This window comes from Brassica napus, chromosome C5 (genome assembly GCF_020379485.1).
Source record: "Brassica napus cultivar Da-Ae chromosome C5, Da-Ae, whole genome shotgun sequence".
NCBI lineage: Eukaryota > Viridiplantae > Streptophyta > Magnoliopsida > Brassicales > Brassicaceae > Brassica > Brassica napus.
Window position 1 is genome coordinate 15,169,991 of NC_063448.1, and position 57,396 is coordinate 15,227,386.

The 57,396-nt window shown below is 32.9% G+C and overlaps 6 protein-coding genes across 6 annotated transcripts; 2 read left to right on the plus strand and 4 right to left on the minus strand.

Annotated features, from left to right (window-relative positions):
• Positions 1–11,051: 11,051 nt before the first annotated feature.
• On the plus strand, positions 11,052–12,589 carry LOC106420869 (putative F-box/kelch-repeat protein At3g22870). The gene has a single exon (XM_048758973.1). It carries the CDS (start codon positions 11,485–11,487, stop codon positions 12,430–12,432), a length of 948 nt encoding a protein of 315 aa, XP_048614930.1. The 5' UTR covers positions 11,052–11,484; the 3' UTR covers positions 12,433–12,589.
• Positions 12,569–14,851, minus strand: LOC106421010 (lipase-like). The gene is given in 7 exon segments (NM_001315612.1): positions 12,569–12,946; positions 13,031–13,162; positions 13,234–13,677; positions 13,766–13,869; positions 13,950–14,050; positions 14,122–14,320; positions 14,398–14,851. Coding segments are annotated over 7 exon segments (1,407 nt in total). The 5' UTR covers positions 14,638–14,851; the 3' UTR covers positions 12,569–12,759.
• Positions 14,852–22,539: 7,688 nt separating this feature from the next.
• On the minus strand, positions 22,540–25,477 carry LOC106420926. The gene is made up of 7 exons (XM_013861769.3): positions 24,838–25,477; positions 24,529–24,615; positions 24,239–24,448; positions 23,806–23,970; positions 23,640–23,693; positions 23,396–23,542; positions 22,540–23,060 (listed from the first exon to the last, which is right to left on the minus strand). Exons 1-7 carry the CDS (start codon positions 25,027–25,029, stop codon positions 22,683–22,685), a joined length of 1,233 nt encoding a protein of 410 aa, XP_013717223.2. The 5' UTR covers positions 25,030–25,477; the 3' UTR covers positions 22,540–22,682.
• A 3,242-nt stretch (positions 25,478–28,719) lies between these two features.
• LOC125587791 lies at positions 28,720–29,547 on the plus strand. Its single transcript, XM_048758975.1, has one exon. The coding sequence runs from the start codon at positions 28,720–28,722 to the stop codon at positions 29,545–29,547; it is 828 nt and encodes a 275-aa protein (XP_048614932.1).
• Positions 29,548–41,266: 11,719 nt separating this feature from the next.
• On the minus strand, positions 41,267–42,232 carry LOC125587792 (pectinesterase inhibitor 1-like). The gene has a single exon (XM_048758976.1). It carries the CDS (start codon positions 42,127–42,129, stop codon positions 41,635–41,637), a length of 495 nt encoding a protein of 164 aa, XP_048614933.1. The 5' UTR covers positions 42,130–42,232; the 3' UTR covers positions 41,267–41,634.
• Positions 42,233–49,184: 6,952 nt separating this feature from the next.
• On the minus strand, positions 49,185–49,980 carry LOC125587101 (homeobox protein knotted-1-like 6). The gene is made up of 3 exons (XM_048757248.1): positions 49,905–49,980; positions 49,426–49,661; positions 49,185–49,343 (listed from the first exon to the last, which is right to left on the minus strand). The coding sequence occupies exons 1-3, from the start codon at positions 49,978–49,980 to the stop codon at positions 49,185–49,187; spliced, it is 471 nt and encodes a 156-aa protein (XP_048613205.1).
• Positions 49,981–57,396: the final 7,416 nt, after the last annotated feature.

Consider the following 57,396-nt stretch of genomic DNA (forward strand, 5'->3'; position numbering starts at 1 on the left):
GGCAAAGTTTCATCAACTCCCTTCTCATTGCAGAAGCGGTTGTGATGCGTTAGGCGCTCGGCATGGCGAAGTCTCTTGGGTTTTCATCACTAAAGGTCTTTTCCGACAATTCAACGCTCATCAGAGCTATCTCCGGCAACAGCCGGTCTAAAGAAATCATCGGCAACGTCTCAGACATACGTTCGATCTCTTCTGGCTTTGCAATAATCGCGTTTTCTCACATGTTTGGATTAGAAAATTTGATTGTCAACTTAGCTAAGCAGGCCTTACATGGATTTTCTTCTTTGTATTGAACTTCTAGGGTTGGACCACCGTTTGGGCCTTTCTCCTTTTCTTTTTTAATGAAAGTTTTTCTGTGACAAAAAAAAATCATGAAATACTTGAAATTTTGCTCATATAAATATGGCTATTATTCAACATTTAATATTAATATCAGAATAATCAAACCCATGGTTGGCTTTTCAGAAACATTAGTATTAAACATGCCATGACACGGTTATATATGCATATCGAAGCACACCCCAAATCTTACGTGCTAGACATATGAAATATTCAAATGTATTGTGCATTAAAAGAGCTAATGGAACAATATGAATAATCAAATTATAATTGCTGCAGAGATTCATGTTGTATGCCATGTCAATTTAAATATATATATATATATATAATATATAATGGCTGTAACTTGTAAATATGACACAAGAAAACTCTGTAATAAATATGTACTAGATTATGTTTGCGCGGGGTGAACTTTATATATAAAAATTATTTTATGTATTATATTATTTTATATATTATAAAATAATAAATATATATTAAGCAATTAAAAATAATTAACTAATACATATATAATTAAAGGGTGCAAACATATAAATCAATTTTATTAATCCAAACAATATTTTTTTTTCTATTTGAAAGGATATATAATTAACTTTAAATGATATTAACATATATAGTATATTTTTAATATTAATGCCTACTAAAAGATGTTTTCTACTCATATTGTTTTTTGACCATTTGTTTCTTTTATAACAAAAACTTTTAATTAGTGATAACAAAATTTTCATTGTGGGATTAATTGTTTAAGTAATTTATATTTTTTTAAAAAAAAATAAGTTGTCAATGTTTGTTCAGAGCTTTTATCAAAAAAAAATTGTTCAAAATAAATTTCAAAATTAAAATATTTGTGTATTTTATATGGTATATAGTTTAATTTAAAAATATATAATATATATATATATATATCTTTAATATTAATAATTAATCAAATTAAACTTTTTACTTATACGATTTTGTAATCATTTGTATTTTGTCGTAAAAAAAATAAATCATGGATCACACAATTTGAATGCGAGACTTTTAAGAGTTTTAGTAATTTATGGTAACTTTTAAAAATTCAAAATATAACATATACAGAAAAATCTAAATTTTTATTATATGGTTAATATGGTTGTTTAATTTATTTTAATAGTTTAATATTAAACAAATATAATAGAATATGTATTAATTTTTATCAAATCTTTATTATTCAAAATCATTAATTGTCATATTTAATTTAGCCACATTAGGTAATTTTGTTATTTTTATTTAAGAAAATAATGGAGACCATTAATAATGAATTTATAGTTAGTTTAATAAAAAATATAATTAGATGGACCAACCTATTTTTCTAATGATTCTAAGAATCATCGTAGTGATGAGACATGGTTACAAAAAAAAGTTGTCATGTTTCTCAATTAATATATACGAGATGCTTTGAAATATAGTGGAGAACGAACCTATATGCACTTAATCCACAATAAGCATCAAACAAACTATAGCAAATTTATACGAACCATAACCATGTCTGATGTCACTGATAATAAAATATGAAAGAAACTTAGCTTTATCAAACGGAGCTGATGTCGGTTAGAGACCTTAAGGTAGATCTAGGGTTTCACGCCTCAACTAAAAACCTCGCTTGGTTGGTGGTTGACACAAGGAATTTAGGAACAATCATAGTAGAGATCAATCAAACCAGTTGCTTGTTGTTGTATTAAAATGCCTCTTTTGTAAACACATAACCCTGAATATTTAGACCTTTGCTCATGAAACATGGCTATATACTCAACATTAGACCAAAAAAAAAAATTGAATTTCATATATATCAAATATAAAGATTACATTGAAACCAATGATATAAATAAACCATGTGTTTGTTAAGGATTGATACGATATTCTTATGATTCAAAGTCAAAGATATTAATTAAAGCACACGAACGTGAACACTCAACACGTATTTCTACTAAATCATATGAACATGAATCAACTAACTTATGATTGAAATCTATACTATATAAAAATTGAGGCTATAAGTCATCGAGAACATCCACGTAGGATGTTAAACGACCAATCGTATTATGACAAATCGACATTTTAATTTTTTACTTTTGAATATGTTAGTGTTTCCAAAAAACGGTTTATTTCATAATAGAATAGAAATAAATTTAGATATAGTAAATTTACAAAAGTCAAAAAATTATATATATGTTAACTTAATATATAATATATTTTCGAAAATCAACATAAAATATCTTACAAATATAATAATAAACTTAAATATGCAAGATATTTAAAAAATTAGAACAATAAAATTTAAAAACACGTGATTGTTAAAACCACCAATCTTATTATGACACATCAACATTTTATTTTGCTATTTTTAAAAATGTTAATATTACCAAAAATCGTTTATTTCATAATAAAATATAAATCAATTTAAATTTAATAAATATAGCCATTGAGAGCGTCCACATATGATTTTAAACAGCCATATATATTTTGACAAATCATTTATTTTTATTTATAATTTTTAAAAATGTAAATATTACCAAAAATTGTTCATTTCAAAATAGAACATAAACCAATATCAAATTAGTTAAGTTAACAAAATTAGAACATTATAAATAAGTTAACTTAATATACAAAATATTATTCAAAATTTAACATAAAAATATAAATACAAAATAATAATTAATTTAAAAATGCAGGACTTTAAAAAAATTATAAGTAAATAAATTTAATTCATGATTTTCAACTTTTAGGCTATATGATAATTTAAATATTCACATATAACATGTATTATGTATAAGTTGAAGGTTTAAATAATTGAAAATGTTCACATAATATTTTTTAAACACCAAAAATATGCGAAATATTATTTATTTACTATATAAAAGTTGAGACTATAAGTCACTAAGAGTATACACATAGAATTATAAAAGAAAAATCAAAATATAAAAAATCATAATTATAGTTTACTATTTTTAAAAATGTTAAAATTTCCAAAACTAATTATTTCAATACAAAATAGAATTCAACATCAAATAAGGCAAACTAATAAATAAATCATTAAAATGGAAATAAATTATATGTATACTAAATAATTGGAAATTTAACAAAAAAATAACTAAAATAAAATAAAATATAAAGAATACACGATTTTTAACTTGCAAGAACACAAAATAAAATAATAGTATTAAAATAACAACCACATAGAAGAAAAGAAAGTTGTATAATTAACCCATATTTATACAACTGTAAAGCATATATAACTTCTGAAGTTGCTTTAAAATTGACTTATAACTAACATATTATACATTATTAAAGTTGTATTAAACACAAAAATAACATTATAGCCTCAATAAAAGTTAATTGTTTAAACAATAAAACTTATCTTAGCAACTTTTATATTAAGATAAGAAGATAAGTCAACTTTTATATGAATCAATATAAAAAGTTAAACTTACAAAATCTAAAATATTATATATAAGTTTCTTAATCTTAAACTGATTTTTTTTAATTTAACATAAAAATAACTAACAAAGATAATTATTAAATAAAAATTGAAGTACTTTCAAACAATAAAATAGAAATCAATATCAAATAAGATAATTTAACAAAATTAAAATTAAATAAAAATTAAATTAATATATATATTATTTTAGAAATTTAATATAAAATTTAAAATGCTCTATTCTGAAATAATTATTTCTTTGGTTATTTCTAAAAATTCAATATTACCAAAAATGTTTATTTCAAAATAAAATATAAATCAATATAAAAATTTAAATTTACAAAATTTAAAGGGGTTTTTGCCAAAACTAACCCACAACTTGATTTTAACCTCAAACCTATACCCAAACTTGAATCAAATGCAAAACTAACCTAAAAGCCTAGTGAAATTACAGCTCAGCCTCTTGTGACCAAACTAAAAAACAGAAGCCATTTTTACGAATATAGCCCTAGTAAATCGTCTGAGTCGTCTGAGATGTTGGAAGTCGTCTGGACGACTGAAGTGTAAGTCGTCTGGTACCGGTTTATTTTAAAAAAAATTTATAAATCTTGTAAAAAAATATTTTGATGCGTGAAAAATAAAAATCAAGTAATTATAAACAGTTTTAAGTGATATAAATTAAGATATGATAAAATTGATTTGTTTTGAAGATAGATGAGTGGAAGTAGTGAATCATGAAATACTTTGGTTTAGGAGTTTGGCAAACATATGTTGTAGTATTGTATGTATTGTTAGGGTTAGATTTTGGAAAACTAAAATGTATTTTTCAAAAATTAGTTTTCACCTATATGTGTTTATTTATGTGTATAGTAAACACTTTTCAAGTTTGATTTGATTTTATGAAGTCTTTAATTAGATAATTAAGTTTAGGGGTTATGTTTAGGGTGTGGACGACTTATATTTCAGTCGCCTGTTGAATAATTTACTCGGACGACGTATATTTCAGTCGTCTGTTGAATAATTTACTCGGACGACTTACATTTCAGTCATCTGGTGAAGAAATTAAAACAGACGACTTACATGTAAGTCGTCTGTTTTAATTTCTTCACCAGACGGCTGAAATGTAAGTCGTCCAGGAAGTCGTCTGAGTCAAAAATATTTAACCTAATTGGATTTTTTGTCTCCTTATATATAGAAAAATTTACACATTCTCTCTCCTCCTCTCAAATGGCTGCAACAAAAATATAATGTTCATCATTCTAAAACTCTCCAACCTCTCTCTAATCTCTTTGACTTGAAAACACCAAACTTTATATGAATTTTTCAGTTTTGTCTCATGTATTTCTTACTAATCTATCTCTTTTGCAGGTTTTTAATCAAATGGTACTCATCTTCCACTAATTTAAAGGTAAATCTATTAATTTTAGATATGTATTTTTGTGTGTTCTATAAATGTAGATTTATCTAATCTTCCACTCATTTTCTCTATTTTTAAGTCATTTGAACGTTTTTGGATATGCAGGTTTTTCAGATCTGAATTTGATATGAAGGTTTTTCAGATCTGGAAGACTTCTTGGACGACTTACCTGTTAGTCGTCTGGAAGTCGTCTGGACTTCTTGGAAGTCTTCTGACAAAGTCGTCTGGACTTCCAGGAAGTCGTCTGGACTTCCAGGAAGTCGTCTGGACTTCATGAAAGTCTTCTGACGAAGTCTCCCTTTCATAATAGATCTGAGCGTTTTGGTAAGTTCTTATGTCTGATTTTTCTTCATTTGGTAACTTCTTGTTGTATAAAGTTCTTACTTTTTTCCCAAACTAAAACTCTCCAAACCCACTTTAATCTCTTTGACTTGAAAACACCAAACTTTATATGAATTTTCCAGTTTTGTCTCATGTCTTTCTTACTAATCTATCTTTTTTGAAGGTTTTTAATTAGATGGTACTCATCTTCCACTAATTTAAAGGTAGATCTATTATTTTTAGATATGTATTTTTGTGTGTTCTGTAAAGGTAGATTTATCTAATCTTTCACTCATTTTTTCTGTTTTTAAGCCATTTGAACGTTTTTGGATATGCAGGTTTTTCAGATCTGGATTTAATATGCAGGTTTTTCAGATCTGGAAGACTTCTAGGACGACTTACATGTTAGTCGTCTGGAAGTCGTCTAAACTTCTTGGAAGTCTTCTGACAAAGTCGTCTGGACTTCCTGTAAAGTCGTCTGGACTTCCTGTAAAGTCGTCTGGAAGTCGTCTGAACTTCCTAAAAGTCTTCTGACAAAGTCGTCTGAACTTCCTGGAAGTCGTCTGGACTTCTTAGAAGTCGTCTGGACTTCTTAAAAGTCGTCTGGTCTTGTCTACTCAAGTGGAATCCAAGCTTGTCTTTGTAGAGGAATGATCTATAATAGTTTTGTTTGTGGTCTGTTTTGTGAATGTCTACTCTTTTAGTTGTGAATTTTTTGTAAAATCAGTAATAATGTTTTCCAAGATGTATTAAATGTGTTAACAATGTGTTTACACATTTACAAATCAATGAAATAATAGACTTCAGTAGTCTTTTTCTTATCTTTGGATCACTCATATGCAATAATAAACTCCAATGGCTTTTTTCTCATCTTAATAAACAAGAATGTTGGTAGCTTTATATTGATACAACATTTTAAGAAGCATTTTAACCCTTCTTCCAACTCATAACAATAGTCATCATTATTTTCTATAACAATAATACTTAAGAGATGGAAACAAACAATAGTAACTAGTCAAAGCATATCATATTTTATTATAAGTTTGCGTTGAAAAACTTAGTCAAATTTAGTAAAACTAAGGGAGAAAACATATTTTGTAAATATGAGTTTTACATATCTTGAAGCTACTTATCACTCTTAAAAATACAAGTTATTCAAAAACTAACGTAGAAGACTTAAAAACTAGCGGAGAAGACGCGGACGACTTCAATCTAAGTTGTCCAGACGACTAAACTATACGTCGTCTGGTCAACGCAGAGGTTATTTTTGCAATTGACTTTGAAATCTGTTATTTCGGACGACTGAAAAATAAGTCGTCTACTATTGTTTGGCTAAAAAAAACTCCAAAAAAGCTAGACGACTTACATTTCAGTCGTCATAGGTTAGTTTTGCATTTGACTGGATTATTTCAGAAGTTTGACTTTTCTGGACGACTTACATTTCAGTCGTCTAGTGAAAATTAAAATAATAATATTTTTTAAAAAGTAGACGACTTATAGTTAAGTCGTCATAGGTTAGTTTTCCAATTGAAAAAAAAAACTTCAAGATTTAATTATATACATACGACTTATAATTCAGTCGTCCACGAGACGACTGAAATGTAAGTCGTCCAGGATTTACGAGGTTTGACCAGAATCTCGGAAAAAAATCCTGGACGACTTACAAGTAAGTCGTCTCGTGGACGACTGAATTATAAGTCGTCTGTGTATAATTAAATTTTGAAGTTTTTTTTTTCAATTGCAAAACTAACCTATGATGACTTAACTGTAAGTCGTCTACTTTTAAAAAAATATTATTATTTTAATTTTCGCCAGACGACTGAAATGTAAGTCGTCTGGGGAAGTCAAACTTCTGAAATTATCCAGTCAAATGCAAAACTAACCTATGACGACTGAAATGTAAGTCGTCTAGGTTCTTTGGAATTTTTTTTGAAACCAAACAAAAACAGACGACTTAACTTTCAGTCGTCTCAGGTTACAGATTTCAAAGTCAATTGCAAAAATAACCTCTGCGTTGACCAGACGACTTCCAGGTAAGTTGTCTACAGCCAGACGACTTCCCAAGTAAGTCGTCTGACGAACAGATCTGGAAAAAAACTCGATGTCATACCTTAAATTGGTGAGATAAGTTCCTTAGCATATATAAGGCTTCTCCAAGCACACAGAATCACAAACGAAAGTAACCCACCCAGAATCGTTAGCTTCTATGACTCTATGAACCATAAAAAATGTAGAACCAAAATCTTGGGTTTTTTTAGCTCATTGTGGAGAGAAAGTGAGAGATATGTTGTGTTTAGTTCACAAGAATGGAAAAAGAAGAAGGGTAAATCGATTTTGGGAGCATTAAGAGCTTCAAATTGGTTGTTCATGGTGGTTGTGGTATTGATGACAATGGCAATCTTGTAATTACTTGAAGATGATGAGGGTGAGAGAGTAAAAATGTCATTTTCGAAGAAAAAAAAGAAAAAAAAAATTGATGGCATTTTCGTAAATTATATGAACTTGTGGGGTAAATAGGGCAAAACCAATTTTCAAAAAAAAATGAGGTTAGTTTTGTGTTTAACTTTAAGTTATAGGTCAATTCTGCAAAAAGCCCAAATTTAAAACATTAAATACAAGTACTTAATCTTAAACTGATTTTTGTAAAAGTAAATTAACAAAAGTAAAAAATTATATTAAATTAACTTAATATTTATAATATTTTTGAAAATTAAACAAAAAAATAAAAATGCAAGACTTTCAAACAATTATAACTATATAGGTTTAAAACATGTGGTTTCAAATTTTAGGTTATATGTCATTGACAATATTCGCAAATAACATATACTATATATAACTCGAGGTTATAAATTATTGATAATGTCCACATATTATTTTAATGCATAAAAATATGCCAAATCATTTTTTCTTCTAAAAATGTCAATATTACCAAAAATTGTTTATTTCAAAGCAAAATATAAATCAATATAAGAAGTTAAACTTAAAAGGTAAAAAAAACTATATATAAGTTACTTAATGTTTAATTGATTTTTGAAAAATAACATAAAAATAACTATATAAATTCAAAACACACGATTTTAAAGTTTAGATTATATGATATTGAAAATAACAAATATATTATATACAAGTTGATGCAATTTTTAAAGTTTAGGTTATATGCTATTGAAAATATTCAAAAATAGGATATATTATATATAAGTTAACTCTGTAAATCAATGAATGTTCACATATTATTTACTATATAAACTAAATCTTTGAAAGATGACCGTAAATTAATTAACAAATATTAATTTTAAAAAATCCAATAATTTATAATACTAAAAAGCGCATATTATTTCAAAATTTAGACTATATATTATTTGATTTGTTCATATAAAATTTACAAATATCATTGAAATTATACCAAATCAACATCTTAATTTGATATTTAAATAGAAAAAATCAGAAAACTATTTCTTTCAAAATAAAATTAAAATAGAATAAGTTAATAAATTATTTATCAAAATAATTTACTTGAAATATAAAATAAATGTTTTAAATTAAACATAATATTCTAACTAACCAAAAAGAACAATTTTCAAAAACAAATCAAGTTTTTATAAAACAAAACAAAATATTCATGTATGTAAAATTAAAATTAATACAAAACTACAAAAATATAAACTAAAAATGTAAAAATTATCTTAAAAGTTAGATTAATATTTATATTAAATTATTTAAAATTCAATATAAAAGATTTTAACAAGAAAAAACAAAATTATGTCTTTTTATGAGGATATAATTTAAAATTATCAAAAACATGCCAAATTAGAATCATAGTTTAATATGTTTATAAATCTGAAATTTCTATAAAAAATCTATTATATAAACTTAAAATATCAATTAAGATAAAAAAACAAAAAGAAAAAAATACTAACTTGATATATAAGCTAAGTCTCTCAAAAATAAACATAAAAATATTGATAAAAATTATATCATAAATTTTGTCAAGTCATAAAAATAGCATATACATCAAAATAAAATAGATAGTTAAAATAATCTTAATTATAAAGGTATCGACTTAAAAATAAATATAAGTTTATACTCAGTTACACAAGTTTTTTAAAAAAATAATGGTTGATTTTGGTATTTTTCTTACTGAGCCAATTCATTTTTTTATTACAATAATTATACAAAGTTTTATTATAGATAAATGATGATAAAAATATTTTAATTGTGTAAGAAACATATTGTTAACTGGCTCATTTATCTATATATTTTCAAACTGCCATTTATCAATCAAATGAATTAATATAGTTATTTACTCATCAACAGTTAAAACTATAATAACACTACTATATTATTTTTTGGAACAACGATTTTTTAGAAAATTATAATACAACTTCATTAATCTATTCAAATAGTTTTTTTTTAAATAAACCTAAAGATATTTTTAATCTACAAATATTTTTAGGATCTGGTCATTAATAATAAAAAAAAGTACATGGTGATTTTTCATAAGTATTTAATGTAATTCATCAGTAAAAGTTACATATGAAACTTTATTAAAGTAATTAACAAAACATATACAGTTAAAAATAATTTCAAACGAGTTTATCAAAGAAATATATTTGAAGAATTAATAAAATATAGGAAACATAATAAAATCTAAAGAGGTTCACCAAATAAATTAGTTGAAATTTATAATATTATTTACAAATAATATTGACATTAGAGTATAGTTTCAGCGACAAGAAAAATAATAAATATGGGGTATATTCATTATATATTCGTCAGTGAAAATTATATTATCTAAAAAAATATTAATCAATAAATTAGAAACAAGGAATTTTTGACAAACCTCTAAATATTAGAAAAATACATTTGAACTAATAAAACATCATAGCCCCGAGATTAACTTATACTCTAACTAGATCAAGTAGAAGATATATCTAATATTTTATATATTTTAATAAATAAAACATTAATTAATGTTAGTTTAAAATTCTATATATTTATTTCCTCTTTTCTCATATTTAGAAATATATTTAATATTGTTTAAATATCATCAAAATTGTTATTATGATCAAAACGTAAATCTAAATATTATAATATTAGATATGAATTTTAAACAATTAAATAAGATTATTTCTAATATATATATATATACACAATAAGTATATAATAATTATAATTTCATTGTAATATTTAGTAAATTCAATGAAAAAAATCGACATTGTGCATATAGATTAATCCTTTATGTCATTAAAAAAATGATAGAATTATACGTTTTTAGATTCTAACCTTCTTATAAAAATGTTTCAAATTTGTTTTCTCGATTTTTTTTTGAATATTTATTTTGAAATTCGAAAATTATTTTGTTAACTATTTAAGAAAATATTTTAAATTTTAAGTATTTATTTAAAAAAAAAAATCTTAAACCCCACCTTCCAAAACCCATCCCTCAAATCTAAACCTTAAATCTATATTAGTTAACCCTATGGATATAATTCAGTGGCGGATCTAGAAATATTTATTATCCGGGGCAGAACTATAAAATACAGTTTAATACTTCTATAAATTTGAATTATCAACAGGGGCATTGCAAAAAATCAGTGCAAAAATACATTAATTTGAAAAATTCATGGGGGGCAACCCCTCCTACCCTAGGTGTAGTTCCGCCACTGATATAAGTGTTACTTTTTTTAAACTAAAGGTAAATGAGATTAAAGTAAATATGAAAATAGTATTAAAAATGTGGTAGTTTAAACAATTCCTCAAAATAATAAAGCATATTTTGTATACAATTTCACATAAAATGTAAATAAACTATATATATGTTATTTTGAAATTAAATTTATTATTAAAATAAGCGAGTCGAAAATCTAGTATAAATAATACTTAGCTTAAACACGGAGACTTGCGCTATGTAGCAAAGCTCGTCTTGAAAGGCACAGTGTGCGCCATCGCCACTCCCGTCAACAAAGCCGACATGATCTTCACGAAGATCTCCGATCTTCCGGTAAATTTGGTTGAGGAGATTCTGTCTAAGGTTCCGTTGAAATCAATGAGAGCAGTGCGTTTAACTTGCAAACGTTGGGAAGCTTTATGGAAAAGCCGAAGCTTTTCAAAGATGCATATTGATAAAATAAGATCAGGTGAGTCTCTGATGATCGCAAAGATGGATTACCATCTTTATCTCGTGAGAATCGTTGTCAATGAAGATCCAATTATAGAGTGCCAAGGTAGACTTACTTGCAAAGACAAACAAACTAAGATATCTCAAGTTTTCCACTGTGATGGTTTATTGTTATGCTTCTTGAAAGATGATGTTACCAAATATATTGTTTGGAATCCATATTTGGGTCAAACTAGGTCCATAGAGTCTCCATACTCTCACCGCCGCCCAGACAGATGCCCAGCCGCCGGATGGAACTGGTTCACATACGGATGGAAGAACTGGTTCACATACGCTCTCGGATACGAGGACAAAGGCTCAACTTGTCGTGGCTACAAATTATTGAGGTTTATAGACAAAATTTTTGATACACCTAGAGACCAGTTTTCATGTTATAAGATTTACGATTTGGACTCCAGTACATGGAAGACTCTTGACATCACTCCAAACTCTCCGCGTATACTACCTTCTCATAGGGGTGGTGTGTCTCTCAAAGGAAACACGTACTGGCTTGCTTCACAAAGAAACGCAGGACAATACGTGCTTGACGATCACATAATCTGTTTCGATTTTACAAGTGAGAGTTTTGGTCCTCTTCTGCCTCTTCCGTTCTACGCTGGAGCTAATGACGATGTGACTTTATCGTGTGTTAGAGAAGACAAGCTTGCTCTTTCACTTTCTCGCATCAACGAAGCATCTCAACTGGAGTGCATATCAAGCAACCTGCTGTTGGAGGCAAAAGGAAACAACACAAGGATTTAGAAGCGCAAGGATATGATAAAACAGAAAAAAAAAGAAGATGATTAGTCTCTCAGGTAACAAAGCTTGTACTTGCATTTACTCATTCTTCACTTTGTCTTTTCTTAAGCTGACCTTGTTTTGGTGTTGTTAAACCTTCTTTTACAACTTTTTTAAATCTTTTATTACGGCTATAAACTCAACTAAATAGAAAAAAGGCGTATGGTTCGAGTGTGGACATAGGATGTTTAGAAACAAAACAGAACTAACAATGAAATCTACTTCTTTAGCGAAAGTAATCATGAACCATGATGATGATGAAGCAAAAGCTATACACATTTGTTGGCCCCTCTATTCTTCTTGGTCTCCTCCTAGCTGCTGCTGTTGAGCTTCGTTCGGCAATGTCTGAGGGCTCTTCCGGAATACATGTTTCCTGCACCGCTCAAAGATACTGTCGTAGATCAAATCAAACTCCACACCTGCTCTCTCTCGGTTCACAATGAATAGAATATGATCCGCCTCCACGATCTTGTAGTACCTGTGGAGAAAACATTCAAGAACACCCGGTAAGACTCTCTTATCTTCACTGAATCTTCGAGAGAAGCTATCATCGAAGACTAACCAAATGCCTGGTTGGAGAGGGAGACAATCTGAGTCACTATGAACAATGAGGTTGGAATGTTCAACAGGGATTCGTGGGTGAGTCATGGATATAGTGTTCAACGCTCCATCATTGTCCTGCCAATCTTCATCTCTGCAAAAAGAAAACAGTTTAAACTACAGATTTGTATGATGTCTAGTGTGCATCATTACACAAACCTTTACCTGTAACCCTTATAAGGCAGAGGGATGTCAGGAGGAAACCGCCACTGACTCATCTGCAACACACGGATGAAAAGCAGAGGATGGATCCCCATCACACCCGAAGGAACAGTCATCATTCCAAGTGGCTTTCTAGTGCGCTTAGTCGCGTAGCTGAAGTAGAACGTGTTCGGGAAAGTCTTGAGATTAGCGTTGAGCTTCATGGAGCCTTGGATTGAGAGGTCAGGCAGGATCCAATCTCCTGATGATGCAAAAGGGCCTGCGTTTCCAAGGAGGCAATCAACAAGGCCGCGCAAACCTGTCTTCTTCCAGGACATGTTGAAATGGTCGAACCCGAAGTTGTAATAGGATTTAAGCCAAGGAATGTCGAGCCAGTCGTACATTACGACTCCAAGTTTACAGATCTGAAGGAGGGATATGAGTTTGAGAGACGTCCCGTCCTCTGGCCTGACATTGTCATATATATATTTTGGATTATTAACTCCCAATGATTTTCAGCTAAGAGATCATAAGAAAGGTAGAGCAAAAAACTCACGATATTCCATCAAGGTAGGTTCGAGTAGTCCCGTTTAATGCTCCTGACAAGGATGTTAAACTCAAAACCCAGTTCTCATTTGTGTTCTCGTAACCATCAAACATCTGTAACACCACAAGCTAATCAACTTCAATAACACAGCACAACTAAAACCAAATCCTGATCGTCTTCATTTTCAAATTACCTTGTCAGAGAGCATTTGCTGCAAGACACGAACAACTTGAGCACCAGCAGAGTGACCAACAAAGTGAATAGGATGATCTTCATCCCATTCTTGATACTCCCCTGAAAGTAACAACATCGAAGCTTCATCAGCAGAAAGAGTGAATCAAAAGCTACTCAAACAAAGACTAAACCTTTCTCATAGAAACGACCGAACTGAGAATGCCCACAAGCTTTACTATGATCTTCACCATAATCAACTCTTCCACCTTTCAAGTAATAAAACAACTCTCTTGCCCTATCGTGTACACTCGTCAAAGACCCCAAATCAGGAACCAACACTCTCTCATCCTTCTTCTCAGCTCCAGCAAAGTACGATAACCCACCTAATCTCTGCAATCCCCTAAACCCCAATCAACCAAAGACAAACAAAAGAAACATCAAACAAGAGAAGAGATCTTTTTGCTTACTCCTTTCCCAAATCCGAAAATGCCATGGACTAAAACAATCGGAGGCAGATCATTGACTTGAGTTGTACTTCGTTTGACTTCGCCGGTGGTTTTGGACTTGAAGATTGACTCGCTCAACCTCTGCGTGAGATCTCCAGCCACGGCTGAGCTGAATATGTAAAGCCCATACATCATGTGAACGACGGAGCTCACTGACAGCTCCGCTAGCTGAAGAGCAGTTACAACCAACCGTTGAATCATCCTCAAAAACTCGACCTTTCGTCTCTTTTACAAATACCCAGAACCAGAAGAAACTCAAAGACGCAGACTTTTTCAAAACCCAGTAATCAAAATCTGATCTTTTTCGACGACATTGAATCAAAGATGAAGATTCTTTCTACTTGTCGTCGTTAGCTTCTAGAAGAAAGATTTTGCCTCTCACCACACACTACTTTCTCGTTCGTTTGTATTTTTACCTGACGCATGAAAACGCTTTCTTTGCCTATAAAGTCCAATGAAAGACTCACACTTGTTCTCTTTTCTTTTTTATTTTAAAATTTAAATTGTTTTTCCTCTCTGGGGAAGACGCGTCTAGAATGAAAAGAAAAGCTCCAAAGAAGAAGAACTCTGTTTTAATTCCTCTCTGTGGACGCCACGTGTTCGTTTTGCAAATAAAGTGGGTCCCGCTGAGATATGGTTCAGCAAACTGAACAATACTATACTTCGTTTTATAATGTTTTTTTAATTTTGAAATTAAAATAAACGCTTGGTTGGTAGTAGGAGCAGTTGATGAACTGTCCTGAGAAAATTCATGTTTCGTGAAATTTCGTGTAATAACTAATTAGGAGTGGACCATACTGAATTGTTATCACGTTGTACACGACTCTTTGTGTTTTTGGTGGGACTTGGGAAAATAGTTTACCAAAATTATATTTTAAAAAATGAAGATTTCATGGAATTTTCAATGAAATAAATTTATTTTTATTTTTTTCACTTAATCCCCTCTCCTGTATATTATTTATGAAACATTACAACTTCTTTTTGTATCCACGTATCTTCACTACGATGATTCTTAGAATTATTAGAGAAATAGGTTGGTCCATCTAATTATACAATAAGTTTTTTATTAAACTAACTATAAATTCATTATTAATGTCATTTATTATTTCCTTAAATAAAATTACGGAATTGACTAATGTGGCTAAAGTATATACGACAAGTAGTGATTTTGAATAATAAAGATCTCATAAAAAATAATGTATCTTCTATCAAATTTGTTTAATTTTAAACTATTAAAATAATTTAAATAAATAACAATAATCATATTATAAAAATTTAGAAGTTTCTGTATATGTTATATTTTTGAATTTTAAAAAGCGACTATAAATTACTAAAACTATTAAAAGTCTCACATTCAAATTTTACGATCCATGATTTAAAATTTTTGTTATGACAAAATACAAATGGTTACAAAATCATATAAGTAAAAGTCTAATTTAATTAATCATTAAGATTTAAAATATATATGTATATATATCATTCTAAATTAAACTATAAACCATATTGAATAAATAAATATTTTAATTTCAAAATTTACTTTGATTAATTTTTTTTGATAAAAGTTTTGAACTAACATTGATAAAAAAGTTTTAATTATAAATTACTAAAATTATTAATCCCACAATGAAAATTTTGTTATCAGTAATTTAAAGTTTTTGCTATTAAAGATACACATGATCAAAACAACAAATGAGTAGAAAGCATCATTTAATAGTCATTAATATTAAAAATATACTATGTATGTTAATATCATTTAAATTTAATTACATATCCTATCAAATTTAAAAAAAAATTGTTTGGATTAATTAGGCATGGGCATTTTAACGTGGACCCGAAGACCCGAACCGGAACCGACCCAAAAATACCCGACCCGGAACCGGACCGGAAATTTACAAGTACCTTTTGGGTCTAAATTTTTTTTACCCGAAAGAATCAGAACCGAAAAGGAACCGACCCGAATAGACCCGGACCCGAAAAGAACCGACCCGATAAGAACCGATTTTTACCCGACTTAAAAACAAGTATATCTAAAACTATGATGTTTTTGTGTTCTATTTTATATATATTATTTTATAATTTAGTTGAAATATCTTTTGTTAACAACATCTGTTATTATTTTTTAACATTTTTAAAGTAATATAAAGATTTAAAATGTAAAATTTAGAGTTTTAAAATGTTTTATTTTAATTATTAATAGTTTCATTTAAGTTGTTTTGTAAAATTTTAGATATATATGACAAATATTCAACTAAAGTTGATGGAATTGGGTATATCATGTCCTTTTCAAATCCTAAATACCCGAGCCCGATCCGGATCCGATATGGACCCAAAAAATTACGGATATTTTATGGGTATTTTAATTATAGACCCAAACCGATCCGGATCCGAGAAGAACCGACCCGAACCGAAAATTTCTAAGTACCTATTGGGTCTAAATATTTAGGACTCGAAAAGACCCGGACCCAAAAAGAACTGGTCTGAACCCGACCCGAAAACCCGAATGCCCAAGCCTAAAATTAATAAAATTGATTTATACGTTCGTACCAATTTATCCCGCGGGTTTTACTGTAGTTTTTATTAAACATACTTTTACAACATGAACCCCAAAAAAACAAATGGGCAACCAGCATACTGACCCATTCGACATATACTTAAAAGAACAAGGCCCAATGGTCCAAGTAACACCCAAATCAGAGGAAGAAAAACGGTGATGAGCCACATCTACGTGTTATCCACTTGAGGACGAAACAACACGTGCTGGAATAACCTCCATCGTCTTCACCGAGACTTTGTTGTTGCCGGAACTGAACGGCAATCACCGGAACTGAACAGCTACCACCGGATCCTAGCGGGAACACGATCACAATCAACGAACCACCATCTTCGAAGCATACTCCTTCATCACCTGAACCACCATCCCTTGGAGAGCATCAATCGACCCATCGAGAGCTCATCCACACACCGATCACCAAACACAAAGATTCCAAACCATCCCACAGATCATACGCTTCAAGAGTCAAATACTAGATGAGAACATAAGCTAGCTAGTTATACCAAACCCCTAGAAACTAAGCCAACAGGAAGAAAGGATCTTCCTTTGGAGACATAAACCGGCTGAGGCTAAACTGAATCACCGGAGACATAGAACCAAACAACCAAAAACAAAGGGCTGAAAGAATCTAAAAATAAAAGATTAAATTCTCGAAGTTTAGGAGAAATCTTGAAGAATCAGATGAGAAATGAACATCAAAAAAAAAAATTTATAAATCAAAGTTTGTATTACAAGAGTCATCAAGTAAATCTAAATCTATAAATTTTTTGTAAGAAGTGTTTAATGTGTCAAATGGGAGTAGAGATCATTTCTCATAAGGAGATATCTCATTATTTATAGAAAGATGAAGCTTAAGACTTTCTAGCAATATGGGTCTAGTTCAATGTCTAATGGGCCTTGAGGAATATGTAAATCCACCCCAACAGTAAGTCCCCCCAAGTTCGTCGAGAGAAATGTAATCGATCTCTGCGAAGTTTACAAATAGGGTTTATTAGACAATGAACTAGACACATTCATGCCTATGACGGTTTAGGCGAGTTTATTTCGAACTTGTGCCTAGTAATAAGCGAGTTTGTTTTAAACTCGTGCTTAGCGAAAGACGAGTTTACTTGACTCATGCTAAGACAGAGGCGAGTTTACTGAGAGCTCGTGCCTAGTAGAAGGAGAGCTTTTGTAAACTCATGCCTAGCCAAAGACGAGTTTCTGTAAACTCGTGTCTAACAATAAGCGAGTCGACCGCAAACTCGTGCCTAATAAAAAGCAAGTTCAATTTAAACTTGTGCCTAAAATACACGTTTACCGAACTATTGCTGACCTGAAGCCTCGTGTTGAGATCGTGTGTGCCAAGCAAGTTGTTGGCTTGTGTGTTCATCAGGCTATGATGATGTTGAGAAACGTGTGCTGCTTGTACCGCTTCCGACAAGCTGGCAGCTGAGAGGTCGCCATTCGAAGCATGAGGACATGATAGTAGCTGTCAATTGTTGATTTTCTTTGGCTCAGCGATCTAATCAACTCTGGTTCACAGCAAAAAGCATGATCATGATTAATATAAGCCAAAAGAAACAACCAACTGTTGCATAATTAATATGCAAGCTATCGAACTTGTTTTTATTTAGTGATCTCACATGCATGTGATCATATAATAATTGTCCACCATCAGCAAAGCAATTACAAGAGTCATCTCATAAAAGTTATAAGAGTGAGCAGCTTAGAGTTGTTTAATGATTGAAACCACATTTATAATATATGCGGTGACACATATGTACATGAAAGCATGTGATGTAATTAAAGGACTTATCTTTGCGGTGGAGCTTTGACCGGTAAGTGGTTTTGTCGGTAGATGATAAATTGGTAAACTGCCAAAGGAGAGTTGAAGCCTTGATGAGCTGTCTGTTGGAGATGTGACGAGAAGCTTTATGCAACTGGCAATCTCGTCTAGAGAGCATCGCTTGATAGAGAAGCAGTTAGCTCTGAAGCTGAGTTGGTGAGACTTTTTCTTTGAAGTGGATGATCATGAGCTGATCGTAAAGAGAGGCTGAGATGGTCTGATCACTCATATGTTCCCCACGGCGAGTGCCCTCTTTCTCTCGTTTTGGAGCTTGAGCAGAGCTTGAAGCTTTGAGCTGCTGTAGAGATCATGACTCTTCTCATCTCGGGGCCGTCTCTGTTCGTCGAGCTCGTGGCGAGATGACATGGTGGCTTTACTAGATCGGTCTTGGCGATCTTATCCAATATTCTTGAGGTGTCACGGCAGGGATCATGAATATGCTGAGATGGCTTTGTCTCAAGCTTCCAGACGTCTGTGGCGAGGTGGCTGGTTCACAGTGATCTCCCAAGGTCTTCTCTAGAGCTCTCCGGAACTGGCACGAACAGGAGAGGAGAAGAGTTCAGTAAGAACAAGCTCATCTCCTGATCTCGCAAGACTGCAACGATGGAGCCTAAAGCCTCGTAGAGATTGATGTATCTGAAGCCTAACGTTTGACTGCACTTCTTGTTGTCTCTTTCCTCGTGATTCTCACGATCCCTTGATGACGCTAGTGACGTGACGAGGTGAATACCGAGAACAAAGCCGTTGACGGAGCTTTTGAAGACGTCATGGTGGTGAAGCGCAGAAAGCCGGGTGCGGAGATCAGATCATTACTATCTGCAATCCCAAAGAGATTTTGTTCATGTTCAACTTTTTGCAGTGGTTTCGTAACAGAGGTCAAACCAGAGCTTTGGAAGGTCATCAATCTCGTGGCCACAGGGAGAGGACAGTGACAGAGATCACGACGTCGAAGCCGCAACTTCTCTGGTACAGAACGTCGAGAAGGAGGATCAGAACCGCTATGATACATTTGCGACCAAGGTCAAGTCTTCGCTCGATCCATTAGCTCCTCGCAAATTCTCCCATCTGCACATCACCAAGATCAACACAAGCAGACAAAACCCCGGTCACAGTTGCTTCACCACTAAGCTTCTTCTTCTCGTCAAAGCTCGAGTTTTGAACTCGCAAGAACCATCTCGTCACAAGCTGGTAACCTCATCACAAGCTTACCCTCTCATCCTTTTGCTTGCAAAGACTCCTTCTCCTCCACTAGTGGACTTACTGTTGGGTTTTGGTATAAATCCTCTTGGAATTTAGAACGAACCCACAATGTGTTCCGCAGGGCGTCGATGGCAATACCGTCTAGGATTTCAATCCTCGAGACTACGGCTTTGAACTTCTCCATGTAGTCGCGGAGGCTCTGGTCTTTGGTTTGGTTAAGGTTCCACAAGCTAGAGGCGGTATTGCTACGCTTGGTGAACATAATATAAGTCTTGAGGAAAGCTGCTGACAAGTCACGGAAGCTTCCGATGGAGTTTTCCTCTAACTGGGAGAACCAGGTTAGGGCTTGCTCGTGGAGAGTTTCGACGAACAGTTGGCAGTAGCCTGCTTCCCTTTCTTCATCGGAGAGTCGAGCCCGCGCCATCGCGATGTTGAAAGTTGTCATGTGTTCCACCGGGTCTCCGCAGGGTTTGTACTCGGGTAAGTACAGCTTCTCTATCTTTCCGAGTTGCACACTAGTCAACGCGCTAGTGAAAGGGGTGTGCGATGTTGCGGCGAGCACGCTCTCGATTTGCGGGGCCGCGCTGGTTACCTGATGGATCTTCTCGCTCATTTGTTGGAAGCTGAGTTTGAGCTCGGCGATCTCGCGTATGGTTGCGAGATCAGAGCCTACTGGGGGGTGTCGGCGAGAAGAGTTTCATTAGGCTCCGAGTCGTCTGAGACGTGGTCGCCTCTGGTCGCCGTTGGGTTGGTGTTAAAGAGGCGACGGCGTATCTGCTGGGGACGGCTCGTTTGGCCATCGGGAGCTGTGAGTGCCGCGACCAAAGCAGCTAATTGGTCGTTGGTCGTCTTTTGGACTTCGTCTTGATGAGCGAGTCGAAATCTAATAAAACGTCTTTAGTCATCCCATTTCTGACTTCTTTCACTCTAGTCGACTGAATCCCGTTCAAACAGACCCTTTCAAAAGAAACATGCAAGCCTATAACACGAAAGAGAACTAGAACCGGACCGACGGTGGCTGTGGAAGCCCACTCCGTCGGCCGGTGGATCAAAAGACCAAAGAAGAATATGCAGATGAATCTAGATAGAAGGGAGAGTTGTTCTAGAGAGAGATTTTTTTTTCAATGAAATAAATTTATATGATAGCTTTTCATGTTTTTTTCTTTTAAATATCTTTCATTATTAAATCCAGTAGAGAAAAACATATAAGCCCGATGGACTTGAGTTTTTTTTTTGGGGGCATGATAACCGACAAATGTTGTTGTCTTTCATGTTGTATCCGAGTGTCCCGGTTAAAATATTTTGTTTCATATCTTAATCAGAAAAATCTTAACTTTTAGGGGGCTATTGGGAGATGAGTTTGTGTAGAGTTTGTGTTGATAAATTTTAAAAGTTACGTGGATTGTGAAAATTTATATACATTGACTTATGAAATTTGATCATAATTCTTTTGGATTAGTATAGATTTTCATGAATTTGTATCACTTATTTTCTATCATTCTTTTTGTAAAGTAAATATATAATTTATTTATTTTCTAAATCATATAGCATTATTATTTATTTTTTCTTTCAAATTAAAAATAAAATAATAGTGATGCATACAAAATTGGACATTTTTTCTTAAATAGCTTTTTAAAAGTTTTTATCACAAAAAAAGCATTCAAAGAGAAAAATGACAAAAAACAATTTTATGAAAAAGGCAAAAGACAATTTTACCCATTGTTTTATATATATAAAAGTAACAAAATAATTAAAACTAAGATTAAATAAGTTTCTTTTATTATTTTGAATTATATGTTTTTAAATTTGAACTTTTTAATAATTTTTATTTTTTTTCTTTTTTTATTTTTTTCAAAATATTTTCTAAACTCTGGTTTTTTCGTGTAACCCAGGATTTGGCTCTCAATTTTTTTTTTTGAAATTCAAATTTTTTTTGAAACTATTTAAAAATACATATTTTAAAACTATTAATATTTATAAATTTAATTATTAAAATTTATATTCAAAATGATAATTATTTATTAAAAATAATTATATATTCTAAAATGTAAAAGTATCTAAATGTAATGAATTATAATTTTAAATATATAATTTGGATTTAAGGTGCAATAGATATTTGGTAAGAATAATTATTTTTTTTCTAGTTTTTTATCACATGGATTTTGAAAATCGCAAGGTTATATATGATATTTTGAAAGTTGAATTTTATGAGTAAAAATGAATAGAATTCATCTCCCAATAATATTAGATTTTGTTAGAATTAGAGAATCAATGATAACTTTTTGAATAACAAGAGATTTGAATGGATTTTGAAAATTCTTAAACTAATAACAATAGATTCTATTAAGATTTTTAAAATCTAAGAACCATTAACAATGGAATCTCAAAATTTTCAAAATTTACGAGGACTCACTTACCATTTGTAAATTTTCAAAAATTTAGAATTTCATAGCATTCTGATTCTTATAATTGATCGGCATTTAATTAATAGATTCTTTTCATTCATGTTGCACTTCGCATTTGATAACATTAATCAATCTATGTATATTTCTTTTCTTACACATACATTAAAAAAAAATTCTCTGGATCTTTGTCCAGAGCCCTCAATCCCAAAAAAAAACTTACCTACGTCGACTGAAACACACATAATTTACTCTTTTTCCAACTCTAAGGACACTTCGAGTTTTTACCGGGTCCTCCGTAATAAAAATAGTTACCCCAAACCCTGTTTACTCCTCCTCTTATGTCATAACAATTCGGATGATCCGCAAGAACTCTAAGATTAGCTGTCGGAATAAGAGTATTGTCCCAATCTACCATCTCGAGATTCCTAAAGTAAGACGCTTTTCCAAAACCTTCACCAGCAAAATGTCCACTTCCCATTTGTGTCGACGTATGTGAACCACCAGGTTTTGTGTTCACGATCTCGCCACCGAACTGGACCATGTTCCCATGCTCCATCAGGTGTGTGAACAATGATACGGGCCAGTACCCGACTAGTGTCCCCGACCCGAATTGGAGCCACCAGTGGCCGTGTTTTGGGTCCTACACATTGGTTTTTGACGAAGTTGCGTTAGTAGGATAATTTCTATATGTAAAAGTTGGAGTGAGCTGTACTGTATGAGTGTATGTTAGGCCTACTGTATGTGCAAAGCACTTGATGGATAAACCATGTGCATGGTTATAATCAAGAATAGTAGTAGTATGACTGAAGGGAGACATTAAATCTAACGCCAAAACAAGTGAGTTCATAAATTGTTAGGAAACAAGTATTAAATAATTATGCCGTGAAATAATATATGAAATAGAGTAATATCAATATTACCAACGTCTATGATGGTATTAAAATAGTTTAGATATATTGAAGAGGAGAACAATACCTTCCATATCAATAAACTTATATCGAATTGTCCACCTTTATACGATGAAACCGGAGAAATGGCAGCTCCGATCGCAATTCGATTGTTTGTCTGAATAAAACCGGAACACAATAGGTTATAGCATCCTGTTGCCTGGTACGCATCGGACTGCATAGAGATAAACTTAGCAGTTTAATATATATTGTAGTACGCGTACGTAAGAGCAAAAGGAGTTTTTGAAGTTGCATGAAAGCAATTTGTATACCGTCCAATAGGTGAAGAATCTTGGGTTAGTGTCTCCGTACAGCTCTGGGCTAACCTGTCCGACATAATCAAAATGCTAAGAATTTAGATCATTTTGTGAAAGCAAATAAATGATATAATAAAGAATAATTAATTATTATTGTCAAATTGGGGAGACTAGCACGTGCCTGCCAACCAGCTTCGATGGTATTAAGATCGTCGGCGAAAGAACCGGCGATGACCCAAATCTGAGACAAACTAAACTCATATCGGCTACTGACACGTGGCGTCCACACGTTTATACTTGCTTTTGCTCCGTAATATTGACTTCCCGATACGTATCCAACCGCATGCTACAATTTTATTTATCACATTCGCTAAAATTAAATTGTTAATAATATAATTTGTAAATCAAGAAAAAAAAAGAAACTAGAGTATAATCGTCTTTTTCGATTCGAGCAAACATAATAATCTCTGACATGTTAAATTCTGTTAGTGGCATTGCAAAGATTTGCGAGAAAGTTAGTTCTTGGTATTATTATGTATCTATCTTTTAAAAGGTTAAATTAAGAAAAAGTATGTAAGCTCTGACTTTTTGATAATAGTAATCTAATAATGTACCTCGTGGCCGTTACTGCTCGAGTCCCTTCTTACACGCCTGATTTTGCGACCAAATCTACGGACAGAACTTGCTCTTAACATGTCTTGCTCCGTCGTTCTTCTGATCGGAATCGTTCCTTCCGGACAAGACTCGCCGGTCAAACTCCAAAGCTGAAAATCTTCATGGGATTCATTTTCTTGGCTATACCCTGTGGGCATCTCTGGTGGATCCTAAACATGTTTGCATATACTTTAGACTTTGAGAATGGAATAATTATGATAAGAATAAGAGATGCGATCGAGCTTAGTACCATTGGTCTTTGTCCTTGCAACATGGGATGATCAAAAGCAGGCTGGTGATGAGATGGAACACAATCTATTGTATCTCCATCTGGGCTCTGAAACCATCCCAAAAATACTAACCTAGTCAGAACTATATATTCTGATGGTGTAGATTTAGAAGCATTTGTATATGACATATTTTTAAGAAAAAAATGGGAACTAGTAGAAATTTAAAAGATGTATGTCTTGAATATTTTTATTAAAAACACGTAATGTCTCTATAAACGAACAGGCTCCGAACTTAATTAAGAAAAATATATATAGAGTTTGGGGCTTACCTGAATGGTCTTCACGGTGGGTTTATTGATCTTTTGGAGGTGTTCTCTGATAAGTTTCAGCTTCTGGATCTCATGTTGAGGCCGGAGAGTCACATTTTCGTCTGTGGCATTATGTAGAGAAGCAGAGGAGGAGAAGCAAGACGAGAGGAGGCAGAGTGTGAAAATGAAGGTGAAAATCAAGCTAGAAGACATTGTAACGGCTGAGGAATCTCCTCTTTTTCACCGTTTTGACTTTTCTGAAGAGTCTAAAAACACTTTAATTTTGTGTGTTGTTTGATGAAGGTGAAAGTAAAACATTTATTGAAAGCTTATTGTTGTTGTTCGTCTTCTTCATGTCACTGACACATCTTCCACCAGCAAACCCATTAAAGACATAATGACTTCTCTAAGGAAAACACAGAGCCCCCAAAATCCAAGAGTTAATGAATCAACTCACTCCCCAAAGTATAAATGAAGTAGAAATATAATATACGAAACGAAATTGTGTTGATAAAGGGTTTGGGCATGTGGGTTTGCACATATGACATGCTAAGGTGGTATTAATACTGGGTAGTGATGAAATCATGGAATTATATGTATAGTATTTATTAATTAGGGCTTGGGGCGACTTGTTTATTTGTTTTAGGATTGAATGTTTTAAAAAATGGGAGAGAAAATCTTTGATGCAGCTTTATCGTTATCGGAAAGCGGTATTTTTTTTATAGTAAAGGCAAATAAAGATGAATAAAATTAGATTTGGTTTGAAATTCTTTAAAACAAAAAAAAAATATCAAGATCAAAAATTCTAAACCTTGATTTTCTCAAAAATATTTGCTAAATTTTAGTATCTCTATAATATTATTTAATAAATCAGTTTACTATGTGTTGCGTTCACGTTAATTCTCACAATGGTTTATTACATTATTAACTTTAATAAATTAATATTATTTTATAATTGTCATTATCAAAAAAAAATATTTTAGTTTTTATTAATATTTTTTTCTTAAATAAAAAAAGGAAAATATCTATATATTTTCAAAATATCTATAAACTATTTTTATTTTCGTTTTTAATATATATATATATATATAATCATATCAATATCATTAAAAATTAGTATCAAAAAGGCAATATCTTAAAAGTAAAAATACATAGCAATTTCTTTTATTTAAAACATGTAATTTGACAATAAGATGTTTCCTTTTATATAAATCTCAATTTCATAAACTATTTTACTAATTGCCACTACTAATGTTATCTATTTATATTTTCATTTTTCTTAATATTTTATTTTATAAAATCATATATCATAAAGGAATTTAGTATCAAAAATAATATCTTAAAAACAAAAATATAGTGATTTATTATATTAAAAACATGTGATTTTTTTTTTAAAGAAATTTCTTTTTATATAAATCTCACTTTCGTGAAAGTTTTTTGATACTTTTTGTTTAATAAAATTTTTCTACGATTGTTAATAACATTATGTTAAATATTTTTTATTTAAAATATAATAACTCTTTTCATAAGTAAAAGTCAATTTAGTTAGCAAATCAGTATTTACTTTAATATACTAAAGAATTTTTTTCTCTTAGTTATAAATTTTATAAAATATTATTTATTTTTTGGACTATTATTCAATCTCTTATTTTAAACAAATTCTCTCACAATTTCATATAATTTTTCTTTTCGTAATTACACATTCTCAAGCCTAATACTATGTAAATGTTTCAATATCTATAAAAATAAACAAGTAATTATCTCAAATCCAATTCCATTAGCAAAATTTTTTTTTATGAATGTGGTATTTGATAAAAGTAATTAAGTTACTATTAGTTCTAAGACTCTATAATGATCGACGTGTTTTTAAAAGATTTCAAAACCATTGTGTCAAAGAAAACCAAGTTTCCTTTGATCTCCATGTCGCCAAATTAATAATGGTACGTATTTGTTGTTCGATTTCTCTTGAATATACGAAAGGGACATTGTCCTTTGTCCCAATTACATAAATAATGAATTAGGAGAAGATATATAAATTCTCATAAATCTCAAGCAATTGAGCATAATGATTTGTAAAGCATGAATTTTCATGTGATTACAAACCAACGAGGATAAGTACGTGCAGTGCTTATAGGCTCCAACATCCCAACTCCAAAGAGCACGTTCGTTAAATAATAGTATTTAAACACACAAATTTATTATTCAATTTTTTTTAAAAAAAATTATCCACATTAGTTGGCTACTGGTGAGTATAGTATACTACCTGAGAATTTGTGAATTCAAAATTCACCATACAAATTGTGAATATACTCAAAAACAAAAAGATAGATATGTTTGGTGACTCGTGAGTATAGTATACTACTTGAGATCCACAACTCTATATATCTTAGATGCGTTGGGTCCGTCTCATCTTCTACGAAAGTTAATCGCTCATTTTACATTGACATTAAACAAACAACTAAAATCAAGTGGTTTGATTGTCTTATTGGCCACTGGACCAATTTTTATTATGTATATATCTAATTAGTCAACTTAAAATTTACAGTGTTAAGATTGAGGTTAAGATTGTACCTATGTGGGTTACAATGAAGAATGTACCGTCTACTATGTTTTCATGGAAGGGACTAGGTTTCATTGCTAGCTCAGTTGGGAAACCTGTGAGGCTGCATCCCGAGACGGAGCTTTGTTCGAATTTTGACGAGGCTAAGGTCTTTGTAAATGCAAACATGACAAAGCCACTTCCTAATGCGTACCGTTTTTGCTCGAAGTCTGGTATAAATGCGAACATTGAATTCACTTACCCATGGGTACCTACGAAATGCTCTCTTTGTGCTAAATGGGGTCACAATCAGAAGGAATGTTTGAAAAAGAAAGAAGAAGTAAGGGAGAAGGATGTGGGGAATGGAAAAGAGAATGTTGTCCCTACACAAAGTGCTAATATGGAAGAGACAATGTCAGTGCCAGAAAAGTTAACGAAAGGAAAAGATACTAAAGAGTTTGACGCGACTGTGGAAGTATCTGTAACTGATTCTTCAGATCTTGTGGGTGATGACGCAGTTGAGCAGCCCAGTTAAGTTGAAGAGATCAGAGAGGAAATAGGGGAAGCTGCTGAAAGCGGAGCAGAAGTAAGGGAGAACTGGTTAAATGTCTCTCCGGGGAAAGTAGGAAGATCAGCTGAAAAGAAGCAGGATTTGGAGACAGTTATCTCTCCGTCCAGATTTCAACTACTAGCTGACGAAGAGGAAGACCATATCACCACTCATGAGCCTGAGGGTGATCCAATCAGAGTTTGCACCAAGGACGATATCGAAGAAGGTGAGATTTTGATTTCTGATGGTAGAAAAACAGAGCATACAAGTCGGGAGGGAAAGGTTGGAAAACCGATCCGATCAGCGAGGGTTGAGAAACGAGTAAACTCTCAGACTGCTGCTACCACAAAGGACTCCAAACCTAGTGGTACCAGCAAAAAACGTTTCTCCAAAAAACATTAATATGTCGGGCTTCTTTTGGAATGTTTGCGACTTAAACAAATCAATTAAACATTCCGTAATAAAGAAGTGGTTGGAGGAGAAGCAGATTGATTTTGGCTGTTTGATAGAAACTCGTGTGAAGGAAGAAAGAGTTCCAGAAATGGTGGGAACTATGTTTAAAAATTGGTCGATCCTAACAAACTATGAGCATCATAGGTTGGATAGGATCTGGATAGTCTGGAGAAACAATGTGAGACTCACTCCTTTCTATAAGAGTAGTCAGCTGATCACATGTTCCATTAAGTTGGAAGCGATGCAAGAGGAGTTTTTTTGCTCCTTCGTCTACGCATCAAATCTGGATGAAGGCAGAAAATAATTATGGAGAGATCTATGTGATCATCACAACTCTCCGATAATTGGTACAAAGCCTTGGATGATACTAGGTGATTTTAATGAAACTTTGGACGTGTCCGAGCACTCGAATTTTGATAGCTCGCCGTTAATAACCTCTGGAATGAGAAGGTTCCAAGACACTGTAAATCATTGTTCCTTGACTGATATGGCTTATCATGGCCCTCTTTTCATTTGGAACAATAAGAGGGGAGCTGATCTTATATCAAAGAAGCTGGATAGGGTCCTTGTTAATGAGGTTTGGAATCAGGACTATCCTCAGGCCTACTCAGTCTTCGACGCTGGAGGCTGTTCGGATCACTTACGCTGCCGTATTCAAATTAACACGCCAACACTTTCTTCAAGAAGGAAGCCGTTTAAGTTTGTTAACGCAGTTACCACACTTGCGGAGTTTCTACCCATGGTGAAAGATTTTTGGGAAAATACAGAACCTATTTTCCTCTCAACGTCCTCCCTTCATAGATTCTCAAAGAAGCTTAAAAATTTAAAACCACAGATAAGGGGTCTGGCGAAAGACAGGATGGGAAATCTGGTTAAAAAATCTCGAGAGGCTCATGAAGATCTCTGCAAAAAACAGGAATTAAATCTCTGTTCTCCATCTTCTCAACATATGGAGGCTGAGAATGAAGCTTTTACGAGATGGGAATTTGTAGCGGGTCTTGAAGAGAGTTTCCTCAAGCAACGATCGAAGCTGCACTGGCTGAACATTGGTGATCAAAACAATAAAACATATCATAGTGCTATCGCTGCTCGAGAGGCGGTAAATGGAATCAAAGAAATACGGTGTCGAGTTGGAACTCTGGTAAATGATGAGAATGGAATAAAGGAGGAAGCTGAGAGTTTCTTTTGAGAATTTCTCCAGCACTAGCCTCCTGATTTCACAGGAATGGATGTCGACCATCTACAGGATCTTCTTCCTTTTCGATGTACAGATCATGATGCTCAAGCTCTGATTAAGATAATTACTCCCGAGGAAATCAAAGCTGTGCTGTTCGTTATGCCTAGTAATAAATCACCGGGACCAGACGGGTATAATGCAGAATTCTATAGATCAACTTGGGAAATCATTGGTCATGAGTTTGTGGTGGCAGTTCAGTCTTTTTTTGTTAAAGGTTTCCTTCCGAAAGGAGTCAACTCCACCATCTTAGCTTTGATACCAAAGAAAACATAAGCAGTTGAGATGAAGGATTATATACTGATATCTTGCTGCAATGTTCTCTACAAAGTTATTTCAAAACTCATTGCCAACAGGTTGAAGTTGTTGCTGCCTCAGTTTATCTCAGCAAACCAATCTGCATTTGTTAGTAAGCGGCTGTTGATAGAGAATCTTCTTCTCGCTATAGAAATTGTGAAGGACTATCACAAGGAAAGTATATCTTCTCGGTGTGCCATCAAGATAGATATATCGAAGGCATTTGACTCTGTCCAATGGCCTTTTTTGCTAAATGTTCTCCGGGCGATGAACTTTCCGCAGCAGTTCATTCATTGGATTGCTTTGTGCATCACAACACCGTCGTTCTCTGTTTAGGTTAATGGTGAATTGACTGGCTATTTTCAGAGCTCAAGGGGCCTCGGTCAAGGCTGTTCTCTTTCGCCATATCTGTTTGTAATTGTTATGGACGTCCTATCTAAGCTTTTGGACAAGGCGGCAAGTGTTCGAAGTATTGGATATCACCCTCGCTGTCAGAACCTAGGTCTGACTCATCTAATGTTTGCAGATGATTTAATGATGGTAACTGATGGGAAGGTGAGATCAATGGAAGGAATAGTTGAGGTTTTTGAAAAATTTGCCAAAATATCAGGTCTACGTATCAGTATGGATAAATCAACCATGTATATGGGTGGTGTGCCTACAGATATTCGTTTGGAGATTGAGAGCAGATTCCAGTTCAGAACTGACCAACTTCCAGTGCGCTATTTGGGTCTACCTCTCACTACTAAGAGTATGAGTAGTAGCGACTATCAACCCCTCCTAGAAACAATCCGGAACCGTATTAGCTCATGGAAGAACCGTTTCTTATCCTATGCTGGTAGACTTGAGCTTCTTGGATCGGTGTTGTGGAGCATCTCAAGCTTTTGGCTCTCTGCTTTTCGGCTTCCAAAGGCATGTATACGAGAAATAGATAAAATCTGCTCAGCCTTCTTATGGTCTGGAAGTGATCTTAATCCTCGGAAAGCTAAGGTGGCTTGGGAGGAAGTGTGTCGTCCGAAGGACGAAGGAGGACTTGGCCTCCGATCACTAACAGATATGAACAATGTCACATTGCTCAAGCTTCTTTGGCGTCTCGTCATGAACAAGTCATCACTCTGGGTGCGCTGGATCCATACCACTGTCCTGAAGAATGAGTCTATCTGGTCTGCGAAGGATAGCGATAAAAAAAGTTCATGGATGTGGAGAAAAATTTTAAAAATTCGAGGTCTGGCTAGACAATTCTGTAAGGTAGATGTTCACAATGGCAAATCGACATCCTTTTGGTATGATCAGTGGTCCCCAATGGGTTGCTTGACTGACATTTTTGGACCCTGGGGACAGATAGACACGGGCATTGGCCAGCATGATACTGTCTACACAGCTAGGACAAAAAGAAGGCGACGAAATCATCGCTCAGAAGGTCTCATTAATGTGGAACACCATCTCATATCATTGCCTAGCTCTGACGCAGAGGATATCGTTCTCTGGCGGGGAAAACAAAATATTTATAAAAGTCAGTTCATTACTCGGGACACTTGGAATCTCATCAGACCAGTGAGGGAGAAGGTGGCTTGGCACAAGGGCCTATGGTTCAGCCAAGCAACACCAAAATTCTGGTTCTGCTCATGGCTTGCTCTGCATAATCGACTCACCACAGGAGATAGGATGATATCGTGGAATCTAGGTATTGACGGGGGCTGTGTGCTATGTCAACATCATCTTGAAACTCGGGATCATCTCTTTTTCCGGTGCACCTACAGTTCTTCTCTCTGGAGTAAGCTAATGCGTGAGCTCATGGGTAACCATTACACAGATGAGTGGAGCAGTATCATATTTTTCCTGTCGCAGTCTCAACTTTCTCGAACCCGGACGTTCCTTGCACGTTACGTATTTCAGACCACGCTCTACATGCTATGGCGGGAGCGCGATTCTCGAAAGCATGGAGAGAAACCACGATCACCTGAGACTCTTTTTCGGGTAATTGACAGGCAAGTCAAGAATCGCACTACTTCCATACGAACTCTGGACAAGAGACTGGACATGGCGTTTCAAGATTGGATCGTAGCAGTGGGGACATAGCTTTTCTATTCTTTTGTTGTTAAAAAAGTCAGAAACAAAGTAGCTTTGCTGTAAACAAGTTCATTTTTTTTTGAATCGAATTTAACATTTTATTCAAAAAAAAAAAAAAAAAAAATTTACAGTGTTAATTATTGATCTTATATAATTTGGGTATCGTCTATAGTAAAGCGTGTACTAAGTGTGGAATGGAACTCGAGAGTGTATTTGTTCGAATGATTTTGTCCAGTCTTTAAAATAGAGGGAATGATTGAGAGAGCCAAAAGCATGCAAACATTGCTTCAGGGTTGCTATTTAATTAATAATCGCAAGACTAAGAAAAACATGATTAGTGTTTTTATGCGAGTGCAATGGAAAACCTTCACAATACTCACATTCATATACAAATCTTTCCACACTATATATAAAAATCTGTTTCGCAAGTATATTCATATGTTTAAAATCATAAAGTATGACATTAGTTTCTTGGAATTCTTAATGCACCACGATATGATAGAAATTGGTAAAAATATTTCTAAATGCGTCACTACAAATCTATAATAGATTTCAAGTGGCTGCATGTAGACACTATTCTAGTGTTTGATTCTTCAAAGATATCTCATTTTAAGCTTTGTTCAAAAAAAAAGATATCTCATTTTTTATTATTTTTGTTTTAGCTAAACAAAAAATAGTTAAAATGATTACGAAGCAAAGTTTACTAGGCCTCGAATAAGGTTGACTTAATAACCTTTAAAACAATCAAATCCATACTTCAGGGAGTGGACAATAGAAAAATTACTGTTCATAAAATATTAAAATGACTGCCTCCCCTCTGGATATAAATATTTGATGTTTTGTCTATTTCACGCATATTAAGATGTATTCGCACACAAGTTTAGTTTTACTAATAAAGTTTCACGATTCATATTTTTATATTTTATTTGATATTTTAGTTTCAAGAATATGCATTAACTATACTTTACAACATCAACTTTTTAAATACAATAACAAATTTAAAACATTAGTTATTCGTACACGGAAGGAAGTATATATGAAGAAGATAAAAAAATATAAGAAGATAATATCTCATTCTCAAATCCGAAAAGAAGAAATTAACATTTCAATAATTAATTGAAAGGGAGAGAGAAGAGAAAAGGCGAAGATAATTAAAGACGAATATTAAAGCTAACAAAAGGAGAATGGAAACAGTTTGATGTAAGAGCAATGATAGTGTCTCTAAAGCAGCCTCGAGCTCAGCTTTTTTCTATTTTATCTCGATCCATACCAGTTGGTACGTATTTAGATAAAGGACTATTATGCAAACAATTTAGAACAAAGTACGATTTGGTGTTGGGGTTATTAACTATGATATGATGACTCATTATTTACAAAAGCGGCGTGAAAGGATAGACGTTAATGTTTGAACCATGAATGCAGTATGTTAAGGGTACATCATCATGGATTTTCATTGTGTTTTGTCAAATATTGATGTAGCCATGAAAAATGTTTTGTCCTGCACAGATTCTAATACACATTTATGTTATTAAAAGAGAAATATTTATTTGAAAATGTTCTTACTTCATTAATTAAACTTTCTATTTTTTTGCTTGTATTTTTCAGTTGCATTTAGGAAATATCCTAAAACGAATAAAACTACCTAATTTATTACTTGTCTTTTCAGTTACATTAATGAAATATGCTTAAATGAATTTAAACTTCCTATTTTATTGTTTGTCTTTTTCAGTTACCTTAATGAAATATCCTTAAATAAATTTGGACACAATGTCATTTAATCAACAACAAAAACTCATGAGTTATCCTTACGTGCATAATTTTAATAATGGAGATTTTAAAAAACGTGCATCATTAAAATGTTACCTAAAACATACAACACTAATATATAACATGCATCAATAAAACTAGAATTTGACTCACACAATTGTACGGATATTATTTTCAGTTGATTAAATTAAAAAATATTTATTTATTCAAAAAATATTTAAGAATGGCTATGCTTTTAAAAATTATATGGTTTTATTTGCTCATAACTCATTTGTCATTTGCTAAATTGTTAGAAATAAAATTTTAGCATAATATAACTCAGTTGTCATTTGCTAAATTTATGGTTCTTATTTATATTTTTTATTATTTAATTATAATATTTTCATTTTATATTTGAAAGAGAAATAAATTTTCTTTCAAACAATATTTTTGTAAATGTATTTTTTAAAAAATAATCAATTTAAATTGTTATTATCATTGAATATAATTATTTTTGACATAATTTGAGTTTTCGTTTACATCAAAACTTATCTTATTTTAGGATAATTTTAATTTAAAATGTAATTTTCATATTTTTCAAACAAATTCTAAAAAAAAATTTTAAATATTTTGTTATAATTTTTTAAAAAATATTGAGTTGCATTTCAAATAAAAAGGTAAAGATATTAAAAATATTCTAATTAAAATATGTAAAATTTAATATAGTTTTAAGGAAATGGTCAAAATAAAAAAAAATTACACATAAAAAAAATCATGATTTTTGTTAACTGGACGGATCATTATTTATATGATATCGCAAACGGAAGAAAAATTTATGTTTTTACAATTATCTAATTAACTATGTATACTCATTTTTTTATATTTTTTTATATGATATCACACATTCATAAAAAATAGATAGTTTAAGATGCAAAAAAAAAATATTTACTTAACGAATATAATATGAATGAATTTTACAAATACATCATTTAATAAAATAAATAATTAAAAACTGAAAATTCATATCCGCGCGGATCAAGATCTAGTACTAATTAAAAAGGTACACATTGAAAACGCGGTATCTATCATTTTAAGGGATTTGTTTTGGAAGTGTTACAAGAAAGGGAAACAAATCTGAGTGCATTTGTTTGAGCCACATTGTGCTAATTCTGATTTCTGACAAATGGCATTCTGTTTTTTTCGTGCAAGCATCTGAGCAGTAGTTCCTTGTTTGAATACCAACCACAAACAAACCACATTGAGATAGATGGCACGGTATTGTTAATCTTCTTTGAATTACCACTATATTTTGTAGCTCATATCATAAGTATTCAATTTCAAATTCATCAAGTTGATATAACTAACAGTAATATATCAAAGTTTCTTTTTTTTGTTTTTAGAAAAATTCATTTTGAGTTTACTTCATTTTGAGAGAAAAAATATATCAAAGTTTAAAAAAAAAACTGTTGAATATATCATTTCACTGCATTTTTAATCATGAATTACTATTGTGTACGCTGTAACATGCAAGAATATGCAATTCTAAAAACAAAAAAAGAAAAGAATATGCAGTTCTTTCACGTATTCAAAGAGTTAAGTAGAGGTTTCGATCTCGGATCCTTTCATTGTTATAAAAATATAATAAGAAAAGGGAAGTTTACTCAGATATATAATATTTTAGGACAATTGACTAGAACCATACATATTTTTTTTTTATTACTGACATTTTTTAAATACCAAGCGTGCTCTTTTTTTACGTTATGAGAAAAAACGTATTTACAAAAATGTCATTATTTTTTAATGCCACGTAATCAAAAATCCGGGGCCACGTAGGAATTCGGTTATGTGTTTTCATTAAGTCGGCCGTAAAGAGCTATATACGTCGACGGCTGAGTTATCTACGTTGCACCTGAATTAAACAACGCGGCTGACTTAAGAGAAAACAGATGACTTAAGAACATAAAGCAGCCGTTAGTTACGGCTGATTTACAGAAATTTGGCTGATTTATGGGATAACGGCTGACTTACGTACACAAGTTTCAGCTGACTTATACATCGGCGGTTTGATTTCTGTAAAATTTGGCTGAGTTGTAGTTAAGACACGGCTGAGTTATGTTTCCACGGCTGAGTTAATGAACATCGACTGGCTGAGTTATTGAATTTACGGCCGACTTATGAGATGTTGTTACGACTGAGTTATATTTAATCAGACGTCATTGGATGGATTAATAGTAAACTCAACTTATTTACGGTTGACTTATTAGCGAAAGATTAATTACTAGAATATCATTTGTTTGACGGCGGATTTATTTGACGATATGGCTGACTTAAGATTTTTCTTCCTAATTACAGCTGATTTATTAGCGAAAGATTAATTACTGAAATAGTATCCACGTTTCGGCTGACTTGCATTGTACATGAGGGCTGATTTATTTAGGCTGAGTTATATATTCGTCTGGCGGCTGACTAACCGATTTTCCATGTCATCCACCATGTCATCAATTCGGATTTGTCATGTCATCACTAATGTTACAACAATAAAATAAGGGTATATGTTATTCTTCATTCTTCATCTTCTTTATCTATCTTCTTCAACTTATTCTTTATCTTTCTCTGAGATCTTATAGTTCTGGTAATTATTGTTTCCGCAACTGGGTCTGAAAACATAGATTTTTTAAAATTAAAAATCTGAGACAGATCTACTACAGTCGTCGTCATTTTCGATGATGATCGGTTATAGAAGAAGCTTCCTCTCCTCCAGTTTCATGTATGGCAGTCCTATATCCTGTTGCTCCCTCTCTCATTGGATTCGTCGTCTTGCAGAAGAAAAAAGACTCAAAAAGAGAGATGAAGAAGCTAAGTCCCGTAAATTGTAAGAAAAGAAGAGAGTTGAACAAAAAAAATAAGAAAATGAGAGAAGACGAAGAAGATGATGAATTTGAAAGCTGAGTTTATATGTTTGATGACTCAGATGGTGTGCCATCTGAATATGATAACGTTAGTTCATACATTAAGTCTCCAACACATACGTTATGGATGAATTATCCTTACATTACGGCTGAGTTATGCATACATTTCGGCTGAGTTTATAATTTTTATAACTTTATAGTTTTAAGGTTTGAAGTTCAAATTTAAGAAAAGATTTAAGTTTTAATATTGTTTTCAAATGATTAACTTTATAATTTTTATAACTTTATAATTCTATATTTTAGGGTTTGAGGTTCAAATTTAAGAAAATATTAAAGTTTTAATATTGTGTTCAGAATTGAAGGAATGAGTTTGTTCCCGCCCAAAATATTTTGTTCCCGCCCAAAATACGAAACGTCGCGAAACAAATTACACTTGACGGCTGAGTTATAGGACGGCTGGCTTATACCATTAAGATACGTTATGGCTGAGTTATGCATACTTTACAACTGAGTTATGCATATGTTACGACTAAGTTATAATCAAATTACGGCTGAGTTTATAATTTTTATAACTTTATAGTTCTATAGTTTTGGGTTTGAGGTACAAATTTAAGAAAAGATTAAAGTTTTAATATTGTGTTCAAAAGATAAACTTTATAATTTTTATAACTTTATAGTTCTATAATTTAGGGTTTGAGGTTTAAATTTAAGAAAATATTAAAGTTTTAATATTGTGTTCAGAGTTGAAGGAATGATTTTTTTCCGCCCAAAATATTTTTTCCCGCCCAAAATACGAAACGTCGTGAAACATATTACACTTAACGGCTGGGTTATAGGAACGTTACGACTGGCTTATACCATTCAGATACGTTACGGCTGAATTATGCACACTTACAGCTGAGTTATGCATACCTTAAAGCTGAGTTTAATTATAAATCAACCCTAATATATAACCTAGAAACAAAAAAGCTTGCAGCCGTGTCGACAAAATCTAAACCTACCTAAACCACCGCGTGTTTCTTCCATATCACGAGAGCCAGGAGGTCATTATTGTCTTCTTCCTTCGCCACCGCAGTCTCGTTACCACGAGAGCTCCGACGTCTTCAAGCCACACAACGGTTTTGTTATCTCCTCCACCATCAAGCTCATCTGCCTTATCCACCTTCTTCTAGTAACAAGAACAAATTCAAAACACAGAGAAAGAGCGAGAGAGATTGAAAGAGAGAGAGGTGACCAGTGTGGTGACAAGCGGTGGTAGTGGCGACTACGGTGAAGATGGAGACCGGAAAAAATGGATCTGAGAAACAGAAACAAGGACGACGTTGGCAAGTATAGATGGCGACGAGCTCAATATCCGTGACGACGGCGAAGACCAGTCTTCTTCAACAATTTTTCTTTTTCTCCGACAATCTTTTTTTCTTCTTTGACGTTTCTTCTTCTTTCACTTCTAAGATTTACAAACCAAATATACTAAGGCATAAGAAATGAATGATAATGTATGAATCTCTCTTGTTTACAAGACAGAAAATGAGAGAGATGAAGAAGATCTGGAACTGTAAAGAACTCTCGAAAGAAAGAGAAGAGGAGAAGGAGACGTCAAATAGAAGAGAGAAAGTGAAGAAAAAAAAATGCATTTTAAACCATTATATCAAAACTAATCAATGGTCAAGAATTGTAATCCTTGTACTAAAAAATCTAACCAATGAGAAAGAAGTTAGAAAATAACCACTAGATGGATTTGTAGGCCTTAGATTAAAACAATCAATGGTTAATGTTTTAATTTTGATGGTTAAAATTATATTTTATATTAAAGTGTATTTTTGATAAAGCTTTAAATTTTAAAACTTGGATTTTATGATTATATGTTGATTTTTTTATGTATGGTTTAAATATGAAGTTTAAAGTTTAGGGTCTATAACTGATTGAGTTTAGGGTTTGGTATATAGTGTTTTGGGTTTCGATTTAAGATTTAAGATTATATTTTTAAATAACAAAAATATTAGAGTTTTAACATTTGTAGTTAGAATTTATGGTAGATGATTAATTAATTTTCTTAAAAAGTTTGAAGTTTAATGTTTTATGGTATAGGTCAAAGTATGTGGTTCAAGATTTAGGGTTAAAGGTTCAAAACAGATATGGTTTGAGATAATGTTTTGAAAATATTTAACTTTAAAATTTTATATTTAATAATTGTAGTTTAAATTTTAATACATTATAAAATATTATAATTCTATATTGAAAATATTGAACCCTTAGACTAAAATCAATCAATGGTTATGAAAAAAACAATATAATTTGTAATTTTAGTTCTTTTCAATTTGTTTTAAAAATTGCTTAAACTTAAAAAATGTAGTTACGGGTTTAAATCAAAATTTAAAATAGAACTTTAAATTAAAGATTATTTTTTTAAATGATTAAAATTTGAGTTTAACTCAAAACTATAAACGTAAACTTTAAACCTAAACCTTAAACTTTAAATAATAATAAAAATATTAGATTTAATGTTCAAAGATAAACTTTAAATTTTTATAACTTTATAATTCTATAGTTTATGATTTGAGGTTTATATCAAAGAAAATATTAAAGTTAGAGTCTTGTAAGTTAGAATTGTACTAGTGATTGTAAGAGAACATATATCTCAAGATCAAGTTAAAGTCTCAACTTGAAGTTTAAGAAACTATACACATTCAGTTGATTTATATTCACTTTATATTGATAAGATGATCTTCAATATAACTTCTTAAAGTACTTGAATTCAGTTTTCCGATTTTAGGGTATGTTTGAGGTACGGCTGAGTTATCTAAACGATACGGCTGAGTTATCTAAACGATACGGCTGAGTTATCTAAACATTTTTTGATTTTAGGGTATGTTTGAGGTATGGCTGAGTTATGTAAACGACACGGCTGAGATATATAAACGACACGGCTGAGTAGTGTAAACATAGCATAAATCAAACACACAATACATGGGTGAGTTATGTTTTTTACATAGAAAACCAAAAATACAGGTTTTCTGCACCATTCCGGTATTCGTCCATGTATCCAAGCTTCAATGAACTTCTATGTGTCGTCTCTGCTGAATTTGTCACTTCTTTTCATCTCCTTCATTTTCTTTTTGTTCAATTTTCTCTCACTCAGATCTGAAAAAAATTAGATTATCCAAATATGGGTATGAAATCACAAACAAACTTAATTAAATACATCCCACAATTGTCGATGTGGGTGTTTTTTGGAATGTTTTGTATTTTCTCCTCGGAATGCACACTTCTTATAGCTAGGTTTTCGGAGATTGGCGGAAAGTAACTCAGCCACAACTGCATATATAAACGAAATTGCATATATAAACCAGCCGTAAAAGAAAAGTAACTCAACCACAACGTAAATTAAAACTCAGCCACAAACTCGAAAAACGCAGCAGAGAAGATGATTTCGGACGATTACAGCGAAAAATATTTCGTAAAATCGATTGGAGACGACGATTTCGGGGAAGACGATATCGGAGAAGACAAGACAGAGAGTTAGTTCGAGGAAGACGGAGTAAACACAATGTAGGGTTCCTTTAATTCTTCGACGAAGTTGTGCTGTGTTGTTGTGGTTTTTTTCAACGTTATGTAATTAAAGAGATGGTTGATTGTTCTCTATTACTGATGTGGATACTTAATTAGTGATGTGGATTTAATGTTTAAAAATAATTTCAATTAAAAAAAAACTAACCAAAGGCTTTTATTGTCATTTACTAGGGGTATCCAAACACTCTAGTAATTTTTAAAAGATGTATAACACTCTAGTAATAAACCAACTTTTCTTATACATTCTAGTAATTTTTTCATAAGAAAATGGTAAGGATACCGCGTCATATTCAGAGGAGAAATGAGCCTAAAATTCTTGCACTCTTAAAATCATACCCGTCACGAGATTAAAAACAAGAGACTTTTAAAGTTCTAGTCTAATGAGAACGTCAACACTTGTTAAGACCATCTCCAATGATTTACTCTATTTTTTACTCTAAAATAGAATAACTTTATAATAGAGTTTGAATTTGCTCCAATAGTATTCTATTTTTGAATAGAAAATAGACTAATAAAAAAACAAATTACTCTATATTTAGAATAAACATTTTTTTACTTTAGTTTAGAATTAAAAATAAAATACTATTTAAATATTTTTACTTTAAACTTTATTTTAGAATGAAAAATAAAGTGGAGTCGGAGTTGTTCTAAATTATACCAACAGAGAGAAGCGCGATAAAGGTCAAGTTTCCTTATTTGGAACAAATGGTGACCAAAATACCAAGCATTGGTCAAGATGGACCATTCAACCACTTTATCATCCACGCCTAAAAAGAGAAGTCCATGTAGTATCAGGTCTCATATCCAACATAAACATAACACGAAAGACTTTTCTTTTGTGGAGATTTCAGTTGTTGGAGAAGCTTCCATCGCTAGTCAACAGTCATCAAAAACCTTCCAAATGCGCCGAGGGTTGGCTCGTAAACTTAATCATTTTAATTATATTATTCCTCTCTATAGGCAACTAGAAAAAAAAATAGCAAAAAATGAGTTATAACTTTCTTTAAAAATTCGTTAAATGACAAGTGTTTTTTCACCTGCATCTCTTCCTCCAATTTTTTTTTTTAAAAACTATAAAACTGAATAAAGTATGTAGTATGGCTGTTGTTAAAATGGTTTTTCCTCTCCCAATTTTTTTACAGATTTATAAACTCTAATAGAAGGAGATAAAAGAGAAGAATATCACCTAACTAATATTATTATACACATGTACATGTGACTGAAACAGAAGTTGATATGTTTGAATTAGAACCCAGCAGTGTCCAAACGTTTTCCATCTACATACACGCAAGATCTCCCTCCCCCTTTTTCATCTTTCCTTCTATTTTTTTTTTCTTTCAGCTAATGTGAAATTAATCAAATTGAAGAAAAATACAAATAAATAAACCCGTATAATCAAATGATAAATATATCATTTCTTTCCCCGAAATTCCCAGTTCTCCTTAATAAATCATAGTTTAACGAGGGTAGAAAGTGCCAAACAATTATCAGCCATTTTATACAAAACGCCTGCTGATTTATAGAAGACGCTAACGCTAACCTCACCAGTTTCCTTCATTGCATCGCTGCAAGTATCGTAGTCAGTCAACGCAGCGCTAAGGTTAATGTTGAGGCTAAAACCATCATTCCCCTGAATATTCTTAAGGGCCTTGTCCAAGTTGTCAAACGCGCTACCGAAGGTGGACAAACAAACCGCAACTCCTCCGTCGCCTTTCGGCTCTTTCTTGGCCATATCTTTGGCTTGCATGGTCCGCTTCATTAGCTCTTTTATGGCCATATCCGTCGCTGCGTTGACATTCGTTTGACCCTTAATCGTGCGTCTGCATAATTTTGGATAATCCGCCACAGTGCAGGGGTCACCGAGAGAAAGCTTCAACGCTTGGCTTGAGGCAACGAGAAGGAGGAAGGTCGTCCCGAGGAGGGTCATAAGGAGATTGATTGACATTGTGCGTGTAGTATAAACACGGAAACGTATATATATTGTATGAGTATATGTATATATATATATACGTTCTTGTGTTTATGCTTGAACAACCGATTAGGTTTCATGAAGAGGAAGGACTTGAGTTTATATATGCGCATGCTAAAAAATGTTTATATTTAGTAAGATTTTGAGTGAATTGACACCGGTGAATTAGACAATAACAGGTCTATTTTGGTATGTTTGTTAGTTTAGGTATGGTTATGGTTATTGTTTTCTTGTTCTATTTAGGGTGAAAAATAAAGATTTGTTTTAGCATAAATGGAGCTTTTTTCTGTGAAACTGAGTTGAGTTTCAGTTACATATACAGTGTTATATATCAGTAACAAATCACGTGGTAAATGATAAGATAAGAGATGGATCTTTCTGGATTATAGACGGCTAACTGTTAGGATATTAATCCAACCTTGTGCTTATGGAACTCAACGATCAATTTGATAACAAACTCTGTTCTTGGTTTTATTAACTTTAAAGGTTTTCTTTAGAACACAATATAGATCACAAGACAACTCTTATGCAAAGCCTAACTTGTTCTTTTATCTATTGTATTCTCTTTGTATCGGATGATCCTAAAAGCTATGACTTCCTCCCTATTTATAGTCCTCAGACTTTCCTATTACCAATTGTCGTAGCAATTTAGTTTAACCGACATGATAACGTGAAAAGGAAAACTAACGTTTTTCCTTTATTGTGCAGGTATAGTTTATTGGGCTGAGATTGAGTTTGGCCCATCTTCTTACAATCTCCACCTTGTGGCCCAACTAACTTCACCTCTTCTCGTTCCTTCCTGGATGAGATCGTCAACACACACAAATGGTGGCTCGAGCTCTTGCTTGTGCGATTCGATAACCTGATCTGGTGAAAGCTTAGCCAAGTTTCTCCGGTGTTCCTCTCTATTGCCAAAAGTCTCCACCTGCAACTCGTCTTTGCGGTGTTACATCTTCTCCTCGAAGCGGTGAGGAAGCTTATCGGCGAATCTCCTTCGCCGTAGCTCCGATGTAGCTCGTACGCCGCTACCTCTTCTTCACTCGTCTTTGATTTCTGTTACTCGAGATCGATTCTACTCCCAGATCCTCAGCTCTCTCCCTTCACTCAAATTAACTGATCATCAACTACTCCCTTTGGGTAAGAGACCTGTAATCACTTTTAAAAGAAGCTCGCGAGTTTTTCTTTTTCCTTGGTGATTTACGAATTTTTGTCTTGTATGTTGTAGGCGATGAATGATTTGTTCAATCTTGCCAGTTTACTGCAGCACTCTGGTAAGATTCTTCAACTTTGAGTTTACTTGAAATGGTAGTATAAGTCTCTGTGTCGGTTTGTATCATGTGGTCTCTTAGAAGCTTTGTTCTTACATATGTCCCCCTTCAACTCTTGATAAAAGTTATTGTCTTTATGGTAGCTGTTAAAGACTATGTCTTATGAACAATATCTTGCTTCTGTTTCAGCTGAGATACTCGTCTCCCTTCAGCCTCCATAGCTGTTTAAGACGTTCTCTCCACGTAGTCATCTTCCTTAAGCCAATGTTTCTTCATTGAGCTTTGTCATCCGTTCCTAACACCTTTTCTTTAGCTACTCCACCTTGAGCTAAAGATCCCCATGCCTCGCCTCTCCTTCCCACAGGTAACGTATCCCTAAACTTTCAAAGTTTCTTCATTGTTGCTAAGAAGTAACCGGAGCACTAACTCAACACTTCTTCTGTGGCGAGGTTGCAACAATGACGTTACCTGTGGCGCCTAGCTCTTTTAGGCGACGTTCAAGAGATCACAACAGAGATCAAACTTAGGCCCGGGTAAGGCTTTCGTTAAGAAATCTACTGGATTCTTGCTAGTATGGATCTTAGATAGGTGAACCTTGCCTTTTGCTACAACGTCTCTGATAAAATGGTATTTAGTGTTTATGTGTTTAGTTCTTTCGTGATGAACATGATTCTTTGCTAGGGCTATAGCACTTTGTGAATCACAGTGAATCTTAACACTTTCTTGTTCAAAACCTAACTCTGCACATATTCTTCTCAACCATATGGCTTCTTTCGCGGCTGCGGTAAGCGCCATGTACTCTGCTTCAGTTGTCGAAAGAGCTACCACGTCTTGTAAGCTCGATTTCCAACTAACTGTGTTACCCCAAACTTGAAACACGAATCCAGTAACTGATCTCCTTCGGTCGAGGTCAGTTGCATAATCAGAGTCACAAAATCCTTCAATACTAAACTTTGAGTGCTTAGTAAACGTGAGACTTCTTCTTGTAGCACCTTTTAGATATCGTAGAACCCACTTTTTGGCTGACCAATGTTCTCTTCCTGGTTCTGACATGAAACGGCTTACGAGTCCTACCGTGAAGCCCAGATCAGGTCTTGAACCAACCATTGCGTATATGAGACTGCCCACCGAGCTTGCATACGGTATGTTCTCCATGTGCCTTCCTTCTTCTTCCTTTTGGTCTTTAGTAAGACTTTTCAGTTTGAACTGAGTTGAGGTTGGCGTAGTCACTTCCTTAGCTTCAGACATTCCAAACGAATTTAGAACTTTCTCCAAGTAGTTCTCTTGCGATAATACTAAAGTTCCCTTTGTTCTGTCTCTTATGATATCCATTCCCAATATCCTTGAAGCTTTTCCTAAGTCTTTCATCTCAAACTCTTTATTCAAACTTTCCTTGACACTTCTGATTTCTTGTTTATCTCCTGAAGCTATCAGCATATCGTCGACGTATAGAAGTAGATACACGGCTTGTTCTGTGTTCACGTTTCTCATGTAAACACATGGGTCTTCTTTGCTTCTTACAAACCGCTGGCTTTTCATGAAACAGTCAAACTTGAGATTCCACTGCTTTGGAGATTGTTTCAATCCATATAGTGACTTCTTTAGTAAACAAACTTTATTTTCATCTCCTTTCTTTATGAATCCTTCCGGTTGATTCATTAGAATTCTTTCTTCCAAGCCTCCATGAAGAAAAGTTGTTTTAACGTCCATCTGCTCCAGCTCATAATCTTTATTGACCACGAGAGATAACATCAATTTGATCGACACATGCTTCACTACAGGTGAAAACACTTCATTGTAGTCGATCCCCTCCTTTTGAGAAAATCCCTGAGCCACCAATCTGCCTTTATACCTCGGATCTATGACTCCAGGTATTCCAGGTTTTAACTTGAAGATCCACTTGCTGCCTATGACTTTTGCATTCTCAGGTCTTTCAATGAGCGTCCAAGTACGAGCTCTTAGAAGAGAATCCATCTCCTCTCCTGCAGCATTCTTCCAAAACTTGCTCTTCTTACTCATCATGGCTTCTTTATATGACTTTGGCTCGTCGATTTCAATCTCTTCAGAGACAGCTAAAGCGTAAGCTGTGAAATCAGAGTCTTCGAACCTAGAAGGTGGTTTGATTGTCCTTCGAACTCTGTCTCGTGCAAGCATATATCCATCGAGTTCTGGTTCTACTTCTGAGTCTTTACCTTTTTCTACAGAACTGGTTTCTTCTGAGCTTTCTGATTCTTCTGCTTCAGAAGCTCCACCTTGAACCAATGGTTCTTCGGTTTTACTTGTAGGTAGTGTAGGGCCTTCTATTAGGTTTTCTTTAAACGTCACTCTTTTGGTTTTCTTCTTTTCTGATTCTACATCTTCTCGATGGGTCACTGTGTGCTTAAACATCTCTTCCTCATTAAACACTACATTCCTACTAGTGACACATATTCTCTCTTCAGACAGCCACACTCGATATCCTTTTACCCCGAATGGGTAACCTAAGAAAACGCCTTTTACGGCCCTAGGACTTGTCTTTACCTGAATCGTATGAACATAGGCAGAGCAGCCGAAACTCCTTAAGTGATTCAACTCAGGTTTTACACCTGACCATACTTCTTCCGGTAAGCGGCATTCTATGGCAGAACTTGGTGATCGGTTAACAATGTAGACCGCTGTTGATGCAGCTTCAGCCCAGAAGTCTTCGCCTAACCCAGATTCTGCGAGCATGCATCTCACCTTCTCCATGATTGTCCTGTTCATTCTTTCAGACACAATGTTTTGTTGTGGCGTGTATGGACAAGTCTTGTTCTTTTGATACCAGAGTCTTTGCATAGTTTGTCAAATTGTTTATTGCAAAACTCTAACCCGTTGTCTGTCCTAAGACACTTGATTTTCTTCCCTGTGCTGTTCTCCACGGCTTCCTTCCATTCTTTGAATTTGCTGAAGGCTTCATCTTTAGATTTTAGGAAATAAATCCCAACCTTTCGAGAATAATCATCTATGAAGCTTATAAAGTACTTGCATCCTCTTAGACTCTCAGGGCTTGATGGCGCGCCCCATAGGTCAGAATGTATGTACTCCAAAACACCTTTTGACGTGTGTTTAGCCGCTGGAAAACTTTGTTTGTGAGACTTTCCCATAACACAGGTCTCACAAAACTCTAGTTTATCCACTTCTTTATTGAACAAGTATCCATCCTTCACGGCCACATTCAGATTCTTTAAGCTCATATGTTCCAGACGTGAGTGCCATATCTTTGTCTTGTCAGTTTCTGCCCTTGACACATTCGCTTCTCCTTTCATAATTGTTCCTTGCAAGTAATACAATCATTCATGGTACTTACCGGATAAAATCTCTTTCCCATCTTTGAAGAAATGTATTAAGAAGTCTTCTCCTTCGTATTTGCAACCTGCTCGTTCTAGCATCCCGTAGGATATTAGATTCCTGCTCATATTAGGCATATATCTTACATCTGTAAGAATAACCACGGTTCCGTCGGGTCTCACGATCCTGATCTTGCCAATCCCTTTGACGTCGCAGTGAGTGTTGTTTGCCATCAGAACTTTTCCTCCTTGAAATTTTACTAGGTCAAACAGAACATCTTTGTTGGGTGTGATATGGAAAGAACAACCGGAATCCAAGACCCATTCTGAACTGGCGTCGTGTGTACTAATTGTTAGTACAAATGGCTGGTTAGGCTCTTCAGCTACATTGGCAGCTATATGCGTTTTCTTCTCTGGACATTCCCGCTTCCAATGTCCTTCCTTCCCGCATGTCCAGCATCCTTTGTTGTTCTTATCGTATCTTGGCTTTGATTTAGATCGTCTGTGCCTGCTCTTAGATCTGCCTTTACCGTTTCGGTTTCCACCCTTGTTAGATGATCTTCCCCTGTCTTCTACGTATAGCCATTCATCTTGTGATTTTGAAAGCTTTCCACTTTCAAGTAACTCTCGTTCCTTTGACCTTGCGGCACCTGTCACTTCATTGATCTTGAGAGTGTCTCTGCCATATTTGAGAGTTTCCTTAAGATGATCATACATACGCGGCATTGAGTTTAGTAACAGGATAGCTTGAACTTCTTCTGAGACATCCACGTTCAAGTTACTTAGGTCTGCTACTAACTTTAGAAAATCATCAACGTTTGTATCTATCCCCTTAGAATCGTTCATCTTGAACGTGTAGAACTTATGTTGCAAGTAGATACGATTCGGCAAAGAGGTTTCTGTGTACAGCGTGTTTAATGCGGTCCACATTGCAGCAGCGTTTTCACAATGGCTGATCTTCCGTAGAACTTGGTTACCTACGTTGACGATGATGAGGTCTTTAGCCTTCTCCGACTTTCCAAGTTTATCAGGGTCGATCTTTGAGCTTGAATCTGTAGTTCCATCTCCTGTGACCTTCGTATCTCCTTATGCTTCCTCTTTAGGCGGATCCAACAGAAGGACTCATCAGTTAGGATGTCCTTTAGCCCCAGGACTCCAAAGTGAGCCATCATACGAACTTTCCACAACGAGAAATCTCCGGTTATGTCGAACCTATCAATTTCGATCCTCGTTTTCCCCATCCCTTAAGCACCTGCAATCTAACCTGGATTGCTCTGATACCACTTGTTAGGATATTAATCCAACCTTGTGCTTATGGAACTCAACGATCAATTTGATAACAAACTCTGTTCTTGGTTTTATTAACTTTGAAGGTTTCTTTAGAACACAATATAGATCACAAGACAACTCTTATGCAAAGCCTAACTTGTTCTTTCTATCTATTGTATTCTCTTTGTATCGGATGATCCTAAAAGCTATGACTTCCTCCCTATTTATAGTCACCAGACTTTCCTATTACCAATTGCCTTAGCAGTTTAGTTTAACCGACATGATAACGTGAAAAGGAAAACTAATGTCTTTCCTTTATTGTGCAGGTATAGCTTATTGGGCTGAGATTGAGTTTGGCCCATCTTCTCACACTAACAAACAAAGAATGTTACTACAAACAAGACTAATATGAAGAGTGTGAATTTTGTGCTAGGTTCTTGGAGTTGAAGTGTCATCTCAATGCTATTCGTTTATCTCACAACGACCATATTTTCCATGAAATACCGATAAACTCATAATGGCCAGCTTCTAAACAAGAGCCTCTAGTTCTTCTAACAATTCGATTTCGAACTTCCAATCATCCCTTCACGAATGGTAAAAGAAGTTTCAGTATATTGAACATTATGAAAATACAACGTGATATAAAATAAAGTGGCATAAAAAAAAAAATAATAAAGTGGCATATGGTATTGAATAGTGTCGGCCGCTGATTAACGGATCATGTTTGTTTTTGTTTCCAATTACACGGATTGGGTCAAATCTAGTTACAGTTTAGTTACTGGGCCGAGATTGTCCGAATAATAATTATGAGAACCAACTTAAAATTTAATCGGCCTAATAATAATTTGAGAGCCCAACTAATTTTAAGCAAAAAATATGGCGAGTGGATGTAGTAAACGATGAATCATTCCACAAGTTTCCAAATCCTTAGAGCTTAGAAGAGACCAGAGTAGTTTATTATTGTTATTATTATTATAAATATAACCCTTTTATTCACCGATAATAATAGTTACAAAGCATTGATGGGCTTGTCCCTTTGTCCTTTCCTACATGTGACCGAGTAAATAAACCATTCATGTACCATTTTTTTCTTTTGTCGGCATAGCAAAAGCAGAATTTTTACGAAGGAAACATGTCACTAACACCTCCATTTCTTTTCTTTTTAATCCAACGTTAAATACCATAACTTTCATTCCTCGGTAAAGAATGATCCACTAGAGTCGTCCATCATCGCAAAAGGCATGTTCTCTGACGGCTTCCAATGACGTTTTCTTTGGTTTATAAACCAATTGTTGATCTGTTTCTGGTCTAAACCCGTTGCATCAGCTAAAGCTATCTTATCCCCTTCCTGTACACATTCACATGATATTCTATCACCACCACTAATTAAATATATAATTGTAATTATGGTTAGTGTGTTTATGGCTTACAGTAGGGTAAGGCCACTTATAATGAACATTCCACCAATCAAGAAGAGCTTGTCTTGCTTCTTTTGGTAGCTTTCCTTTCTTTTTCTTCTTTGAAAACTCCAGCTTTAAAGAACTTATACGGCTCCCGAATTTACGCAGCAGTCTGTCCTTGAGATCACGATCTTCGCATATTTGTTTCCCGTCCTGTAATATCTCATCGCCTCCATTCAGTTCCTCGTCGGATGAAACTGCACCATCTTCCGCACATGCAAAATTGAAAGTCAAATCAGTAGCTTTTATGCCGTTAGAATGAAGTGAAACATATATCACATGCACGTCGATATTAATGGTTAGAAAAAGTTAGTAGAAAACAGAAGGAAAACCACGAACATGGAATCAAATAAAAATAATAACTCTACAGTTAGAGAGCTGGCTTCTCGGCTAAAACGGCTAAATGGCTCAATAAGCAGAGAGGGCAAAACTGGAAAAGAAGAGAGAACTTCGAGGGTGCACACGATTGTTGAGGGCAGCATTCAAAACAAAGCCGCCGCAGTGAATAGTTACCTCCATTGTCATTGTGTCAGTAGAGAGGACTAATAGTCTTGTCTCCATGAGGACACATCCCCCACACTTGCCCTACTTTATCATCCAATTCAAAGATGACATGTGTACATACTTAATACATGTTCTGTGAACCCCCTGAATTTACGCTTCACCTCACATTTATGTTCTTCTCTCCACACAACACCCCAACACCCAAACTTCATTTTCACTTTTTTTCTCACTCTCTCTCTCTTTTTAATAAGTTAGAACATTTTATATTACATGCCCCAACGACTTTACTGACCCACTTACCCAGAGAGCTTCCTGACATCAAACTCCACCCCAAAAGATGATTCAAGAAACATTACCTGATTTCATAATAGTTTTGACTGTGTGACGGAACAATTGCGTCCGAGAAAGCAACCGTAGTTACTACCGAATTAAAAGAGTTCACTTTCAGTCAGTCATGCACTAACAAAATAGTGGACTAACCTAATCCTATTACATACACACAGTACTAGAGAAATCTAAACTATTAAAACTGAAGTACAAATTTGAAATAACTTTGACTTTTCCTAAAAAATTACAATCTCATGCCACTGAGTAATTAAGATGTATTTATTTAAAACAATATATAAATTAATTATTTTGCTGAACCATTTCCTAATCTACGCAAACTATACCAGTATGGTTCGTTGGACTTAGTCCATATATATCAAAACTATGAGTTTAACTATTCATTATTGATAGTGATCGTATTATATATCGTACTAGAAAGTTTTTATAATAAATCCAAGACCTAGCATTATACAGTAGTATCCATTTTGTGGCATATAGAGTAATTGGTTTAATCTTTAAATACATGTACTTGCAACAATCTATCAAACCGATTTAATATAGTTTGTTACAACGTTGACCACAGATTATAGTATCGGTGGCATACGAAGTCATTGGTTTAGTAATTGCAAACAAATTCTTTTCACAACATACTTGGTCTTGGTGTACAATTCAAAAATCAATTTGTATACCGAAATATCTATCAAAATTAGTTACAAAAATCTAAACTTAAAATGTTGATCAACGAATAAAAAAAAATATCCCAAAACGAGATTATAGAAACTCAATATATATACATACCTACCACCCACGTATTAAAAGATTTCCTAATAACAATAAAAATATTTTAAATATTATAGGTTGTTCACAAAAATCTTTAACATATTAACTAATTTACTTATCTACACCTAAAATCAAACATATATATTTCCGTGATACACTCTGTTTTAAAATTCTACCTTTTTAAATATTTTATAAAATTTATTTCCAATTATAAACTTTAAAAAAAATAATATTCCCTACAATCAATGAAAGTTTAAATATGAAATTAATTAGCTCACTAACCATGTCATCGTCCTATACATATACATTTCTTACCATCTACTCTTTTTTTGCATCCAAAACACACAATTAACATAAAAAATGCCACTAACCGAGGTTTTATTCTTCTTAAGAAAGCAATTACTGAAGAGCGTACCAGTGATCATATGATTCTATGTTTGATTAGGTTTGCTAAAATCAGCTTTTACAAAAGTATTAAAAATTCTTTTAGTTTCTTTGTGAACAAAATTCCACTTAACATTACGTTTTCTTTATGGGAAATAGGAGATGTACAAATCATAAATGCAGTTGTGACTCTCGACCCAACCATGAAAGAAGCTATTGACTTTCATCTTAATCTCATGGACTAACAAAATCTTGAAAATATTTTGCTTTAATTACAGAATGATAAACGATGATCTTCCTATTGCTCTTTGTGAGAGAAATAGTGACAAGAAGTTGATTAAGCATCAAGATAAAGATTGGAATGAGACTCAAGTCAGACCCATCTCTGAAATTTTGGCAGCAGTTGAGGTAAAATTTTAATATTTTGAGATATTTTAAAGCGGTCTTATTGTGATTAGATGATTAACATATTGTGTCCGCGAATACATATAGACCGGTTGAAATTTGAAAAAACAACCATGGAATTGTGAATTCTATCATGCATGTTTTAATTATCCAAGTTTTATTTATATAGTTAGATATTGCACTTCTAACATGTCCAAAATGTATAGGTGTAAAAATTATTAGTAATTAAATATTTTAAACTGATTTAAAATTTTACCCAAAACATCATAAAATTAATAATACGTTCAAATCATAAAATAATATATGAAAGAAATGTTAATATAAATCTGACAGGACATGGTACATTTAACACATGGATCAAATTATTATCTGTATAACTACATAGGGTACTGCAATATAGGATCTCAACAATAAAATAAACTAAATTAGTAAAAATGCAACAATTAAATTATTATGTTTAAAATGTTTATATATATTCTAAAAGAAATACCCGCACACCTAGCTCTAGTTATATATTAAAACAAGTAATCCGCAAAAGATGAGCATTCTGCTTGTAACCCTCACTAAAGATTAATATCCAAGTTTGCGCATAGAAAATAAGTAAAAGATTTAATAATTGAACACATTACAGTCCAAAAATCTTTTCCAAAGAAGGGTAAGGCATGCACTAGGTTAAGCATAACTAGTTGAAAGTAAACTGTAACATACCTACGAAGTCATCTAATGAAATTTACTATAGAGGGCCATGTCATATTATATACAGAGAAACCATTGAAAGCAAAGCCTCAAGGCTCATATTGTATACACATACATGTGGATGAGGTTAATAGTTTAATGACAGAAAGATAGTTTGGAATTTATTACATTTTCAGCTATGCATTAACTGCTGAAAAAATAGGGTTTGACCAAAGAAGGGGTAACATGCATATAAGTAGACACGTGCAAGTAGCGTGCCTCGGAGAGACATAATACGACCCACCAAGGGAACAACGCAGCCACGGGAAATGTCGACCACTACTTACTAATATGCAAAAGAGTTGAGAAAGGCAGAGAGAAGCATGTTAAATTCGGATTTATTACGACCATCTAAATTAAAATCAATTGATAATTAATGAATTTGCTATAACCTTTTATATATTAATTAATGTTCCTTAGAATTCCCGATATAGGATATATATCCCTAATACCCTTTTCGAGATGATGGATTTTATGGACCAGAAATCTCAGAACTTTAAGACATTTATACTCGGTCGAACGTGTCAATTACGACATTTATATCCGATCGGATAGGGTTATATTAATTAGGGGTTTTGATACCATGTTAGATTCGGATTTATTATAGACTTCTAACTTAAAACCAATTGGTAATTAATGGATTTGGCATAACTTTTTATATATTACTTAATGTCCCTTAGAATTTCCACGTAATGTCTCTTAGAATTCCCGATGTGGGATATATATCCTTAATAAAGTATAGTCACATTCTTATAGATGATTTGATTGGGTATAGAGAACCCTATGTCTCCTTTTTCTACTTTAGTAAATCTTTAACCAAATCAAAAACAAAATCTTATGAGAGAAAGGTAAGGTGGGGTCAATGGTGGGAGATCACTAGCGGAATACACGGGAGTCCATGTGACTCTGAACCTTTAACTTTAAAGCTTATCATGCAGAATGCTCCTCTTTTCTGATCATTGCAATATTCTACTCTTCTAGATCATATATGCAAAACATCTACAATCTTGCATGCAACATTAGTAATGATAGTAATCCAAATATAAGAGAAATATCGACCCCAATAAAGCCAACAAGACACCATCCTCTCCATCAAGCTAAACGATCACTATATTAGCTAACAAAAAAGAATATGAAACTTTGTTCCACCTAATCCAGAGAAAGGACGAGACAACATGAACATGTTGCCTAAAAGTTTGTACTAGTTGTGTAACCACACCAGCTCAAAATCGCTTATAGTCCAAAAGCGGAGAAATAATAAATCTAATTTAAATCAGCTTCCGGGAACTGAGTTGAACTGAGTTGTTGTATTACTAATCTAGATTAACATGAGAGATCTTATCAAAGAAACTAGAACATCACATCTAAACCAAACCAAATATTTTTTAGTTTATGATCCATTCAGGTGCCACAAAACTGGGTTTTTCAAGAAGAAAGAAAAAAGAAGGTTAAACTCACAACTAGTTAAAAAAAGAGAGAGATCAGATCGTTGAAAAGGCAAGATGTACTTTGAACAATTTTAAAAAATTAATCACCAACCTGCAGTGATCTATTTATCAACCTTTTCCAGATGATTCTCTACGCAATCTCTGATTAATTAATAAAAATACGTTGAAATGTTAAGTATCAGCAGCTTTTTCCACAATAAACAATAAAAACCAAGTACAAGTTAAGCTGCATTAGAGATCTACCACATAAGGAAAACCCTGCAAAGCTGGAAAAGTCCGTTTGATTTCTTTACAGCTAGTTCGTTCAGGTGGAGTTTCAAACTAAGTTTTCGATTAAAAAAAAAGATATCCAATACATTATCAGTAATTCCAGTAATGGATCTTTTAATTTGTTAATGGCCACAAAAACGTATTCTGCAATAACTAAGAACCCTAGAACACATCAAGCAAACGCACAAAAAAATGCACTTCTCTAAAGCGTTTCATTCGTATATTAACATAAACCTAAAACACATATGTTAGTAGTATAAGTCCAACAAGACGCCAAACCCACGACATGCAGATAAGACCAGACACTTGGCAATGTCACCACTTCCGATGATCAACAAAAATCTACATGGGGTTTTTGGAACTTGAACTAGACAGAGTCAATGGTATATCAAGGAGAGACAAGAACAAATAAGAGAAAATAAGAGAGAGGAGAGACAAGGAGATCGATAGGAGAAACTATTTTAGCAAGTGTCAAACATTTAAGAAGATTGCTATATCCGTTTATATTATTATTTGAGAAATCATTAGTCCAATTATATTGTTACAAAAAAATTTATTTATTATATATGGTACGAATTCAGAATAAATCACTAGTCCAATCAATATTATTATTAAAAAGAATTAAATATATATATATATATATTATTTTTTTTTTTTAAATATTTATCTATATACTATTATTTGAGAAATGATTTTTTGCAATCGAGCTCTCACGTTTAAAAGTTAAAGTGGTTAAAATCTTTGTTAACTTTAATAAATAGTTATATTTTAATTAATTAATCAGTATATATAATATTTATCATATCAATCGGTTACAAAAATACTAATTTGTTTTAGAATCTTAATAATGGTTATTTTAACAATGAAATTCATTACAATGATAACTTTGAGTAAATACTCGCTACTCGATTTATAAGAATTTAAAATCAGGATTATTTCACAAGTTTCCAGTTTATAGTATAAAGAATATTTAATCTTACCTACAAAAAAACTAACCCAAGGAAAAGGATCACATGATCACATGATCACGTTACTCGGATTGACTAACAAATAAATAATTAAGTGTATTAAATATATAACTAACCATAAATCTATTATAACAATATAATTATTATTACCTATTTTCATTCATAAAAAAAAAATTTACAAAATAGTAAGACGACTCTGTAAAATTAAATTTATGAAATAGTAAGATAAATATGTGTGTATATTATCGAGTAAACCAAGAAAATTTATCATTATCTCAATTTGTTTTTCTTTTTATGTCTTACTTCTATATTATCATAAATTTTTATTTCTTAATTTACAGTTTACTTGATTTATTTTTATTTTAGTTTTGTGTGTTTCAAATTATTTTTTTGTTGTTTCATCATGTTGCTGGTTTTAAAAGAGAATATTTGCCTTCTTACTTTACTTCATTGAGTGAGATGATTAATATGTAGTACATTCTTATGGTCTTTTAGATTCCAATGATGTTTAAAATAATACAAAAAGAGAAACAAAAAATTAGAGAATAATGCATAAACTTTTTTTTTAATAATACATAAACTAATAAATATACAAAAGATAAATAAACAAAATTTAGTGAAAATATATCAAATTAGTTTTAATCCAATAAAAAAAAAAAATATTCATATAATACATTTAAACCAAAATAGTAAATAATATATAAGCAACAAAATGAAAATTAACTAAAATATTAAAAATTATTGAAGCATGGCAAATAATAAATATAATATAAGTAGAATCTAAGAAAATACAAAGGTAATGTTTCAATTTATTGTTTTTGCTTTTTTCTCATGATTTTAAAAATCTAAATTATTGATAATATATATGTTTATTCGCTTTTGTTATTTGTTGATATTTTATGAGTTGTGACTGTTTATAATGATTTCAATATCACTAGAGTTCAGTTCAATCCACAAGTATAATAAGTGTTGTATTATAAATCCTATTAAAATTATTGAAGCATGGCAAAAAATAAATATAATATAAGTAGAATCTAAGAAAATACAAAGGTAATGTTTTCAATTTATTGTTTTTGCTTTTTTCTCATGATTTTAAAAATCTAAATTATTGATAATATATATGTTTATTCGCTTTTGTTATTTGTTGATATTTTGAGTTGTGACTGTTTATAATGATTTCAATATCACTAGAGTTCAGTTCAATCCACAAGTATAATAAGTGTTGTATTATAAATCCAAGTTTTCTAATTTTTTTATTACTATAAAAATATTTTAATCTAAATCTACACTCCAAAATAAAATATGAAATAAAAAACTAAAATTTATTAGGTATATAGAGTCCGGACAAAGAGCTAGCCATCATCTAGTATATATATATATAAAAACTTGTGTTGAGAACCTAAGGAGTCTCTCAACCAATGCGAATGGCCTATAGTTCTCTAGTCCAGTGTATTCATTAAAAATAGTAGGAGTTTATGTGGTAAATGTTTTCCTTCTGAAGACACATAAATATGGTGAAAATATTGTTATCCTTATACTCAGGGCCTACTTCTACTAATTCAAAAGTTATTTGTGACTGAGTGATCATAAAAAGTGTTTTTATAATAAAATAGTTGGTTATCCAGTAAGAGAAAAATACAGTAAACAAAGTTTTAATCATAATCTAAACGAGAGGTTAAGCAAAATAAGCTCGTGAAAACTAACAAAAAAATATTGGTAACTAAAAGGTCATGACTAGGTTTTCTGTCGATGGGTTTTCACGGGAAAAGCAACTAGTTGGAAAAAAATATACTAAAATTTCAGTACGCAACAAGACTCTGAAACGTCAAAATCAGAATCTCTACCGCAAAAGTTTAAGATCATTTTCTTTCTGACATGGAAAGAAAAGAAAAAAGGGTATAAAGTTTTAAAATGTATGATTTCAACAAAGATGAACAAGAAATAAAAGAGTTAGGAAAGCCCACCTCGTATGGCTACACATTATATTAAACTGAGATAATTGCTTCCAATGCAATAGCACTAAACCACGAACTATGGAGCAGTCCAAAGACACAAACACCAAAAACATAAGGAAAGTGGGCTGTGAGATAAAATATGTGACCAGTACCTCAAAAATCTCC

What these genes read in the sequence shown, in the direction of transcription:
- LOC106420869 (XM_048758973.1), top strand. Translation starts at nt 11,485, where the DNA reads ATGATCTTCACGAAGATCTCCGATCTTCCGGTAAATTTGGTTGAGGAG.
- LOC106420926 (XM_013861769.3), bottom strand. Translation starts at nt 25,029, where the DNA reads ATGTCTTCTAGCTTGATTTTCACCTTCATTTTCACACTCTGCCTCCTC. An exon ending in GATTCTTCACCTATTGGACG is followed by an intron (nt 23,543 to 23,639) that starts GTATACAAATTG and finishes ATCTCTATGCAG; the next exon opens with TCCGATGCGTACCAGGCAAC. An exon ending in TAAGTTTATTGATATGGAAG is followed by an intron (nt 23,061 to 23,395) that starts GTATTGTTCTCC and finishes ACCAATGTGTAG; the next exon opens with GACCCAAAACACGGCCACTG.
- LOC125587791 (XM_048758975.1), top strand. Translation starts at nt 28,720, where the DNA reads ATGATACTAGGTGATTTTAATGAAACTTTGGACGTGTCCGAGCACTCG.
- LOC125587792 (XM_048758976.1), bottom strand. Translation starts at nt 42,129, where the DNA reads ATGTCAATCAATCTCCTTATGACCCTCCTCGGGACGACCTTCCTCCTT.
- LOC125587101 (XM_048757248.1), bottom strand. Translation starts at nt 49,980, where the DNA reads ATGACAATGGAGGTAACTATTCACTGCGGCGGCTTTGTTTTGAATGCT. An exon ending in CAATCGTGTGCACCCTCGAA is followed by an intron (nt 49,662 to 49,904) that starts GTTCTCTCTTCT and finishes CATGTGCGGAAG; the next exon opens with ATGGTGCAGTTTCATCCGAC. An exon ending in ATAAGTGGCCTTACCCTACT is followed by an intron (nt 49,344 to 49,425) that starts GTAAGCCATAAA and finishes GAATGTGTACAG; the next exon opens with GAAGGGGATAAGATAGCTTT.